The sequence below is a fragment of the Melanerpes formicivorus genome, unplaced genomic scaffold, assembly GCF_026170545.1.
Source record: "Melanerpes formicivorus ecotype bairdi unplaced genomic scaffold, bMelFor1.0.p_v2 SCAF_9, whole genome shotgun sequence".
Lineage (NCBI taxonomy): Eukaryota > Metazoa > Chordata > Aves > Piciformes > Picidae > Melanerpes > Melanerpes formicivorus.
Window position 1 is genome coordinate 12,102,720 of NW_027142361.1, and position 71,809 is coordinate 12,174,528.

At 49.1% G+C, this 71,809-nt stretch overlaps 1 protein-coding gene across 1 annotated transcript; it reads right to left on the minus strand.

Annotated features, from left to right (window-relative positions):
- Positions 1-36,392: 36,392 nt before the first annotated feature.
- Positions 36,393-52,248, minus strand: LOC137443323 (L-gulonolactone oxidase-like). Its single transcript, XM_068142914.1, is given in 8 exon segments — positions 36,393-36,822; positions 37,883-37,973; positions 39,307-39,346; positions 39,349-39,470; positions 46,887-47,036; positions 48,605-48,681; positions 49,749-49,856; positions 52,210-52,248. Coding segments are annotated over 8 exon segments (756 nt in total). The 3' UTR covers positions 36,393-36,693.
- Between the last annotated feature and the right edge of the window lie 19,561 nt (positions 52,249-71,809).

Genomic DNA, 71,809 nt, shown 5'->3' on the forward strand with positions numbered 1-71,809 from the left:
GCCTGTAGGAGCATTGTTAATGGGTCGATCATCTATGGGTGTTAAAGGGGTAATGATATTGCCAGGGGTAATTGATGCGGATTACAGTGGTGTTATTTGTGTTGTGATGTGGAACAATAAAGTTGGATGATTACTATCACTCATATTGAGTGCTGTCATCCCTGTCTCTGTTCTCGTCAGTCCTTCTTTGGACATGCTCCAGCACCTCAGTGTCCTTCTTGGAGTGAGAGGCGGTGTGCAGTGTTTACTAGAGAGGTGTTGATCGCCTGCCCATAGATTGGTGCTGCTGAGCAGTGCTCCACAATATCAAGGATGTCTCTCCAACCTTCTGCCCTCGCCAGCAGGGTGGGCAAGATCCTGAGAAGGGACAGAGCCGGGACAGCTGACTGAAACTGACCAAAGAGGTACCCCACAACACAGGATGTCTGCTCAGTGGTAAAAGCTAAGTGAAAGGAGGAGGAGAAGGAGGAGGAGGAAGAAGGAAGGACATTCTTTATTATGACATTTGTCATTGGAGCATCCATGACACGTACCACGGCCCTGCTTTCCAGGAAGGGGCTGGACATCTCATGCTAATGACAAGTAGGCAACAAAATCTTCTCTTTTCCTTTGCTTTTGCCTCATCAAACCATCCTTATCTCAACCCAGGAGCCTTTCTGGCTGTCTTTTTCTCCCCTGCTGTCCAGTTCAGGAGAGCAGGGATAGAGGAGCTGTGGTGGGCATTCAGCCAGGCTCAGCCAATCACATCTTCCTTGCAGGGGGAAGTAAGTGAAGAGCTGGCCACCTCCCCAGGAGGAGGGGTTGAAGCGGACTCGAGTGTTGCTGCAGTTTCGTTTCTGATCTGCAAGAGGAGTTCCTGGCTGGCCTACAGATCTGAAGGAAAAAGGTTGTATAAATCTGTATCCATTTCAACTCCTTTTCTAATGGGCTGCTTTGGTGGCAAGGCTTCTTCTCCCTACCTGACTCTTGAATGTCTGCTGCTGGTCTAAATAAGATGCTCTCTGATTTCAGCCTGATTCATTAATTAACCCTGTGTTAACTGTTGGTAACTGTGGGGAAGACTCCTCTCCAAGGAGAAGCTTTAGGTCTCTTGGCACCTCTGCTTCAAATCACAGAATCATAGAATCATTAGGGTTGGAAGGGACCTCAAGGATCAGCCAGTTCCAACCCCCCTGCCATGGGCAGGGACACCTCGCACTACAGCAGGCTGCTCACAGCCACATCCAACCTGGCATTCAAAACCTCCAGGGATGAGGCTTCCACCACCTCCCTGGGCAACCTGTTCCAGTGTCTCACCACCCTCATGGGGAACAACTTCTTCCTAACAGTGGTGAAGCCCTGGAATGGGTTGTCCAGGGAGATGTTTGAGGCCCCATCCCTGGAGGTGTTTAAGACCAGGCTGGATGAGGCTCTGGCCAGCCTGATCTAGTGTGAGGTGTCCCTGCCCATGGCAGGGGGGGCTGGAACTAGATGATCCTTGTGGTCCCTTCCAACCCTGACTGATACTATGATACTATGAACATCCAATCTGAATCTGCCCATTTCTAGTTTTGTTCCATTCCCCCTACTCCTATCCTTACTTGTCACCCTAAAAAGTCTCTCACCAATCCATCAGACTTGGCTTCCTTAGAGAAATTTACTCTGATTAAATGGCAGAAACTCCTTGAGCTCTTAGGGAAACAGGCTGACATTTGTTTAACTGTTGGCTCAAGTCCCTCACCACCACACCTGTGTGGCAATGCCAGCGACGAGCAGTGTGAGCAATCTGGCAGTGCAGGCCTAGAGCCTGACATGGTGGTAGGCCATGCTCAGCATAAATGCAGTCAGATAGCAGTGTAGCAAAACAGTGCTGTGCCTGCAGCATGTAACTAAAACAAGACGCTGGTAGCTATAAACATGGACAGTTATCTTGGGACAACAGGACATGCACCTGCATCAACAAACCTCATTGTGTCATTAGTAGTTGGACCAATAATCTGTAATAGGGCGATGTTCCTTATCCATCTAGTGGTCCACCCATCAAACCCATGTGTCACCAGTTTGGAGACCAGGATGTGGTGCGGGACAGTGTCGAAGGCTTTGCTCAGGTCCAGGTAAATGACATCAGTTGCTCACCCCTCATCTATTAATTTTGTCACCTGCTCATAGAAGGCAACCAGGTTGGTCAGGCAGGATTTGCCCATTGCAAAGCCATGCTGACTGTTCCCAATGTGGCTGTCAATGGCTCCATGTCCCAGTGGAGGCCAGTGACAAGCGGAGTCCCTCAGGGATCAGTCCTGGGACCTGTCTTGTTCAACATCTTTGTGGGGGACATGGACAGTGGCATTGAGTGCACCCTCATCAAGTTTGCTGATGACAAGAAGCTGTGTGGTGCAGCAGACACGCTGGAGGGAAGGGAGGCCATCCAGAGGGACCTTGACAGGCTGGAGAGGTGGGCACAAGCCAACCTCATGAAGTTCAATAAGAGCAAGTGCAGGGTCCTGCATCTGGGTCGAGGCAATCCCAGGCACAAATACAGGCTGGGCAGTAACTGGCTGGAAAGCAGCCCTGAGGAGAGAGACTTGGGGGTGCTGGTGGACAGGAAGCTCAACATGAGCTCTCAATGTGCACTTGCAGCCTGCAAAGCCAATCAGATCCTGGGCTGCATCAGGAGAAGTGTGGCTAGCAGGTCGCGGGAGGTGATCCTCCCCCTCTACTCAGCCCTGGTGAGACCCCACCTGGAGTACTGTGTCCAGTTCTGGAGCCCCTATTACAAGAGGGATGTGGAGGTGCTGGAACGTGTCCGGAGAAGGGCCACGAGGATGATCAGAGGGCTGGAGCACCTCTCCTATGAGGACAGACTGAAGGAGTTGGGGCTGTTCAGTCTGCAGAAGAGAAGGCTCCGAGGTGACCTAATTGTGTGATAGGACTAGAGGGAATGGAATGAAGCTGCAGGTGGGGAGATTCAGGCTGGATGTGAGGAGGAGGTTCTTCACCATGAGAGTGGTGAGACCCTGGAATAGGTTGTCCAGGGAGGTGGTCGAGGCCCCGTCCCTGGGGGTGTTTAAGAGCAGGCTGGATGAGGCTCTGGCCAGCCTGATCTAGTGTGGGGTGTCCCTGCCCATGGCAGGGGGGTTGGAACTAGATGATCCTTGTGGTCCCTTCCAACCCTGAATGAAACTATGAAACTATGAAACTATGATGTGTGGTCACTCAGAGGGAACCAATGGAGCTATGCCAACAAGGCACTCCGAGTTTATATAAGTTGTAGCAGTTCCCTCGCTACGCACTTCTGCCTTTCCTGTCTCCTGTTTCTTCTTTACTTTACTGTGCTATACTTGCACTACAGCCCTGCTCCATAGGCCTGCACCTCAGGCCTGCACCGTCAGGCTGCAACACTGGAACAATAAAGGAACAATACTCGATCATATTGGTCAGCCGTATTGATTCCCATCTCCGTCGCCCTGATATCTGGCACCCGAATAAACCTGATCTCGTGGACAAGGGATCCTCGGACTACAATACTTGTTGACTCAGCACAAAGAGGTACGTCCGAGCGATACGGAAAGCCGGTCGAACAGCACTGCCCCGGTGCTGAAAAAATTAGCAGCGCACGCTCAAAAAGGAAGTGAATCTCACCCTGGCCCGGTGAGCAACCGGAGGAGGGGCAAGGGGCAGCACGCCACCAAACAGAAGAGGCTGTGCTAAACGCCCTCCAAACTATCCTCTCCGTGAGAGGTATTACTGGCAATTCTGGGATCTTAAAAGGGCTATTAGCCTGTGCCCGGAGTCATCCCCACAGCCAATAAGCTTTTACTTCCGAAGCACGGGACGAAATTGCAGCCCAGCTGTGGGATGAGGTGCTACATACTTAAAAAAGCAGCTTTTCCCTATAGCGCCGTGTGACGGATCGTCACGGACATTGCAATTGAAAAAAGCAGAGCAGTCTACTCCCGATTCAGCTGCTGCGGCATTTGGTTCTAACTGAGACGAAAAAGGGAGACTCGGAAGGCACCCCCCGCCCTCCACCCCCCTCCTCTCTCCCTGCACATCGTCTGCCGCTCCGTCAGCATCCTCCTCACAATTTCAATTGCCCGCTACTCCTTCTACACGAATCGCGGCTCTCTTATTACCGTCCTGCCACGTCAATAGCGGCAGAAGCGAATCCTGATTGAACTGATAACTCCTTCTACATGAATTGCGGCTCTTTATTACTGTCCTTTTGCGTGGAAAAATCTGCTCCTGCCACGTCAATAGCAGCAGAAGCGAATCCCGATCGAACTGATAAGGTGCGCAAAATCAAAATGGAGGTCACTACGCATTAAGAATTAGACAAAGGAGACGCCACCTCTGCCATCTTGGCCAGCACACCGTGTTTATTAAGACACCACCACAGCCGTCAGCACCCAGCAGAGAACCCCATTAAAAAAAAAAAAAAAAAAAAAGAAAAAGCAAAAAAAAAAAGCGGCAAAACCTGTGGCTCGGCGTTTTCGATCCCCTTCATGAACATCTTCCTCTGATACCGCCAGCGATGGCTTGGACTTGGAAGCCGAGAGGGCGAACGCTGGGAGCCCTAACACTGCAAATTCTGCCCTACAACTCCTGGAGCGCTTGCAGGCTCGCGATCACGGCATTTTTGCACCCCCACCCTGCCGCGAGCCCCGGCCGCCCTGATGGTGGCCCCCACCACCCCAGCAGCGCTCAGCCCGGCAGCCCTCAGCCTGGCAGCGCCCACGCCAACGGCGCCCCACACCCCGGCAGTTTTCCTAGCGACACCTCCCGCCACCCCCCATGGCTTCCGTGAGTACCAGCGACTCTGATCAGGCGGAATCGACCGACTCACCGCCGATAGCAGCCACCCCCACGGCAGCGGCAGGAACGGACCTAGTGGCCCCTTCCCCCTGGCAGTTTCAGCTGCACTACACCCCCCCCCCCCGCCTCCTACATTCCACACGTTATCAGCAGAGTATAGTACTCCGACGGAGATTCCAATTAATTCTCGATGGGACGATCAGGAGGTGGGAGGGACAGGGAACTGTCCCGCTGCGCTGGTGGAAAGGTATTGTGGGAAATGTAGTCACAGATGGAGAAGGCTAACAATGACTAATCTCTGAACTGACTAATGTTAAAGGAAGCTAGACAAGCTATAGCTACCTATGGGCTACAGTCAGGATACACAACTGCTATAACCAATCAGTTGTTTCCAACACATTTGTTAATCCCTTTTGACACACAGGTGACAAAATTAATAGATGAGGGGCGAGCAACTGATGTCGTTTACCTGGACCTGAGCAAAGCCTTCGACACTGTCCCACACCACATCCTGGTCTCCAAACTGGTGACACATGGGTTTGATTGGTGGACCACTAGATGGATAAGGAATCGGCTTGATGGCCGCACCCAAAGAGTGGCTGTCAATGGCTCCATGTCCCAGTGGAGGCCAGTGACAAGTGGAGTCCCTCAGGGATCAGTCCTGGGACCTGTCTAATTCAACATCTTTGTGGGGGACATGGACAGTGGCATTGAGTGCACCCTCAGCAAGTTTGCTGATGACACCAAGCTGTGTGGTGCAGCAGACACGCTGGAGGGAAGGGAGGCCATCCAGAGGGACCTTGACAGGCTGGAGAGGTGGGCACAGGCCAACCTCATGAAGTTCAATAAGAGCAAGTGCAGGGTCCTGCATCTGGGTCGAGGCAATCCCAGGCACAAATACAGGCTGGGCAGTGACTGGCTGGAGGGTAGCCCTGAGGAGAGAGACTTGGGGGTGCTGGTGGACAAAAAGCTCAACATGAGCTCTCAGTGTGCACTTGCAGCCCGCAAAGCCAATCAGATCTCAGATCCTGGGCTGCATCAGGAGAAGTGTGGCTAGCAGGTCAAGGGAGGTGATCCTCCCCCTCTACTCAGCCCTGGTGAGACCCCACCTGGAGTACTGTGTCCAGTTCTGGAGCCCCTATTACAGGAGGGATGTGGAGGTGCTGGAACGTGTCCAGAGAAGGGCCACGAGGATGATCAGAGGGCTGGAGCACCTCTCCTATGAGGACAGACTGAAGGAGTTGGGGCTGTTCAGTCTGCAGAAGAGAAGGCTCCGAGGAGACCTAATTGTCGCCTTCCAGTATCTGAAGGGGGCCTACAGGAAGGCTGGGGAAGGACTTCTCAGGATATCAGGTAGTGATAGGACTAGGGGGAATGGAATGAAGCTGGAGGTGGGGAGATTCAGGCTGGATGTGAGGAGGAGGTTCTTCACCATGAGAGTGGTGAAACCCTGGAATGGGTTGTCCAGGGAGGTGGTCGAGGCCCCGTCCCTGGGGGTGTTTAAGAGCAGGCTGGATGAGGCTCTGTCCAGCCTGATCTAGTGTGGGGTGTCCCTGCCCATGGCAGGGGGGTTGGAACTAGATGATCCTTGTGGTCCCTTCCAACCCTGAATGAAACTATGAAACTATGAAACTATGTCAGCAAATGGTGTTTATTACGAGGTCTGAGAGCGATCATGGAGGAGATGGATGCCTTACAACCTGGCCTCCCAACTCCCAGTCCCCACAAATTGGGATCTGATTATTATTCATTTGAAGGATCGTTTTCTTTACAATTTGCTTACACCCAGAGGATTCAACAAAGTCTGCATCTACTGAGTCATCGATTAAGGTAGACTCCACCCACCGATGTCAATGGGTAGCCTGAAGGCACTCTCTTCCCACTTAGATAGACTCATTGTGACATAGACTTGTGACATCTATAAGTCTATGGATGATATTCTGATTGCAACAAAAAAGTTACATTCAAGACAGTGCTGTCTGAGTTTCAGCCCCTGTCAGCAAGCAGACTTTGAAAGTCACACCGCCTTAGACCTTGCAACTTCTCAATTACGTGGCAATTCACTTGCAAATGCCTCGGAAGCCACGCCCCGGCAGCCAGCAGACTCTACAAGGTGTCACCATTAATCATCTTGTTGGGGTGAGATCTTTCTTAGATCTTATCAGCACATGCAGCTTCCTGATAAGGCTTTGCAATTAAGTCAGGATTTCGTGATCAGAGTGGTCCAAAATCCAGGACAATAACTCTGATCCTGCTTTTCATTACGCAGCAGGGTCTAACAGGGACACTTGGTTCCTTTGTCAATACCATCCCTTACATACGGCATTCAATACATTCAGACCTGACTCATGATATGAAGGTAGAAATGCTGGATACTTTGGCATTTCACAATGCTAATGAAGAAACTAAACAGGTTCTCAGCATTTTATCAACAGGTGCCACTGCCTCATGACTGCAGGATGCAACAACGAATCAACAAGCAGCAATGTATCTAGCCACGGCCATAGACGCAGTCTTGAAACCACCAGTACGACCCACCGCACAAAGGAAACAACCTGGCTCAAAATCATCGTGCCTCTGAGAAACCTAGGTACCTTAAATCAAAGTGTCTGACTGCTGGACAGACTCAAAAGTGTCACAGACCTAATCATTTTACTCGAGATCGTCGCAAAAGCTGCTCCCGCAGTGCAAGTACACCCCATGACGACACCAAACCAGGGTACTTGGACCACGTCCCCCCCCCTTCCCCCCCCAGCCCCCTCTGGCAGTGCACAGCGGACCTGACAACAGCCGCATATCACCTCTGAATCCAGAAAGCGTTGTCGAGCTCAATTGGCATGGTCCTTTGGGTCACAGAACCTGTGCTCTGTTAACTGGCAGATTGTCTACCTCTAGACAGGGCATTCTTATAATTCCTGGTTCAATACATTCTGATTATGACTGGGCTATGAAAATTATGCTCTATACCATTGCCCCTCCTGTTAGCACTCTTGTTGGGACAGAAATTGCTCAGCTAATACCATCTGAGTCCCGAGTGCCTAAAACTTCTAACAGGATCCAAGGGCAAGAAGGCTCGGGTTCCACCGATATACCTAATACCTTATTAGCCCTAGAAATCCAAAAGAGAAAACTGGAACAGATTGTATCTGTCAGACACCCTTGTGGACAAATTATACAATTTTCAATTATTATGGATACTGGAGACGATGTCATCATTATACCTAGTCATAAATGGAATGGTCACTAGCCATTGCTCATGGCAAATGTTGAAGTCATGTGTTTAAAAGGTATCCAAACAACCTGGGTTAGCAAAGAGCCAGTGCAATTAGCTTTTAACTACGGCAAATCAATCACTGTAAGACCGTACGTGTTAACCCTTCCAGTTGCTCTATTGGGCTGAGAAGCCTTAAGCCAGCTAGGAGCAAAACTTGTTACCGTTCCTTCTTTGTAGTGGCTACTAGTCAGCAACCAACCCTGAAATTAAAATGGAAAACACATAATCCAGTATGGGTGGAACAATGGTCGTTCAGACACGATAGGCTGCAAGTCGTTAAGACCCTAATACAGAAACAATAGCAACTAGGGTACACCTTGCTAGCCACCCACCCCTACCCCCACCCCAGAAAAGGGAGGATTTTCTGGTAAGACTCTTGCCAACCAAAGCTCTGCTGTGATTTAAATCTACAGTGCTAATTTCTTCATTTCTGATTGCAATGTCCTTAAGAGATTTGTTATTTAGAGTTTTGCTAAGTTTTCCTGGTAAGCATAATGAATGGTAAGCATTTGATATTTACAGATACCTAGTACATAGTAATTGTAGTAAGGTGTAAGTACTTAGTAATGAGTTCACATTGTAAGATTTCTTTTGGTTCGAACCTTCTTAGTTGTGTGCCATGGCATTTCAAAGGAGCTCCATGTAATATAGTTAAGATTTGTAGTAAATAGGCATTCATTTTAAAAAAGTATTCCTTAGCTAAGGTAATGTCTTTATATTTCCTTCTTAGATATAGACTAGAAAAAATACAAAAAATGCAAAAAAAAAAAGGTAAACAAAAAGGTAACGTGCAAAGAAAAAATGTAAGTGTAGAAATATATAACAAAAGCACAAAAACTCTGGATAAAAAACATAGAGTACTAAATAACAGAATAATAATAAAAAAGAAGGACAACAATAAAACCAAAATATTAAAAACAAATATGACACACTGAAAAATCATAAGGATTACTAACACAGAATAGCTATTAAAAAAAACCATAAGAATTGTTAGCAAAAAATAAAAATAAGGATTATCAAGACTACTAGATTAAAACAAACAAAAAATTATACAAAGAAAGAAAAAAACAAGAAAATTAAAATGAAAAATTATAATAAAAAAGAATTAATAGAAAAGAAGAAGGTTAAAAAATATAATACAAAAGTAAAAATCAAAATTACAATAGAAAATAGATTAAATAAAACAAACATGCAACATAAAAAATAAATACAATAAAGAATAAAAGATCAAAAAAATAAAAGATTAAACACTCGATAAAAAGAAAAAATAGAAATTACAAAAATAAAAGAAATTGAAAATAAAAAATTGATTAGAATAACAAATTAAAATACAGTGTAAAAAATTACAATAACAAAATAAAAATGTTAATAAAGAAGGTAAAAAAGAAATAAATTTTAAAAATGACAAAAAGTAAGTTAAAAATAATAAAAATAAAAATTTAAAGAACAAAGAAAAATTTAAATACAAAATAACAAAAATTAATTGAAAAACAAAAAAAAAGATCAAAATTAACAAAACAAAAAAGTTAACAAAAATAATTAAAAAGTGCAGATAAAAAAGAAAATTGCAATGAAGAAAAAAAACCCAAAAACAAACAAACATTAAAACAGTATAAAAATAATTTAAAAACAAAAATTAAATTGAATTAAAGATTAAACAAAAGAACTAGATTAAAAGTAAAAATATTAAACATAGCAAAATGATAAGTTCAGAATAAAAAATAATAACTAAAAATGAAATGAAATAACAAAAAGAAACAAAAAATAAATTATAAAAGAGATACATTAAAAATAAAATATGAAACTACTCAAATTAGAATTAAAATAAAAAAAAAATTAAAGAAATGAAATGAAAAGAAATTATAAAATTAAACAAAAACAATTGCAAACATGTAAAAAAATACTTAGGAAAAAAATATATACATACAATGAAATCAAACAAAAATGAAATAGATTTATTGAAAGTAGATTTCAAAATATTAAAGAAATGAAGCAAAAATTAATCACAAATTTAAAAATAGCTCACATTAAGAACAAACAAAAAAACAGTCAAAATTAGTTACAAAATATGTGGAATCATAGACCCATGGAATGAGTCAGGGTTGGAAAGGACCACAAGGATCATTTAGGTCCAACCACTGCCATGGGCAGGGACATCTCACACTGGATCAGGCAGGCTAGAGCCTCGTCCAGCCTGGTTTTAAACACTTCCAGGCATGGGGCTTCGGCCACCTCCCTGGGCAACCCATTCCAGGGCTTCACCACTTTCACGGTGAAGAATTTCTTCCTCACATCCAGCCTGAATCTTCCCATCCCCAGCCTTGTTCCATTCTCCCTAGTCCTGTCATCTCCTGACATGCTAGGATGTCCCTCCCCAGCATTCTTGTAGGCTCTCTTCAGATACTGGATGGCCACGATCAGGTCACCTCGAGCCTTCTTTTCTGCTAACTGCAATCATCGCAACAAACAACGGCGGAAGAATCAAGACCACGAGGAAGCAGCATTTCCCATGCAGTCGAACATCGATCACAATAACTGCTATGATCATCTGGGATCAAACAGCATCACTCAGAAGAATGTACCACAGCATCATGTGAATTAGGACTGAATATTGTGGTTGCTTGATAACTTTGTATTCTCTCTTGTTAACTAAGTGTGCCTCTGAATGTAGACATCCTAGAGGATACAGTTTCATCTTTACATTTTGCTTAGTAGAGATTATTTAAAAAAAAAAAAAAAAAAAGGGGGGGAAAGAGAGAATACCTAATAGCAAAAAATTAGCTCATGGCAACCCTAGAAATGCTGTAACCCTAGAAACATCAACTTTGCAAAGTGCTGTAACCCTCTCACCACAAGACAGCACAAACATGGCACAACTGTCATGAAAATGACAATCAGCAAACCTGCTTAGCACTGACCACAACGACAGTCACAATAAACCAAGATGACAACAGAAAGCATCTAACTTATAACTGAGTGTCGTGACTGCTTAACTGTTGTGTGAACATTAAGAGATCAGAATTACTAGGATGAGCAAAAACACATAATTCAGTGTAATTTTATATTGGGCAAAGCAATGAAGCTCTTTTTGCTCTTGCTGCTTGCCTGCAAGTTTTCAGTCTGTGAAGCTAGAGCCTGGCCAGATCTACCTTTACAGATTAAAGAAATCTTGCTACCATTAAACAATTCATGATTTTTGACCATCCTAGAGAAAATAAAGATGCAACATAATCCTAAAGCAGATTGTAAGAGACAGTGCTAAGGATTGCATTTGTGCCTCAATCTCTGTGTGCAATGCGTTCAGGCATAATCAAGTCTTCTCTATCAATAAGAGGAGTGAAATGTAAAGATCGGAACTGTTAAGATCTAAGTTCTTCTTTACAATGTCTGTTATCTTTGACCATGTATTATGCCAGCTCTGTTAGAGCATTGTAACTAGTTCAACTTAAGCTTTGTGCCTTTTATGGGTTACATCAGTCTGTTAGACATGCTGCACTACAGAACTCTTGCTTTTGCTATACAGCTTAGCTTTACCTTGCTTGCTTCTGTGTTTGCAGTAGCATCTTGTATGGGATGAGAAGAACTCCCATGACCAGATTGCTCACAAAAACAAAAAGGGGGATTTGTGGCAATGCCAGCGACGAGCAGTGTGAGCAACCTGGCAGTGCAGGCCTAGAGCCTGACATGGTGGTAGGCCATGCTCAGCATAAATGCAGAGCCAGCTAGCAGTGTAGCAAAACAGTGCTGTGCCTGCAGCATGTAACTAAAACAAGACACTGGTAGCTATAAACATGGACAGTTATCTTGGGACAACAGGACATGCACCTGCATCAACAACCTCGTTGTGTCATTAGTAGTTAGACCAATAATCTGTAATAGTGTGATGTGTGGTCACTCAGAGGGAACCAATGGAGCTATGCCAACAAGGCACTCCGAGTTTATATAAGTTGTAGCAGTTCCCTCGCTACGCACTTCTGCCTTTCCTGTCTCCTGTTTCTTCTTTACTTTACTGTGCTATACTTGCACTACAGGCCTGCTCCATAGGCCTGCACCTCAGGCCTGCACCGTCAGGCTGCAACACTGGAACAATAAAGGAACAATACTCGATCATATTGGTCAGCCGTATTGATTCCCATCTCTGTTGCCCCGATACACCTGCACGCCTTTTAAACCCCTCCAGGGATGAGGGCTCCACCACTGCCCTGGGCAGCCTGCTGCAGGCCTTGACACACCTTTCAGGCAAGAAATTATTCCTCATGCCCAGCCTGAACCCCCCCTGGTGCCCCTTAAGGCTGTTTCCTCTTGTTCTGTTGCTTGTTCCTCGGGAGAAGAGATTGATGCTCATCACAGCCCTGCCTTACCTAGCTGCAAACGCAGGAGAAGGGACCTGTAAGGTCCTCCTTAGATCAAGGTGGTGACAAACATGACCGTGCTCTCCTGTTGCTGGAGACACCTCCCCCTGAACCGAAGCCAGCCCAGCTCCCAGCAAACATTCACAACCACTCCACCTACTTAAGGTGCCGCCCAGCCTGGTGTGAGTCTGCTGGGATGGAAGGAGGCCACGGGAAACGAGGTGAGGACAAAGAAAGGGACTGTGGGCCACGTTCTCTGCCGCTCTGAACCTCTCTGGGAAGGAGTCCTGCAGTTATGCCACTCCTTGAGGTGCACCTGATAGAGAGGAGACCCAGACAGTTCTTGTCAGCATCAACTCCCTGCCCAGGGATGAAGGGAACACAGCTACCTCCTCCAGCAGCCCCAGCCTGGAGTACTGGAGCCTGGCTTGGTGCCCAGGACCTGGGGTGTCTGCTCCAGCTGAAGGCTTTCCCATTTGCAGTGTCATAGAATCATAGGATACAGACACTGGGATTGGGGGGATGCAGACACTGGGATTAGGGGGATGCAGACACTGGGAATGGGGGGATACTGACACTGGGATTGGGGGGATGCAGCCACTGGAAATGGGGGGATGCAGCCACTGAGAATGGGGGGATACTGACACTGGGATTGGGGGGATGCAGCCACTGGGAATGGGGGGATACTGACACAGGGATTGGGGGGATAGTGACAGTGGGATTGAGGGGATACTGATACTGGGATTGGGGGGATACTGACACTGGGAATGGGGGGTTGCAGCCACTGGGAATGGTGGGATACTGACACTGGGAATGGGGGGATGCAGCCACTGGGACTGAGGGGTTGCAGATACCAGGACTGAGGGGAGATAGATACCAAGACCATGATGATAGAGGCACTTGGCTCTCCAGCATCTGATACCAGGTACCCATGCTCCCACTCCATCCAGGGAGCTCTCCAGGTGCTGTTTTTTATACACATAGTTCCTGCACCCAGTGGCTGGAAGTTAAAGACTCCCATTGGCTCCACTCACTGTACCGAGACCCCACTAGCTCCATTATCTGACAATATGGTCCAGGGTCACCTACATCCTTGGTCAGAGAGCAGCAGCTGGCTCCATACCCAGTCACAAAGGGGTATCACTGATAAGGGGCACTAAGTCCATGCAGCACACACAGAGCACAGGGGATGAGACTTAGGGTTTGGGCTGTCAAGGCATCCTTCATGGATGATGCAAAAGGATAACTTAACACAAGCTGAGACCAAAAGGGGAATGTCTGTGTCTTTCACAAAGTTCCCAGTTCCAAATTGAAGCAGGTGGCTCAAGTTAGGTGCAGGGAGTCCTCCTCTGAGCTTCCCTAGCTCAGATTGAATGGGCTTGTTTTTCCAATAGCATCCCCCAACAGACAAGGGCATTGGTTAAGTGCAGGCTTTCCTTGGGGCTGTTAGAAACGATCTTGGGTTGGCAAAGTCTCTAGAGATGAGCTGGAGAGCGGATGGGCTAATGGGAAGTCTGCTTTCACCTGCAAAGGCGGCGATGCTGCTTCACCGGCAGAGACTTGCCAGAAGAAAGTATGCAAGAGGGACACCAATCCTGAAGATGGGAGGGATGAGGCTCTGAACGAGTGTGAGTATGCCAAAGCCACTCTGCCAGCTGACCACTGCCCACAACTCCCTGAAATGAGCTTGGAGTGAGGTGGGAGTCAGCCTCTTTTCCCAAGGAACAAGTGATAGGACAAGAGGAAATGGCCTCAAGTTGTGCCAGCAGAGGTTTAGGTTGGACATGATGAATGATTTCTTCCCCCAAAAGGGTTGTCAAGCCCTGGAACAGTCTGCCCAGGGCAGTGGTGGAGTCCCCATCCCTGGAGGGGTTGGAAAGACATGCAGATAGGGTGCTGAGGGTTTAGTGATGACCTGGCAGTGCTGGGTTAGCAGCTGGAACTGATGATCTTGAAGATCTCTTCCAACCAAAATGGTTCTGTGGTGGGTGGTAGGAAGATGGATAAATAGGTGGATAAAAGAGTGTTTATGGGATGAAAGAGCAAGGGATGGAAAGACAGATAAGCCCAGAGGTGCCCTGGGGCACGTAGATGGTGGATTAGGACAGGACAGGAGTGAAGAGCTGCAGTTTTCCTGCTGTCAGGGGAAGGGATAGCTTGGGATGGAGAGGACTGCTGCAGACCTCTGTGCTCACTGGAGGACTGAGAGAGACAGAGTGGGTGGTTTGTCACCTGCTGGAGCTGGCCAGGGGTTTGCTGGTGCCCAAACCCAACCCACTAGTGTCCCCAGGCTCTGCTCTGGGAGACCAGTGGAGACATCAGGTGCCACATGGGACAGGAACCTCCACCAGTGAGCTACCCATCATGCCAATCAGCTGCACAACAGAGAGCTCTACCTTCACAATGACCACACCAGAAGTGTTGGGCTCTAGCCACAACCAGTGGTTGCAGCTGGTCAAGAGGTGCTCAAAGAGATACTCCTCAGTGTGTCTGTGATGCTAGAGGGCAGTGATAGAGTCACCAGCCCTGGAGGGTTTAAAATCTGTGTAGGTGTAGTGCTGAGGGACAGTGGTGAACTGGCAGTGCTAGGTTAATGGTTGGCCTCCATGATCTAGTGATAGGATGAGAGGGGATGGGTTGAATCTCGAGGAGGGTAGATTTGGACTGGATATCAAGGAGAAATCCTTTACCGTGAGGGTGGTGAGACACTGGCACAGGTTGCCCAGAAAGATTGGGGATGCCCCCTCCCTGGAGGTGTTCAAAGCCAGGTTGGATGAGTCCTTGAGCAACCTGGACAAGTAGAAGATGTCCCTGCCCATGGCAGGGGGGTCAGAACCATATGATCTTCAAAATATCTTCCAACCTAAACCATTCTATGAGTCTGTGAATCTTAAAGTTCTTTTCCAATCAAAACAGTTCTGTGACCACAGGGAGATGCTCAGCTTGAGAGATGCCTCTGTAAGACCCTCTAACCATGTGCCCCCTCCAGATAAAAGGATGCAAAATGACCTCAAAGACATCCTAGATCAGTCTGTGGAGAAGCTGTTGAACTTCCTCTCCAAGCCCTGCCCATCTGAGACAAAGAAGGGGATCACATCTCATGTGAGTGGTCAGATGTTTTTCCCCCCCCCAGGCCACCTTTTGATGCTCCTGTGGAAGGGCAAATGCAGAGCTTTTGCCACTCAGGAAGGCTTTGAAGGCATTTCAAGGAGGGCTTAATCCCTCAGTCAGTGGAGGCAAATGGTGTAGTACACCTTAGAATAGAATAGAATTAACCAGGTTAGAAAAGGCCTTTGAGATCGAGTCCAACCTATCACCCAACACCATCTCATCAATTAAACCATGGCACCAAGCACCCCAGCCAGTCTCTTCCTAAACACCTCCAGGGATGGTGACTCCACCACCTCCCTGGGCAGCACATTCCAATGGCCAATCACTCTGTCTGTGAAGAACTTCTTGCTAACATCCAGCCTAAACCTCCCCTGGCACAGCTTGAGACTGTGTCCTCTTGTTCTGGTGCTGGTTGCCTGGAAGAAGAGACCAACCTCCACCTTAGTAACCCAAGAAGCAGCTACAGCCACTGGAGCAGCCCTGGTCATGCAGATACAATGGCACTGTCCTCCTTGGATCTAAGGACAGACATCTTGCACGTGTACAGCTGTGACCGGTTGACGTTGCCCCCTTAAGAAAGGGAATATGGTGGACGGAAGTTGGTAAACGGAAAGAATAATCTAAACTATTTCATTGGTGAAGTGGGAGGAAGCACCTTCTGAACTGGGAGTGAACTGGGCATTTCCAGCACTTCTCTGTCAGTCTTGCTTCCGCCTCTCCACGGTGCAGCAGCTCTCTCTCTGCTCGGCTTTCTGCCAAGGCCTCGGCCTTGAAGACCAGATAAAGGCCGGTATTAACTCCCTTCCAATTAACACGAACTGCTTCTAACATTTTTTTTTCTCTTTTTTCTCTCTCTTTCTATCCCACTCTGGGGAAAGGGGGGGAGAGAGGGGAGAGCGGAGGTGGGGAACCCCCTCTGCCGAGGGGGGTTACTCTCATTTCTGTGTTACTCCGTTGTATATCTTTGTATATATTGTAAATATTGTAAATTTGTAAATATTCCCCTGCAAATCCTACACTGCTTTGTAAATATAGCTCCACTGCCTTGCTAATTCAGCTTGTGAGGTTTTTTTTTTCTTTCCCTTCAATTTTTTTTCCCTTTTACCTTACAAGGGGGAAGGGAGGAGGCTTCTTGGCCTTACCCTTCCAACCCACCACAACAGCTCGTGGCTGCAGATTATCCTGGCTTTGCAGAACTTCCAGGAAACCTCCAAGGGCAGGAAACTTCTACCTCTGGGCATGAAATGGCCATTAGAAGGTGACAATCCATACAAAGCTGTTACAAGGCTGGAGTTGAGGTGGTGGCCAGTGTGCCACGGATGAGCAACCAGGCAGAAAGGGACCTGGGGGTGCTGGTTGATAGTAGGCTGAGAATGAGCCAGCAGTGTGCCCAGGTGGCTAAGAAGGCCAAGGGCTTCCTGGCCTGCATCAGGAACAGTGTGGCCAGCAGGAGCAGGGAGGTCATTCTGCCCCCGGACTCAGCACTAGTTAGGCCACACCTTGAGTCCTGTGTCCAGTTCTGGGCCCCTCAGTTTAGGAAAGATGTTGACTTGCTGGAAGATGTCCAGGGAAGGGCAACAAAGCTGGGGAGGGGTTTGGAGCACAGCCCTATGAGGAGAGGCTGAGGGAGCTGAGGTTGCTTAGCCTGGAGAAGAGGAGGCTCAGGGGAGACCTTCTTGCTGTCTACAACTCCCTGAAGGGAGGTTGTAGCCAGGTGGGGGTTGGTCTCTTCTCCCAGGCAGCCAGCACCAGAACAAGAGGACACAGTCTCAAGCTGTGCCAGGGGAGGTTTAGTCTGGATGTTAGGAAGAAGTTCTTCCCAGCAAGAGAGATTGGCCATTGGAATGTGCTGCCCAAGGAGGTGGTAGAATCACCATCCCTGGAGGTGTTCAGGAAGAGACTGGCTGGGGTGCTTGGTGCCATGGTTTAGTTGCTTAGATGGTGTTGGGTGATAGGTTGGACTTGGTGATCTCAAAGGTCTCTTCCAACCTGGTTAATTCCATTCTATTCTGTCCTTATTTGGACACTGGAGACATTCAGGATTCTACAGGGTCCCATACAAAGCCACTTTTGCATGACTCAGCTCTCTCCTCTCTCTCTACCCTCAGGAAGAGTCTCTCAGGCTTGAAGCCAGACATTTTGTTGGACCCCATTTACATTGGTCTCTTTGGCATCACTGGGGCAGGGAAGAGCAGCTTGCTGAATGCCATCATGGATAAATACCTGTTCCTGCCGGTCTCTGGGTACTCAGCCTGCACATCCTGTGTGGTGCAGGTCAACACAAGCCCCAGCAGAGTCTACGAGGCCAAAATCTACCTTCTCACAGACGAGGCATGAGTCACCTTCCTCTTTTAACCCTCAAAAGGGAAGCAGACTGAGTCTCAGTAGACTTCTCCAGAGGGAAGTTCATCCTTTTGGAAGGGATGTGGGCTAGGGGAGGTTGCAACCCTGATGACTGGTGGGGGACTTTTTAGGGTATGATAGGACTAGGGGGAATGGAACAAAACTAGAAATGGGTAGATTCAGATTGGATGTTAGGAAGAAGTTCTTCCCCAGAAGGGTGGTGAGAGACTGGCATAGGTTGCTCAGGGAGGTGGTGGAAGCCTCATCCCTGGAGGTTTTGAAGGCCAGGCTGGGTGTGGCTTTGAGCAACCTGCTGTAGTGTGAGGTGTCCCTGCCCACGGCAGGGAGGTTGGAACTGGCTGATCCTTGAGGTCCCTTCCAACCCTAACACTTCTGTGGTTCTATGATTCTGTGGCCAAAGCTTCCCTGGAGAAGAGGGAGGCACTGGCACTGTTTCCCACCAGTTTAGGTGTGCAAGGTGGGAAGCAGGACCAGAGAAGTGGTTGTCTCAGGACAATCTTGCTCAGGCTGCATCCTTTTCCTCCCTCTTCCAGGCACCCCAGGCCTTACCTCTTGTGTGCATCTGCTCTATCTTGACAGGAGTGGAAGGACGAGCTCAAGAATCTGGTGGCACTTGTGTGTGTGGAGGAAGATGAGGATGGCAACAAAAGAAGAGAGGCTGTCTCCAAGATCCCTGCTGTCTATGGGGAGGAAGCTAACACTAACAGCTATGAAGAACTGTGCAGGATGAAACCTGTTATCTCTATTCCCAGTTCAAGATGCATCATCCTCAAGGGAACAAGTGTGAGTAGCCCATGTATCCCCTGGACAACACAACCATTCGTCTTGTGCCCTTGCAAAAGCACCAGGCAAGGATTTGAACCCATTGGCTTGTGGCTCAGCACAGCAAGGGCAAAGAGCCTTTGAAGCTACTGCAGCTCTCCAGGGAGAACACACAAGCTTGAGGGGCAGGTTTCTCTCCAGATCTTGCTCATCTGAGCTTTCCCACTGTCCCACGGTAGGGGAGCAGCAGTGTCCAGCACACTGGGCCCCATCCTGTCTAATATCTTTACTGATAATCTGGATGAGGGGATTGAGTCAATCATCAGTAAGTTTGCAGATGACACCAAGCTGGGGGCAGGAGTTGATCTGCTGGAGGGTGGAGAGGCTCTGCAGAGGGACCTTGATAAGCTGGACAGATGGGCAGAGTCCAAAGGCATGAGATTTAACACATCCAAGTTTTGGGTTCTGCACACTGGCCACAACAACCCCATGCAGAGCTACAGGCTGGGGTCAGAGTGGCTGGAGAGCAGCCAGGCAGAAAGGGACCTGGGGGTACTGATTGACAATCAGGGCAACGAGGCTGGGGAGAGGCCTTGAGCACAGCACTGTGAGGAGAGGCTGAGGGAGCTGGGGTTGTTTAGCCTGGAGAAGAGGAGGCTCAGGGGAGACCTTCTTGCTGTCTACAACTACCTGAAGGGAGGTTGTAGCCAGGTGGGGGTTGGTCTCTTCTCCCAGGCAACCAGCACCAGAACAAGAGGACACAGTCTCAAGCTGCACCAGGGGAAGTTTAGGCTCGAGTTGAGGAGAAAGTTCTTCACAGAGAGAGTTGTTAGCTATTGGAATGTGCTGCCCAGGCAGGTGGTGGAGTCACCATCCCTTGAGGTGTTCAAAAAGGGATTGGATGTGGCACCTGGAGCCATGGTTTAGTTAGTCATGAGATGTTGGGTGATAGGTTGGACTTGATGATCTCCAAGGTCTTTTCCAAACTTACTGATTCTATGCTTCTATGAAAAGCCATTGAGATGCAGTGCTGTGACCTGTCGGTGCTGGGATAGGGACTGGGCTTGACGACCTTAGGGGTCTCTCCCAAGCCAAACAATTCCAGGGCTCTATGATGAGGTTTTGCTCGGTGTGGCTTTGGTGAGGAGACCTTTGTGAGCTTGGCTCGGGTGTGTGTTTTACAGAAAAAGCTTCCAGCTGACTCAGAGGTGCTGCGGAAGGCTGACCTTGTGTACACGGTCAGTGCCAGGGAGTATTGGAAAGGGAAGACACTCAGCGATGAGAATATACTCAGCGAGGAGGAAACAGGTGACACTGGGGCATCCCCTCTCAGCATGGAGCACGCAGGGGTGCTTTGGACACTGCCTGAGTGAAGCTGACCCTGTGGGATGTGTTGGAACAATGCTAGGTCTTGGAGAAGTCACAGGATCACAGGATGTCAGGGGTTGGAAGGGACCTCCAGAGATCATGGAGTCCAATCCCACTGCCAGAGCAGGACCAGAGAATCTAGCACAGCTCACAGAGGAATGCATCCAGACAGGCCTTGAAAGTCTCCAGAGAAGGAGACTCCACAACCCCTCTGGGCAGCCTGTTCCAGTGCTCTGTGACCCTTACAGTAAAGAAGTTCCCCCTTGTGTTGAGGTGGAGCCTCCTGTGCTGCAGCTTACATCCTTTGCTCCTTGTCCTATCACAGGGTGCACCTGAGCAGAGCCTGTCCCCTCCCTCCTGACCCCCAGCCCTCTGATATTGATACACATTTATTAAATCCCCTCTAAGTCTTCTCTTTTCCAGACTAAAAAGTCCCAAGTCCCTCAGCAAGTCCCTGGTAACTTCCTTTCCACTACCTTGCCCTGCTCCTGCCCCTCAAATCAGTGGTTAAAAATAGTACAGAGACTAGAATGGAATAACAGATTACAATATCCTGGGATGAACTGGGATCCTGGGGTGCATTAAGAGGAGTGTGTCAAGCAGATTGAGGGAGGTTCTCCTCCCCCTCTGCTCTGCCCTGGGGAGACCTCACCTGGAATATTGCATCCAGTTTCAGGCTCCCCAGTTCAGGAGGGACAGGGATCTACCTGAGAGAGTCCAATGGAGGGCTACCAGGATGCTAAAGGGAGTGGAGCACTGCCCTGTGAGGAGAGGCTGAGAGCCCTGGGGCTGTTTAGTCTGTACAGAATAGCCCAGGTGGGAGGGCAAGGGGGAATGGCCTCAAGTTGTGCCAGGGGAGGTTTAGGTTGGATGTTACAGGAAAATTCTTCACTGAATGGGTTCTTGAACACTGGAAAGGGCTTCCCATGGAGGTGGTAGAATCCCCACCCCTGGAGGTGTTTAAAAGCTGCAGGGATGTGGTGCTAAGGGACCTGGTTTAGCAGCAGACTTGGTAGAGTTAGAGAATGGTTGGGCTTGATGAACTTAAAGGTCTTTTCCAGTGAAAACAATCCTCATTCTATGATGATTCAATGGTTCTTGCCATATCCAGCTGGCAGCCCCAGCTGGTGCCCCAGTGGTGCCCCCAGGGATCAGTGCTGGGCCCCATCCTGTTCAATATCTTTATTGATGATCTGGATGAGGGGATTGAGTCAGTCATCATTAAATTTGCAGATGACACCAAGCTGGGGGCAGGAGTTGATCTGTTAGAGGGTAGAAGGGCTCTGCAGAAGGACCTTGACAGGCTGGACAGATGGGCAGAGTCCAACATGATGGCATTCAACAAGTCCAGGTGCTGCACTTTGGTCACAACAACCCCATGCAGTGCTACAGGCTGGGGTCAGAGTGGCTGGAGAGCAGCCAGGCAGAGAAAGACCTGGAGGTACTGGTTGATAGTAGGCTGAACATGAGCCTGCAGTGTGCCCAGGTGGCCAAGAAGGCCAATGGCATCCTGGCCTGCATCAGGAACAGTGTGGCCAGCAGGAGCAGGGAGGTCATTGTGCCCCTGTACACTGCACTGGTTAGGCCGCACCTTGAGTCCTGTGTCCAGTTCTGGGCCCCTCAGTTCCTCAGTTTAGGAAAGATGTTGAGCTGCTGGAAGGTGTCCAGAGAAAGGCAACAAAGCTGGGGAGGGGTTTGGAGCACAGCCCTATGAGGAGAGGCTGACGGAGCTGGGGTTGCTTAGCCTGGAGAAGAGGAGGCTCAGGGGAGACCTTCTTGCTGTCTACAACTCCCTGAAGGGAGGTTGTAGCCAGGTGGGGGTTGGTCTCTTCTCCCAGGCAGCCAGCACCAGAACAAGAGGACACAGTCTCAAGCTGTGCCAGGGGAGGTTTAGTCTGGATGTTAGGAAGAAGTTCTTCCCAGCAAGAGAGATTGGCCATTGGAATGTGCTGCCCAAGGAGGTGGTGGAGTCACCATCCCTGGAAGTGTTCAAGAGGGGACTGGACATGGCACTTGGTGCCATGGTTTAATAGTCATGAGGTGTTGGGTGACAGGTTGGACTTGGTGATCTCTGGGGTCTTTTCCAACCTTATTGATTCTATGGGAAATATCCTGGAGATGGGTCACCTCCAGTACAGCAGCAGAAAGCATGGCATTTGCCTTTCCCAAACCACCAGCTCTTCTCTCTGCCAGCATCCTGGGTCTGGATCTCCATGTGGCACTCACCACTCTTCCAACATGTAATGGGTTGGGGCAGACCCCCTCCCCACCACAGGGCAGAAACAACGACTCAGACAAAGGGATTGCAAAAGTGATGGAAAGTTTAAATAGAAAAACAATTTAAAAACAAACACCAATGAAAGCTTTACAGAGAACCACAAGCACCGTGACAAAGAGAGAGATCCCAGAACATGCCCAAGAACATCCCATCCCCACCTGGGGGTACACCCAAACCCCCCCCAGGGCTCTTTCCTCCCCTCCCCAACCCAGCCTTGGGCCTGGGCAGGCCCAAGGGAGGCAGCTCACGCCATTTTACCTAGGCTGCAGCTGGGGACGAAAGAGGAAGTGAAGACCCCGCATGGGCATTTTATAGGGGAGCAGGGCATTATGGGATGGAATACCTGCCTGTGACCACCCCCTGGGCTGGGCCCACCTGTAGGGACCTCCCAGGTGTGTTCTGTGCAGTGGCATCCGGGCCAGCACCCAGCCTAAACCACCACACAACAGATGCTGCACAGAACACTGGGAGACTCTCCTACACCAGGATGACCAACAGCCTCAACAAGGGCATCAAGAGAGAGGTAGAGAGTGGAATGTTTGAAAAAGCTCCGGAGAACATGAAAGAGGAGTTTCAGGTCCTGAAACTGTGCCCTGTCTTCCTCCTTGGCAGAGCTCCCTACAGCCCTGGGCAGTGTTTGAGGGTAGAGGTAGATCAACAGCCCAAAAAAGGATCTGGGAAACATCTGTGTGGTAATGTGAAGGCAGCTCCTTGGAGGGTGTTGACATCAGAAGGCTCTCACACACATTGGGAAGTCACTGCTGGCACTGTTTGTGCAGCAGGAGACACATCCAGTAGCGCCCAGAGGCATTAGATGTCATTAATACATTATATTGAAGGGCTGGAGTGTATCCAAAGAGCAACCAAGCTGGTGAAGGGTCCAGAGCACAAGTGAGGAGCAGCTGAGGGGGGTGGGGTTGTTTCTCCTGAAGAAAAGGAGGTTCAGAGGAGACCTCCTCACTCTCCACAACTCCCTGAAAGGAGGTTGGAGCAAGGTGGGTGTTGATCCCTTATAGAATCATAGAATCATAGAATCAATAAGGTTGGAAGAGACCTCAAGGATCACCAAGTCCAACCTGTCATCCAACACCTCATGACCACTAAACCATGGCACCAAGTGCCACATCCAATCCCCTCTTGAACATCTCCAGGGATGGTGACTCCACTCCCAAGGACAAGAGGCATGGCCTCTAGTTGTGGCAGGGGTAGTTTAGGTTGGACAAAAGGAACAATTTCTTTGTGGGAAAGGTTGTGAAGCCCTGGAACAGGCTGCTCAGGGCAGTGGTGGAGTCCCCCTCCCTGGAGGGACTGAAAAGATCCCATGATTCTATGATTCCAGCTGCTCACCAGCCAAGGCACTGACCCAGCCTAGCTCACTCAAGGCACTAATGTGGGTCTGAGACCCAAACATCTGCCTCAGTAGCAGTTGTCACCCACCACTGGCAGCTACCTCACTGATATCCTCAAATTAAGAATGATTTGGGCTTTCAAGGAGCTTAAAGCTGCTGTCTCTGCATCTGAGAGCTTCTCACACCCAAGCACCTGGGGCATGGAGATCCTACAGTATGAGGGTCTCAAAGCCCTGTCCCCTGATCATGTGCTTGGCTGCAGGTGCAGATCACCAGTAAGATGGAGAAGGAATTCTCTGACATGTTTGACCTCATCTTTTGCCCACCAGACCAATTTGAGAGCAGGCTTCCAGGTATGGTCCAGGTGCACAGGCTTTGGAGGGATGTTCTGTGCAGTGCCTGCAGCTCCAGGTCCTGCTCCCCTGGCTGGGAGGTGCTGTACTGGCAGGAGAGGGCAACGGGACTGCCCAGCTGTGGCATTGCCACAAAGCCCTCTCCGCTCTTCCGTGAGTTGCCTTTCACTTGCTGTGCTCCAGTTTCCAAACCTCCAACACCAAATAGCCAAACACTATCAGAGAGATGAACTTAGCTGATTGGATGGTGTTGGGTGATAGGTTGGACTTGACCATCTCAAAGGTCTTTTCCAACCTGGTTCTATTCTATTCTACCCTACCCTACCCTACCCTACCCTACCCTACCCTACCCTACCCTATCCTATCCTATCCTATCCTATCCTATCCTATCCTATCCTATCCTATCCTATCCTATCCTATCCTATCCTATCCTATTGTTGCAGTTTGAGCTGGGTGCCCCCCTGCAATGTTTACTTCCTGTGTCCAGAAGTCCAGCCCAGAGGGGTGGACACAGGAAATTATGTAGTATTTCCTACCACAATTCTTTGCACCACTATAAGATGCAGTGCAGAGTCTAGCACTTGCTCTTCTCTTCCTCCTCCGTCAGCCGGTAACTGGGGGAGATGCCTCCTGGCTTTGGGCCTGGCTAGGCCCAAGTCCACGGGTGGATGGGCAGTCTCAGACCTGGCCAGCTGAGACTAGCCTAGCAGTGAGGGGGGAAGAAGGAGCCCTGAGGGTTTTGGGTGTACCCTCAGGTGGGGATGGGATCTCTCTGGGTCTGTGTTGGGATCTTTCTTTGTCATTGTGCTTTTGGTTTTCTGTAAATGTTCACTGCTTTCTATTTAAACTTTCCATCACTTTTGCAATCCGTTTGTCTGAGTGTTTATTGTTGCCAGTGGTGGGGAAGGGGGCTGTCTCAACCCAGCACACCTATCCTATCCTATCCTATCCTATCCTATCCTATCCTATCCTATCCTATCCTATCCTATCCTATCCTATCCTAAACTCCATGAGTGTGGTGGACCACACATGTCCAAAAGGACCTGGACAGGCTTGAGAAGTCAGCCAGTGTGAACCCTCATGTGGCTCACTAAGGCCAAGTGCAAAGCCCTACACCCGAGTCAGGGCAACCCCTGGTGTCACTCCAGGCTGGGGCATGAAGGGATGGAAAGCAGCCCCATGGAGAAGGACTTAGGGGTGCTGGGGGATGGAAAGCTGGACAGGAGCTGGCAATGTGCACTCACAGCCAGGAAGCCAACTCACTTGGGCTGTATCCTTGGGCTGCAACCTTGGCCAGCAGGTTGAGGGAGGGGATTCTGCCCCTCTGCTCCTCTCTGGTAAGACACAGCCTGCAGTGCTGTGTCCAGCTGTGGGTTCTTCAGCACATGAGAGACATGGACTTGTCTGAGCTAGTCCAGAGGAGACCACAAAAATGATCTGAAGGCTGGGACCCCTCTGCTGTGAGGCCAGGCTGAGAGAGTTGGGGTTGTTCAGTCTGGAGAAGAGAAGGTTCCAGGGAGACCTTATTGTGGCATTTCCATACTTAAAGGGGCCTGCAAGAAAGCTGGGGACAGACTTCTTAGCAGGGCCTGTGGTGACAGGACAAGGGGTGGTGGTTTTAAACTAAAAGAGGAGAGATTTGGGCTAGACAGGAGGAAGAAATTTTTTATGCTGAAGTTGGTGAGACACTGGCCCAGGCTGCCCAGGGAGGAGGTAGATGCCTCATCCCTGGAACCACTCCAGGTCATGTTGGACAGGGTTCTGAGCAACCTGCTCTAGCTGAGGATGTCTCTGCTAACTGCAGGGGGGTTGGAATAGCTGACCTTTAAAGGTCCCTTCAAATCAAACCCATCCTGTGATTCTGGTTCTAAGGTTTCAGGAGGAAGGGAGGGTGAGAGCTCGCTTTAACAGACACCTCTGTTTTCTCTTCAGACTTGTGGGATCAGCTGTCCTCCATCCGCACCATCCACGAGAGGCTGAACCCAGCCCAGTGATGCTCCGAGTGCTGCAGGCATCATCTCAGATGATTCAGTTCTGTTACTCACCTCAGTGGTTACTCTCTTCACTCTGGAGGTCCAGGAAGTTGTGTTTTTTCCCCTCTATAAAAGCATTTCCAGAGTATTTTGTCTGCACTTTGTGACAGTGCACAAGCCCTGTGCAACCTCCAAGAACCTTTCCCCCACCACTGCTCCTTCATCTCAAGGTTGCTCTGACCTTGACTCCTGGACCCTGGAGCTGATGCTCTCCCAGGAGCAGGATTGGGGCGTCCATGTCTCTGACCTGATGTGTTGGTTTTGTATCTGTTGAGGTTTTGGTAGTGGGGGAGGAGGCTACAGGGTGGCTCCTGTGAAAGCTTCTGTGGTGCCCAGTGACAATGTGCCCTTGTGGCCAAGAAGGCCAATGGTCTGCTGGGGTGCATCAAGAAGAGTGTGACCAGCAGGGCAAGGGAGGCTCTCCTCCCCCTTTATTCCACCCTAATGAGGCCACATCTGGAGCCCTGTGTCCAGTTCTGGGTTCCCCAATCCAAGAGAGACAGGGAACTACTGGAGAGAGTCCACAGGAAGCTTTGAAGATGCTGAGGGGCCTGGAACATCTCTCTGAGAACAAAAGGCTGAGAGACCTGGGGCTGTTTAGCCTGGAGAAGAGCAGCCTGGAGGGGATCTTTTCAATGCTGACCAATGTCTAAAGGGCAGAGGTCAAGAGGATGGGGCCAAATACTTTTAGTGGTACCCAGAAAGAGGACAAGGGACAACGGGCACAATCTGGAATCCAGGAGGTAGCATCTGAAGATGGGGAGAAACTTCTTTCCTGTGAGGGTGCTAAAGTGCTGGAAGAATCTGCCCAGAAAGGTTGTGGAGTTTCTTTCTCTTGAGAGATTCCAAACCCTTCTGGGTGCAACCCTGGGCAACCTGCTGTGGGTGAGCCTGCATCAGCAGAGGTCCCTTTCAACCCCCACCATGCTGGGATCGAGGGACCCTATGGTCTCCTACTGGTTTTGGTGGCATGTGGCAGCTGTGGTCCTGGGAGGGGCCATGCATGGTTTCCCTTATCTAAACGATTTCATTGGCTGTTCATAACGTCCATCCAATCCAAAACAATATTTACAGTTCATAAGTAAAGTTCATAGTCCATTCCGGCAATACTAAGATAGAGATGATTCAAAAGTCCAAGAAAATCAGGAAATGAGAAAAATGGAAAACAGTTTGTCTCTTTGCCGACAAAGCAAAGAAAAGGGAAACAGGGATTCTCAGGGTCTCCTAGTTGACTCAGGGCTCTCAGGGTTCTCAGGGTTCATGCACCGTAGATTCCTCGTAGATCCTTCCTTTGGACGCGATGTAGCTGTACAACAGTTTGAAATTAAACTCTTTCAACTAAAGTTAAATTTCTTTGTGGAATACACTGAATTTCACCATTCTCTTGCATTACCCAATAAGTGTGACCCGGACCTTCAGCTGAAACCACCCCTCGGACAGGTTTAGCCTCTCCTGAGGGAGAAAATACCCAAAAAGCTTTACCTAACAGATTCTTTTCCCTAACAACAGGAATTCTATCACCTGCTATTTTCTGTAGCAGATCTGAATGTGCAGGTCCAGCTCGATTCACTGAACCTCTACTATTTACCAGCCAGGTTGCTTGTGCTAAATGTTTTTCCCAGTTTTTCAAAGATCCACCCCTCATGGCTTTAAGAGTGGTCTTCAACAAACCGTTGTAGCGTTCAATCTTCCCTGAAGCTGGTGCATAGTAGGGAATGTGGAATATCCACTCAATACCGTGCTCTTTTGCCCAGTTCTTGACAAGGTTGTTCTTGAAATGAGTTCCGTTGTCTGACTCAATCCTCTCTGGAGTTCCGTGTCTCCACAGGATCTGTCTCTCCAGACCAAGAATAGTGTTGCGTGCAGTTGCATGTGGAACTGGATAAGTTTCCAACCATCCAGTGTTTGCCTCTACCATAGTAAGCACGTACTGCTTACCAGAATGAGAACGTGGTAGAGTGATGTAGTCAATCTGCCAAGCTTCACCATACTTGTACTTGGACCATCTGTCACCATACCACAAGGGCTTAATTCGTTTTGCCTGCTTAATAGCATCACAAATATCACAGTCATGGATGACTTGTGTGATAGCATCCATGGAAATGTCTATGGATCTGTCACGAGCCCATTGGTATGTTGCATCTCTGCCTTGATGTCCTGACGAATTATGAGCCCACCGAGCTAAGAATATTTCACCTCGGCGTTTCCAGTTGAGATCAAGATTAGAGTCCATGTCTACTTGAGAAACTCTTGCAGCTAGATCTGCCTGATGGTTGTGTTGCTGTTCCTCAGTTCCTTTGCTCTTAGGAATGTGAGCATCAATGTGTCTCACCTTCACTGGAATTCTCTCGACTCGATGAGCAATGTCCTGCCACAGGTCAGCTGCCCAGATGGGTTTTCACAGTATCACAGCATCACAGTATCGCTTAGGTTGGAAAGGACCCCGAGGATCATCGAGTCCAACCTATCAACACAGACCCCATGACTAGACCATGGCACCAAGTGCCATGTCCAATCTCCCCTTGAACGCCTCCAGGGTCGATGACTCAACCACCTCCCTGGGCAACCCATTCCAATGACGAATGACTCGCTCGGTGAAGAACTTCCTCCTCACCTCGAGTCTAAACCTCCCCTGGCGCAGCTTGAGACTGTGTCCCCTTGTTCTGGTGCTGGTTGCCTGGGAGAAGAGACCAACCCCTTCCCGGCTACAACCACCTTTCAGGTAGTTGTAGAGGGCAATGAGGTCACCCCTGAGCCTCCTCTTCTCCAGGCTAAACAATCCCAGCTCCCTCAGCCTCTCCTCATAGGGCTTGTGTTCCAAACCCCTCACCAACTTTGTTGCTCTTCTCTGGACACGTTCAAGTGTTTCGATGTCCTTCTTAAACTGAGGGGCCCAGAACTGGACACAGTACTCAAGGTGCGGCCTAACCAAAGCAGAGTACAGGGGCACTATGACCTCCCTGCTCCTGCTGGCCACACTATTTCTAATGCAGGCCAGGATGCTATTTGCCCTCCTGGCCACCTGGGCACACTGTTGGCTCATATTCAGGTGGCTGTCGATCAGCACACCCAGGTCCCTCTCTGTTTGGGAGCTCTCCAGACACTCCGACCCCAGCCTGTAGCTCTGCATGGGATTGCCGTAGCCAAAGTGCAGCACTCGGCACTTGGACTTGTTGAATGCCATCCCATTGGACTCTGCCCATCTGTCCAGTCGGTCGAGGTCCCTCTGCAATCGTGGAAAGTCGTCCTTTTCGACCAAGCGCGCAGCTTCGGGAGGGACGCACATGGAGCGGTGAGGGAGGAAGGGGACACCTGCCTAGCCAGCCAGATCAGCCAAATCAACCCTGGCGATCAATGGGGTGACAGATGTCGCAGCCAGATCTCCCTCACATCCTCTTCTATCATAGTATCATAGTATCATAGTATCATTCAAGGTTGGAAGGGACCACAAGGATCATCTAGTTCCAACCCCCCTGCCATGGGCAGGGACACCCCACACTAGATCAGGCTGGACAGAGCCTCATCCAGCCTGCTCTTAAACACCTCCAGGGACGGGGCCTCAACCACCTCCCTGGACAACCCATTCCAGGGTCTCACCACTCTCATGGTGAAGAACCTCCTCCTCACATCCAGCCTGAATCTCCCCACCTGCAGCTTCATTCCATTCCCCCTAGTCCTATCACTACCTGAGATCCTGAGAAGTCCTTCCCCAGCCTTCCTGTAGGCCCCCTTCAGATACTGGAAGGCCACAATGAGGTCACCTCGGAGCCTTCTCTTCTCCAGACTGAACAGCCCCAACTCCCTCAGTCTGTCCTCATAGGAGAGGCGCTCTAGCCCTCTGATCATCCTTGTGGCCCTTCTCTGGACACGTTCCAGCACCTCCACATCCCTCCTGTAATAGGGGCTCCAGAACTGGACACAGTACTCCAGGTGGGGTCTCACCAGGGCTGAGTAGAGGGGGAGGATCACCTCCCTTGACCTGCTAGCCACACTTCTCCTGATGCAGCCCAGGATCTGAGATCTGATTGGCTTTGCGGGCTGCAAGTGCACATTGAGAGCTCATGTTGAGCTTCCTGTCCACCAGCACCCCCAAGTCTCTCTCCTCAGGGCTGCTTTCCAGCCACTCACTGCCCAGCCTGGATTTGTGCCTGGGATTGCCTCGACCCAGATGCAGGACCCTGCACTCGCTCTTATTGAACTTCATGAGGTTGGCTTGTGCCCACCTCTCCAGCTTGTCAAGGTCCCTCTGGATGGCCTTCCTTCCCTCCAGCGTGTCTGCTGCACCACACAGCTTGGTGTCATCAGCAAACTTGCTGAGGGTGCACTCAATGCCACTGGTCCATGTCACCCACAAAGATGTTGAACAAGACAGGTCCCAGGACTGATCCCTGAGGGACTCCGCTTGTCACTGGCCTCCACTGGGACATGGAGCCATTGACAGCCACTCTTTGGGTGCGGCCATCAAGCCAGTTCCTTATCCACCTAGTGGTCCACCCATCAAACACATGTGTCACGAGTTTGGAGACCAGGATGTGGTGCGGGACAGTGTCGAAGGCTTTGCTCAGGTCCAGGTAAATGACATCAGTTGCTCGCCCCTCATCTATTAATTTTGTCACCTGCTCATAGAAGGCCACCAGGTTGGTCAGGCAGGATTTGCCCTTGGCAAAGCCATGCTGACTGTTCCCAATCACCTCTTCACTATTCTTCTCTGCCAACCATTCTTTTTCCAGTTCTTTAGCCAACCCCATAGAGCATTGGCTACCATCCACGAGTCGGTGTAGAGATAAAGCATTGGCAATCTCTCACGTTCAGCGATGTCGAGAGCTAGCAGGACAGCTTTTACCTCTGTGAACTGACTGGATTCTCCTTCTCCATCCTTCACCTCTGCAACTCGGCATGTTGGACTCCACACTGCAGACTTCCACCTTCGCTTGTTTCCAACAACATGACAGGAACCGCCTGTGAACAAAGAATATTTCTTTTAATCATCAGAAAGGTCATTGTAAGGAGGAGCTTCCTCAGCACGAGTTACTTTCTCCTCTGGAGGTTTAGCACAGTTGGTACCTTCAGGCCAACTTGAGATCACCTCCACTAGACCAGGTCTTTCAAGATTTCCCATTCGAGCTCTCTGTGTTATCAGAGCCATCCACTTAGACCATGTTGAGTCTGTAGCATGATGTGGTGTGGAACCTTTGCCTTTGAACATCCAATTCAAAACTGGCGATCTGGGAGTTAAGAGAAGTTGTGATTCAGTTCCAATTACTTCAGAAGATGCTTTTACTCCTTCATAGGCAGATAGAATCTCTTTTTCTGTTGGAGTATAATTTGCCTCTGAACCTCTGTAACCTCGACTCCAGAAACCAAGAGGTCGTCCACGTGTCTCACCTGGAGCTTTTTGCTACAAGCACCAGGTTGGACCATTGTCACTTGCAGCCGTGTACAAAATGTTCTTAATGTCTGGACCATCTCGGACAGGTCCCAGACCCACTGCTTGAATCACCTCTTGCTTTATCTGGTCAAAGGCTGCTTGTTGTTCAGGTCCCCAGTGGAAATGGTTTCTCTTTCGAGTCACATCATACAGAGGTTTCACAATCTGACTGTATCCAGGAATGTGCAGTCTCCAAAATCCCACTATCCCCAAGAAATGTAAGATCTCTTGCTTGTTCATGGGATTTGCCATGGTAGAGACTCTATTTACCACATCCACTGGAATGTGTCGGCGTCCATCCTGCCCCCGCACTCCCAGAAACTGGATCTCTGTGGTAGGTCCTTTCACCTTGTCTCACTTGATGGCAAAACCTGCATTCAGGAGAATGTCAATGATTTTGTTACCTTTCTCGAAGACTTCCTCAGCAGTTTTACCCCAGACGATGATATCATCGATGAACTGGATGTGTTCTGGAGCACCGCCTTTCTCCAGAGCATCATGGATTGCTGCATGACAGATGCTTGAGCTGTGGATCCAGCCCATTGGCAGCCTGTTGAAAGTGTACTGGATTCCTCTCCAGGTGAAAGCAAACTGAGGCCTGCATTCCTCTGCTATGGGAATAGAGAAAAAGGCATTAGCAATGTCTATGGTAGCATATTATTTGGCCTCTTTGGATTCCAGCTCATACTGTAGTTCCATCATGTCTGGTACTGCCGCACTCATAGGTGGTGTTACTTCATTCAGGGCTCGGTAGTCGACTGTCAGACGCCAGTCTCCATTCTGCTTCTGCACAGGCCACACTGGACTGTTGAAAGGGGAATGAGTTTTGCTGACGACTTTCTGACTCTCCAACTGACAAGTCAGATTCTGAATGGGCAACAAAGAGTCACGGTTGGTTCTGTATTGTCTGTGATGCACAGTCTGAGAAGCAACCAGCGATTTAATGTCCTGTATCTTATGTTGTCCCACAACTGCAGATTCATCAGAAAGTTCAGGTCTAGCAGACAGCTTCAATTTTTGTCCATCAATTTCTATAGAAGCTACTCCAAAAGCCCATTTGTAACCTCAAGGGTCTTTGAAACGCCCTTCTCTCAAAAAATCAATTCCCAAAATACAGGGTGCGTCAGGTCCGGTCACAACTGTATGCTTCCTCCCTTGTTTACCATTTAAACTTATATTAACCTCTACCTTACTTAACTCTTGAGATCCACCAGTGACTCCCAGAATAGTTATAGACTCTGATCCCTGATAATTTGATGGTATTATGGTGCACTGAGCTCCTGTGTCAACCAAGGCCCTGTACTTCCGAAATTGTGAAGTGCCAGGCCATTGGATGTACACATCCCAATAGATTCTCTTATCTCGATTATCCCTCTCCTCCCCTGGCGGGAGGCAGGGCACCCCTAGTTATGGGGAACATGCCCACAATGCATTGAGCACAGTGTGCGGTGTTATAGCTGGAGCCACTGTTGCAGCTACTAGAGTTGTTCTGGGGAACTGTGGAAGTAACAGCCGCCCTTCTGGTATTGCTACCTCGGGTTCTGCCACTTTGCAGTTCCCTCAGTCTCCTGAAAAGATTAGAAGTTGGTTGGTCATCCCACCTGTTCATGTTCTCACCAAACTCATCACGCAGAGTTATCCAAACAGTTCTACGTGATTGCCTTGGTGGTCTGTTTTGGTTTGATCTGTTTTGGAATAAAACCTTTATTAGAATAAACCAAACCAGGTTGGAAGAGACCTTCAAGATCATCGTGTCCAACCCATCAACCAATCCAACCCACCCAAACAGCTAACCCATGGCACCAAGCACCCCATCAAGTCTCCTTCTGAACACCTTCAATGACGGCGACTCCACCACCTCCCCGGGCAACCCATTCCAATGGGCAATCACTCTTTCTGTATAGAACTTCTTCCTAACATCCAACCTGAACCTCCCCTGGTGCAGCCTGAGACTGTGTCCTCTTGTTCTGGTACTGGGTGCCTGGGAGAAGAGACCATCATCCACCTGGCTACAACCTCCCTTCAGGTAGTTGTAGAGAGTGATAAGGTCACCCCTGAGTCTCCTCTTCTCCAGGCTAAGCAACCCCAGCTCCCTCAGCCTCTCCTCGTAGGGCTTGTGTTCCAAACCCCTCACCAACTTTGTTGCTCTTCTCTGGAGTCGTTCCAGCAAGTCAACATCCTTCCTAGACTGAGGGGCCCAGAACTGGACACAGGACTCAAGGTGTGGCCTAACCAGTGCAGTGTACAGGGGCAGAATGACCTCCCTGATCCTGCTGGCCACACTGTTCCTGATGCAGGCCAAGATGCCATTGGCCCTCTTGGCTGCCTGGGCACACTGCAGGCTCATGTTCAGCCTGCCATCGACCAGTACCCCCAGGTCCCTCTCTGCCTGGCTGCTCTCCAGCCACTCTGACCCCAGCCTGTAGCACTGCATGGGGTTGTTGTGGCCAATGTGCAGAACCCAAAACTTGGATGTGTTAAATCTCATGCCGTTGGATTCTGCCCATCTGTCCAGCCTGTCGAGGTCCCTCTGCAGAGCCTCTCTACCCTCCAGCATATCAACTCTTGCCCCCAGCTTGGTGTCGTCAGCAAATTTACTGATGATGGACTCAATGCCCTCATCCAGATCATCAATAAAGATGTTAAAGAGCACAGGGCCCAGCACTGATCCCTGCGGCACACCACTAGTGACTGGCTGCCAGCTGGCTGTGGCACCATTCACCACCACTCTCTGGGCTCAGCCCTCCAGCCAGTTCCTAACCCATCGCAGTGTGCTCCCGTCCAAGCCATAGGCTGACAGCTTGGCCAGGAGTTTGCTATGGGGGATGGTATCAAAGGCCTTGCTAAGATCCAGGTAGACTACATCCACAGGCCTCCCCACATCCACCAGGCAGGTCACGTGATCATAGAAGGAGATCAGGTTGGTCAGGCAGGACCTGCCCTTCCTAAATCCATGCTGGCTAGGCCTGATCCCTTGGCCATCCTGTAAGTGTTGTGTTATTGCACTCAGGATGACCTGTTCCATGATCTTGCCTGGCACTGAGGTCAGGCTGACAGGCCTGTAATTCCCTGGCTCATCCAACCGGCCCTTCTTATGGATGGGCACCATGTTGGCCAGCTTCCAGTCCTCTGGGACCTCGCCAGTGAGCCAGGACTGCTGGAAAATTATGGAGAGTGGCTTGGCCAGCTCATCTGCCAGCTCTCTCAGCACCCTAGGATAAATCCCATCTGGTCCCATGGACTTGTGGGGATCCAAGCTGCTAAGGAGAGTTCCAACCACCTCCTCATGGAACATAGGGAAACTGTGCAGCTCCCTGGCTCCTTCTGCCAGATCTGCAGGCCAGCTGTCAGGAAGACGTTCTGCCCTTCTAGTAAAAATTGAGGCAAAGAAGGTGTTAAGTATCTCTGCCTTTTCCTCATCCTTTGTTACAATGTTCCCCTCCGTATCCACCAAGGAGTGGAGGTTGTCTTTTCCCTTACTCTTACTATTAATGTATTTATAGAAGGACTTTTTGTTGACCTTCACAGTAGAGGCCAGTTTAAGCTCCAAGTGTGCTTTTGCCTCCCTAATTTTCTTCCTACAACACCTAGCAACATCCTTGACCTCCTTGGAGGACGTGTATTCTTCACAGATGAAACTTGTATCCACCTGGAGGAAGAATTAGAATTATCCTTTTGTTCCAATTGGGATGTGGTGTTTTTAAACTCATCCTTCAGTTCTTTCATACAATTCTCAATTTTTCCAGACAGAGTTTCAATGGCTGAAACCAAAGAACCACGTGTCATGCTATCCTCCAATTGTCTCATTTGATCACTGAATTGGCCAACTGTAGGAGGAGCTCCACCATAATTTCTTGCCACAATCCTGCTTGCCAGAATGTTTGCATAATTAGAAGGAGCAAGCTTGATGAGCTTTTTAGCAAGACCAGTTCCTACAGGAATGTCATCAGGATTCAGAGTTTCATGTTCACCATAGAGTGTCTCTCTAACAGCAAATTCTCTCAGGCGCTTAATTCCCTCATCTATGGTAGTCCAGGGCTTAGGATTCCATGGAAGATCATCTCGGGAAGGGTATCTCAGGGCAACTGCAAATAAAAGGCGTACCCACAGAATAACATTACCGAGAGCCCTGCCTAGATGTCTATCTATTCCATTATCCCTCGAGAGACTTCCTAGCTGAGCTGCTGACTTGTCTCCAACTATTAGAGCTGGAGCACTTGTATCATAACATCTACTAAGCCAAGTTAGAATTGGCTCCTTATCTGCTCTGGTGTAATCTTTACGGGTGTTTCTCAATTCTTCCCGGGGTGAAGAACATTTGGAAATATCATCCTCTTCCTCCTTTGCCTCCTCTCCCTCAACTTGTTGTCCAAATAATCATGCTGCCACTCTCCTAAGGATCTCTTTAAGCCAAGAACCACCTTTTCCAGCTCCTGTCCTAGCTGCATCTCTATCCTGTTTTGCTCTCACTAAGTTAGCTAGATCTTTAAAGCAAACCTTCTCTTCCTCCTCAGCAGGATCTTTTCTAGTAGAGGGTCCCTCACCAGGATCAGTCTCCTGCTCTTCTCCCCCATTAGCTCCTGGATCAGCTTTGGCCTTTCCACTTCTAGTCTTTAAAACTGCTACTTGCTTCATTTGAGCTGTGTTTGAATTTACAGCTGCCTGAACAGAAGATGCCTCAAATGGTCACACCTTAGAGCATCATTATGCTCTGCCTCTGAGGCAGCCTCTTCCTCCCATGATCTGCCTGCATGCATCTGAAGGGAAAGGTCTTGTGCTTCAGGACTCAGATGGCACCAGCTCCAGGCTGCACCACGGCTGCTGGTCTCATGCCCAGCCCTGACTCACGCAGTGGTGCTGACTAGGGGCACCAAGCCTCAGCCCTGATCCCCAGGTCTGGTCACCTCAGTTAGAAAGTTCAGGCTCAGATAAGGTCTACTCTAAAAGAGCTCTTTATTGAGATGTTGGCTTGGAGAGGAGGCACTTGGGGCTGAGACATTGTCACTTCTGAGCTGCTGGATTCCTGGAGAGATTCCCAGGCACTGCAGAGCTTTGCCAGCACTGAGATCAGAATGCATGGGGCCAGCCCTTGCTGCCTGCTGTCAGGACAACTCAGGGCAGAGCTGGGGTGGCAGCACCTTCAGACCACAGAGGACTGTGAGCGTTGGGGTGTCCCAAGAGCTGGGAGTGATGGCTGATTTTTTCCTCCATCCTCCCCACACTGTCCCCATCAGTAGAACACCTTCTCCAGGTAGGCATTCAGGAACATTCTTGTGGGGTCCAGCTGCTCCCGCAGGGAGCAGAATTTGGGGAAGGCTGGATACATCTTCTCAAAGTCCTTCTGGGTGCAGCTGTGGGCCTGCAGGAGACAAAGTCTGTGAGAGGACTGGCCATCAAGGAGGAGTGAGTAGCTGGACATGGACACCAACCTCCCATCTGCTGTGGGAAGCCCCTGCAGAAGTGATGGCACCTTCATCCCCTTGTCTGTGTGCCCAAGGTGAGTAGCAAACAGGAACACCAGAATGAAGTTCAACAAGGACATGGGTACAGCCCTGCCCCTGCAGAGGAATACCTCCCTGCACCAGGACAGTTTAGGGGTTGAGCTGCTGGAAAGCAGCTCTGTGGAGAAGGACCCCCCAGGTCTAGTGGACAACAAGCTATCCCTGAGCCAGCAATGTGCCCTCATAGCCAAGAAGACAAATGGTCTCCTGAGGTGCATTCAGAAGAGTTCAAGGTCAAGGGAGGTCCTCTCCCCTGGCTATTCTGCCCCAGGGAGGACACATCTGGAGTCCTGGGTCCAGGCCTGGGCAGTTCAAGAGAGACAAGAAACTACTGGAGAGAGTCCAGCAGCATCTATGAAGATGCTGAGGAGAATGGAGCATCTCTGTGAGGAGGGAAGGCTGAGAGACCTGGGGCTGTTTAGCCTGGAGAAGAGCAACCTGAGAGGGGATCTCAATGCTGATCAATAGCATGGAGGAAAAGGATGGGGCCAGACTCTTTTCAGTCCTGCCCAGCAACAGGACAAGTGGCAACAAGCCCAAACTGGAACCCAGGAGGGTCCATCTGAACAGGAGGAAAACATTTCTTTCCTGTGATGATGCCAGAGCCCTGAAAGAAGCTGTCCAGAGAGGTTGTGGAGTCTCCTCTGGAGTGATTCCAAACCCACCTGGATGCAATCCCAGGCAATCTGCTCTGGGTGACCCTGCTTTAGCAATGGGGTTGGACTAGATGACCTCCAGAGGTCCCTTCCAATTCCCACCATACTGTTATTCTGTGATCTCCTCAAGGTACCTATAGCCTTCTGGGATCAACCTGACCTCCTTTTAAATGCAACCCTCCCTTTCCAAAAGAAGTCATGAAAGAGAAGAGGGAAGGTCCCCCTTCCACAGACACTGTCCTCACAGAGGAGCCATTGGTACCTTTGCCCAGTGTGGTCTTCCACCATGCTTCTTCATGATGCCCTCATAGGTCAGCCAGTAGTTGAGGTGAATGACATTCTTCCTATAGGGCCTGAGTGGAGTCAGACAGGGAGAACATTAGCAGGGAACTGAGCACACCCCTCAAACACCTCTGAGAGACCTCCACCTGGGGAGAAGGATGACACCAGGGATACATTATGAACTTTCTGACCAGCAGTAGCAGTGACTGATGGGACCAGCACTGACCTTCACATGGGACAACAGCCTCAAGAAAATGGACTGGGTGCCTCTGGGGTGCTCCAAGGCCACCTCACCTGCTGTGGTGGAAGCCTCATCCCTGGAAGTATTTAAGGCCAGGCTAGATGTGGTCTGAGCAACCTGCTGTAGTGTGAGGTGTCCCTGCCCATGGCAGGGGGGTTGGAACTGGATGATCAGTGCCAGGTTCTGCACATTGGCCACAACAACCCCATGCAGTGCTACAGGCTGGGGTCAGAGTGGATGGAGAGCAGCCAGGCAGAGAAAGACCTGGAGGTACTGGTTGATAGTAGGCTGAACATGAGCCTGCAGTGTGCCCAGGTGGCCAAGAAGGCCAATGGCATCCTGGCCTGCATCAGGAACAGTGTGGCCATCAGGAGCAGGGAGGTCATTGTGCCCCTGTACACTGCACTGGTTAGGCCGCACCTTGAGTCCTGTGTCCAGTTCTGGGCCCCTCAGTTCCTCAGTTTAGGAAAGATGTTGAGCTGCTGGAAGGTGTCCAGAGAAGGGCAACAAAGCTGGGGAGGGGTTTGGAGCACAGCCCTATGAGGAGAGGCTGAGGGAGCTGGGGTTGCTTAGCCTGGACAAGAGGAGGCTCAGGGGAGACCTTCTTGCTGTCTACAACTCCCTGAAGGGAGGTTGTAGCCAGGTGGGGGTTGGTCTCTTCTCCCAGGCAACCAGCATCAGAACAAGAGGACACAGTCTCAAGCTGTGCCAGGGGAGGTTTAGTCTGGATGTTAGGAAGAAGTTCTTCCCAGCAAGAGAGATTGGCCATCGGAATGTGCTGCCCAGGGATGTGGTGGAGTCACCATCACTGGAGGTGTTTAGGAAGAGACTGGTTGGGGTGCTTGGTGCCATGGTTTAGTTGATTAGATGGTGTTGGATGATAGGTTGGACTCAATGATCTCAAAGGTCTCTTCCAACCTGGTTAATTCTAATTCTAATTCTAATTCTAATTCTAATTCTAATTCTAATTCTAATTCTAGCTCTAGCTCTAATTCTAATTCCTGAGGTCTCTTCCAACCCTGACAGTTCTATGATTCTATGACCTGGTGTCTATGGCTTGGTGTCTGCCAATGTCTGAGTAGGGGGAACAGGCAAAGGTGCAGGAGCTTGTTTGATCCAGCTCAAGGAAGAGGAGGAGGAGGGTGGCATGGAGGGTGACTGACCTGTACATGATGATGTTCATGTAGCAGCTGTCTCTCTGGAGCAGGGACTCATCCAGATCTCATCCCCTCGAGCAAAGTGCACCTCCACCGGGTAGTGAGCCACCAGCTTGGGGTTGTTCTCCAGGGCAGCCTTCAGCTCCAGCAGGGCTTCCTTTGTCTTCTCACTGCCCAAGAGAAGCCCCCAGCCCCTGTTAATGCCAGCATTGGGCACAGCCATCTCTCTTAGGGTTTGAACTCTTGCCCCTGCAGCTCCTTCCCTGAACCATGCTGACTTGGGGAAGGGTGAGACACATCTCAGCACATTCCTTCCATTACTTTGGGCTCACAACTCCCCCCAGATAGGATGCAGCATGGGCCCCTCAATTTAAGAAGGATTTTGAGACTCCTGAATGTGTCCAGAGAAGGGCAATGAGGCTGGGGAGAGGTCTGGAGCACAAGCCCTACAAGGAGAGGCTGAGGGAGCTGGGGTTGCTTAGCCTGCAGAAGAGGAGGCTCAGGGGAGACCTTCTTGCTGTCTACAACTACCTGAAGGGAGGTTGCAGCCAGGAGGGGGTTGGTCTCTTCTCCCAGGCAACCAGCACCAGAACAAGAGGACACAGTCTCAAGCTGTGCCAGGGGAAGTTTAGGCTGGAGGTGAGGAGAAAGTTCTTCACAGAGAGAGTTGTTGGCCATTGGAATGTGCTGCCCAAGGAGGTGGTGGAGTCACCATCTCTGGAGGTGTTCAAGAGGGGATTGGACGTGGCACTTGGTGCCATGGTTTAGTAGTCATGAGGTGTTGGGTGACAGGTTGGACTTGATGATCTCTGAGGTGTCTTCCAACCTTATTGATTCTATGATTCTATGGTAGTCCAGGACAGGGATGAAGAAGGGTCTGCAAGCTAAGCTTGCAGGTAGGAATGGTGCCTCTTAGCCAGGTCCCTTCCTCCATGTGACCGGTTGACGTTGTCCCCTTAAGAAAGGGAATATGGTGGACGGAAGTTGGTAAACGGAAAGAATAATCTAAACTAATTTCATTGGAAGAGTGGGAGGAAGCACCTTCTGAACTGGGAGTGAACTGGGAGTGAAGAGGGCACTCCGGCACTTCTGTCTTTAGTCTTGCTTCCGCCTCTTCTTTCCCCTTACTCTTCTTTCCCCTTACTTACAGGGGGGAGGGAAGAGGCTTCTTGGCCTTACCCTTCCAACCCTCGACATTTTTTTTTATTGGTGTACCCAACGTGCGGCAGATAATTAGTTTAATTTATTACTTGATTGATTTAGTGTTTTCCAGCTGAATTAGCAAACATGAAGGTGTTGTGGTTTGTGGAGCGATTATTCTTTTCAATTTTTGGGGCTCTGGTTTACAGATATTGTTTGGGTTTGATTTTGGATTACCTGGGTAAATATTTGGTGCGGACAATTTATATGTGGGTTATGTATAGAGTTAGATTATGGTATGGAAAATGTGTGAATTTCTTATGGCCAGTGAGATACAGAAATGTTACCTCCACCACTCTCCCAATTGAGATAAAGGGTTTTAAGATTCCGCCTGAGGAGAGAGTAACTTTAGGTGATGGTGGGATCCAAAGGTGATTTATTTGGTGTGTATAATTCTGCTGCTGGTGATAACTAATGTGTATTCTCTGTATTCCTTATGGCGAGAGAAGAAGGTGTCCAGAGCTTGTTTTGTTATTAAAACTAGATCAAAAAGAAAACACCGTGGCTCTGGATCAGTCCCAGAGTCATCTAGTGACGAGGACTGTGGAGAACCCGTGTCAGTTAAAAAGAAGGCTAAAAAGTCAATTGGTAAAGCAGCTCTAAATGATTTTGCTGCTGATTCTGGCAAGCTGCCAAGGGCGTCAGCTGGTATCAACATGGCGCCTACTCCTTCTCCTCCTTCTTCTTCTCCGTCGGCCATTAACGGAGGAACGTCACTTCCACCCACTCCCTTGGTGGGACCGGAAGTCACTGCCCTAGCAGCTGATTTATCTCAGGACCTTTCAGCTTCCATTAAGGTGGCTGTAAATTCAAACACAGCTCCAATTAAGGTGGCTACTTTAAAGACTAGAAGTGGAAAGGCCAAAGATGGAGAAGAAGAGCTGGAGACTGATCCTGGTGAGGGGCCCTCTACTCTAAAAGATCCTGCTCAGGAGGAAGAGAAGGTTTGTTTTAAAGATCTAGCTAACCTAGTGAGATCAAAGCAGGATAGAGATGAAGTTAGGAAAGCAGCTGGCAAAGGTGGTTCTCAGCTTAAAGAGATCCTTAGGAGAATGACAGCAGGATTATATGGACAAAGAATTCAGGGAGACGAAGACGAAGATGATATTTCAGAGTGTTCTTCTCCCCGCGAGGAATTGCGTCACGTCTGTAAAGATTTCACCAGGGCAGATAAGGAGCCAGTTCTAGCTTGGCTTAGTAGGTGTTATGATACAGGTGCTTCAGCTCTAACAGTTGGAGACAAGTCAGCAGCTCAGTTAGGAACTCTCTCAAGGGATAATGGAATAGATAGACATCTAGGCAGAGCTCTCGGTAAGGTTAATCTGTGGACACGCCTTTTAATGGCGGTTGCCCTGAGATACCCTTCCCGAGATGATCTTCCACGGAACCCTAAACCCCGGACTACCATAGATGAGGGAATTAAGCGCTTGAGAGAATTCGCTGTTAGAGAGCTACTCTATGGTGAACATGAATCTGAATCCGGATGACATTCCTGTGGGTATTGGTCTTGCTAAAAAGATCATCAAACTTGCTCCTTCCAATTATGCAAACATTCTGGCAAGCAGAATTGTGTCAAGAAGTTATGGTGGAGCTTCTCCTACGGTTGGCCAATTCAGTGATCAAATGAGACAATTGGAGGATAGCATGACACGTGGTTCTTTGATTTCGGCCATCAAAACTATGTCTGGAAAGATTGAGAATTGCATGAAGGATCTGAAAGATTCCATATACCAATTGGCACAGAAGGATAATTACAATTCTTCCTCCAGGTGGATACAAGTTTCATCTGTGAGGAATACACGTCCTCCAAGGAGGTCATTCCAAAACAGGACATTCCAAAACAGGTCATTCCAAAACAGACCACCAAGGCAATCATGTAGAACTATTTGGATAACTCTGCGTGATCAGTTTGGTGAGAACATGAACCGATGGGATGGCCAACCAACTTCTAATCTTTTTAGGAGACTGAGGGAACTGCAAAGTGGCAGAACCCGAGGTAGCAATACCAGAAGGGTAGCTGTTACTTCCACAGTTCCCCATAACGACTCTTATGGCTCCAACAGTGGCTCCAGTTATAACATGCAAAGTTATAACCCTGCAAACTATGTGCAATGCACATGTACGCATGTTCCCCATAACTAGGGGTGCCCTGCCTCCCGCCAGGGGGAGGAGAGGGATTACAGAGATAATAGAATCTATTGGGATGTGTACATCCAGTGGCCTGGCACTTCACAATTTCGGAAGTACAGGGCCTTGGTTGACACAGGAGCTCAGTGCACCATAATACCATCAAATTATCAGGGATCAGAGTCTATAACTATTCTGGGAGTCACTGGTGGATCTCAAGAGTTAAGTAAGGTAGAGGTTAATATAAGTTTAACTGGTAAACAATGGAGGAAGCATACAGTTGTGACCGGACCTGACGCACCCTGTATTTTGGGAATTGATTTTTTGAGAGAAGGGCGTTTCAAAGACCCTAGAGGTTACAAATGGGCTTTTGGAGTAGCTTCTATAGAAATTGATGGACAAAAATTGAAGCTGTCTGCTAGACCTGAGCTTGCTGATGAATCTGCAGTTGTGGGACAACATAAGATACAGGACATTAAATCGCTGGTTGCTTCTCAGACTGTGCATCACAGACAATACAGAACCAACCGTGACTCTTTGTTGCCCATTCAGAATCTGACTTGTCAGTTGGAGAGTCAGAAAGTCGTCAGCAAAACTCATTCACCTTTCAACAGTCCAGTGTGGCCTGTGCGGAAGCAGAATGGAGACTGGCGTCTGACAGTCGACTACCGAGCCCTGAATGAAGTAACACCACCTATGAGTGCAGCAGTACCAGACATGATGGAGCTCCAGTATGAGCTGGAATCCAAAGAGGCCAAATGGTATGCTACCATAGACATTGCTAATGCCTTTTTCTCTATTCCCATAGCAGAGGAATGCAGGCCTCAGTTTGCTTTCACCTGGAGAGGAATCCAGTACACTTTCAACAGGCTGCCAATGGGCTGGATCCACAGCTCAAGCATCTGTCATGCAGTGATCCACGATGCTCTGGAGAAAGGCGGTGCTCCAGAACACATCCAGTTCATCGATGATATCATCATCTGGGGCAACAAAATCATTGACATTCTTCTGAATGCAGGCTTTGCCATCAAACGAGACAAGATGAAAGGACCTACCACAGAGATTCAGTTTCTGGGAGTGCGGTGGCAGGATGGACGCCGACACATTCCAGTGGATGTGGTAAATAGAGTCTCCACCATGGCAAGTCCCACAAACAAGCAAGAGACCCTACGTTTCTTGGGGATAGTGGGATTTTGGAGACTGCACATTCCTGGATACAGTCAGATTGTGAAACCTCTGTATGATGTGACTCGAAAGAGAAACCATTTCCACTGGGGACCTGAACAACAAGCAGCCTTTGACCAGATAAAGCAAGAGGTAGTTCAAGCAGTGGGTCTGGGACCTGTCCGAGATGGTCCAGACATTAAGAACATTTTGTACACGGCTGCAAGTGACAATGGTCCAAGCTGGTGCTTGTGGCAAAAAGCTCCAGGTGAGACACGTGGACGACCTCTTGGTTTCTGGAGTCGAGGTTACAGAGGTTCAGAGGCTAATTATACTCCAGCAGAGAAAGAAATTTTAGCTGCCTATGAAGGAGTAAAAGCATCTTCTGAAGTAATTGGAACTGAATCACAACTTCTCTTAGCTCCCAGATTACCAGTTTTGAATTGGATGTTCAAAGGCAAAGGCTCCACACCACATCATGCTACAGACTCAACATGGTCTAAGTGGATGGCTCTGATAACACAGAGAGATCGAATGGGAAATCTTGAAAGACCTGGTCTAGTGGAGGTGATCTCAAGTTGGCCTGAAGGCATCAACTGTGCTAAACCTCCAGAGGAGAAAGTAACTCGTGCTGAGGAAGCTCCTCCTTACAATGACCTTTCTGATGATGAAAAGAAATATGCTTTGTTCACAGACGGTTCCTGTCGTCTTGTTGGAAACAAGCGAAGGTGGAAGTCTGCAGTGTGAAGTCCAACACGCCGAGTTGCAGAGGCGAAAGATGGAGAAGGAGAATCCAGTCAGTTCGCAGAGGTAAAAGCTGTCCAGCTGGCTCTCGACGTAGCTGAACGTGAGAGATGGCCAAAGCTTTATCTCTACACCGACTCATGGATGGTAGCCAATGCTCTATGGGGTTGGCTAAAGAACTGGAAGAAGAGTGGTTGGCAGAGGAAATGAAAACCCATTTGGGCAGCCAACCTGTGGCAGGACATTGCTGATCGAATCGAGAGAATTCCAGTGAAAGTGAGGCACATCAATGCTCACATTCCTACGAGCAAAGCTACTGAGGAACATCAACACAACCATCAGGCAGATCTAGCTGCAAGAGTTTCTCAAGTAGACATGGACTCTAATCTTGATCTCGACTGGAAACAGCGAGGTGAGATATTCTTAGCTCGGTGGGCTCATGATTCGTCAGGACATCAAGGCAGAGATGCAACATACCAATGGGCTCGTGACAGATCCATAGACATTTCCATGGATGCTATCACACAAGTCATCCAGGACTGTGACATTTGTGCTGCTATTAAGCAGGCAAAACGACTTAAGCCCTTGTGGTATGGTGACAGATGGTCCAAGTACAAGTATGGTGAAGCTTGGCAGATTGACTACATCACTCTACCACGTTCTCGTTCTGGTAAGCAGTACGTGCTTACTATGGTAGAGGCAAACACTGGATGGTTGGAAACTTATCCAGTTCCACATGCAACTGCACGCAACACCATTCTCGGTCTGGAGAGACAGATCCTGTGGAGACACGGAACTCCAGAGAGGATTGAGTCAGACAACGGAACTCATTTCAAGAACAACCTTGTCAAGAACTGGGCAAAAGAGCACGGTATTGAGTGGATATTCCACATTCCCTACTATGCACCAGCTTCAGGGAAGATTGAACGCTACAACGGTTTGTTGAAGACCACTCTTAAAGCCATGGGGGGTGGATCTTTGAAAAACTGGGAAAAACATTTAGCACAAGCAACCTGGCTGGTAAATAGTAGAGGTTCAGTGAACCGAGCTGGACCTGCACATTCAGATTTGCTACAGAAAGTAGAAGGTGATAGAGTTCCTGTTGTTAGAGAAAAGAATCTGTTAGGTAAAACTGTTTGGGTATTTTCACCCTCAGGAGAGGCTAAACCTGTCCGAGGGGTGGTTTCAGCTGAAGGTCCGGGTCACACTTATTGGGTGATGCAAGAGAATGGTGAAATTCAGTGTATTCCACAAAGAAATTTAACTTTAGCTGAAATAGGTTAATTTCAAACTGTTGTACAGCTACATCGCGTCCAGAGGAAGAATCAACGAGGAATCTACGGTGCACGAACCCTGAGATCCCTGAGAGCACTGAGTCAACTAAGAGACCCTGAGATTCCCTGTTTCCCTTTTCTTTGCTTCGTCGGCGAAGAAATGAACTGTTTTCCATTTTTCTTACTTTCTGATTTTCTTGGACTTTTTGAATCATCTATATCTGAGCATAGCCGGAATGGATTATGAACTTTGCTCACGAACTGTAAATATCGTTTTGGATTGGATGGAGAGTATGAACGGCCAATGAAATTGTTTAGAAGGGGTGGACTGTGATCGGTTGACGTTGTCCCCTTAAGAAAGGGAATATGGCGGACAGAAGTTGGTAAACGGGAAGAATAATCTAAACTAATTTCATTGGAAGAGTGGGAGGAAGCACCTTCTGAACTGGGAGTGAACTGGGAGTGAACTGGGCACTCCGGCACTTCTATCTTTAGTCTTGCTTCCGCCTCTTCTTTGGACAGCAGCTTTCTGTGCTGGGCTTTCTGCCAAGGCTTCGGCCTTGAAAACCGATAAGCTACCCGGCCTGTATTAACTGCTTTCCAATTAACACAAGTGCTTCTAACTTTTTTTTTCCTCTCTTTTCTTTCTCTTTCTATCCCACTCTGGGGAAAGGGGGAAAGAGGGGAGAGCGGAGGTGGGAAACCCCCCTCAGCAGAGGGGGGAACCCTCATTTCTGTGTTACTCTATTGTATATCTTTGTATATATTGTACATATTGTAAATTTGTATATATTCCCCTGCATACCCTACATTGCTTTGTAAATATACAGCTCCACTGCTTTGCTAATTCAGCTTGTGAGTTTTTTTTCCTTTCCCTTCAATTTTTCTTTCCCCTTACTTACAGGGGGGAGGGAAGAGGCTTCTTGGCCTTACCCTTCCAACCCTCGACACTCCATGACTTTGCTCCTGCTCCACTCAGTGTGGTCTAAGGAGTGAGCACAGGCAGCAGGGAGGGGATGTGGTTTGGGCACTGAGCTTGACTGGGGGTGGACACTGACGGTCTGAAGAGCCACTTACATGGGGATGGCCCAGTCTTGGACATGCTGCTTGAAGCGACACTCGTAGTTGAAGATCTTGTAGCTGAGGGCAATGTTCTCCACCCGAGAGCTGAAGAGCAGCCAGAGGAAGCAGCGGTTGATCCAGCACACCAAGCTGGGCACAAAGGTGCTGCAGGCTGGGAGGAAAGCAGGATGTGAGATCTCACCCCAGGGATTTGCCACAGGCAAATGAGCTGTGCTGCCACAAGCCACTGCCTGGGGATGACAGACAGAGGGATGCAGCAAAGCTGCAGCTCCCAGCCCAGGGCGCTAGAGCCCAAGGTGCCCTGCAGCCCTGCTGGGGGCTCACCTCTGCTCACACCACCCAATCTTGGACCTTACACCTTTGCCCTCAGCTCCCTCCTCCTCCCCTTTCTACAGGACAGAAAGGGGTGCTTGGTCATCATCTGCCCTCCTCCCTGAGGCCTCAGTTTCTCGAAGGCTGTGCACTGGGCATCCTGGAATCAGGGGTATTGGGTAGAATGGCAGGGTAGACCCCCTGTGAGAGACCTCAGCACCCACAGCTGACCTTACAGAACTAGAGTGGTAGAGGTTAAAAGAGACCTCTGGAGATCATCTAGTCCAACCCTTCTGTTAACACAGGTACACCTAGGCATGTTTTGAAAGTCTCCAGAGAGGCTGCAGAGTCTCAGGCAGCCTCTTCCAGTGCTCCAGCATCCTCAAAGTAAAGAAGTTTCTCCTTAAGTTCAAGTGAAACCTCCTGTGTTCTTGTTTGCACCCATTGCTCTTTGCCCTGTCCCTGGCCACCACTGAACAGAGCCCAGCCCCATCCTCATGGCCTCTACCCTTCAGATATTTAAATGTACTGAGAACCCCCCCTCTCAGCCTTCTCTTCTCCAGGCTAAACAGCCCTAGGTGTCTCAGTCTCTCCTCATCACAGAGATGCTCCAGTCCCCTCATCATCCTCATGGCCCTCTGTTGGTCTCTCTCCAGTAGCTCCCTGTCCCTCTTGAACTGGGGAGCCCAGAACTAGGCACAATACTCCAGGTGCAGCCTTACCAGGACAGAGTAGAAGGGAAGGAGAACCTCCTGGCTATGCTCTTTTTAATGCACCCCAGAAACCTATTGCTTTTATCGGCCATGAGAGCACAGTTCTGGCAAAGCCCAGAGCACTCCTATGTCCTTCTCTTCAGAGCAGCTTTCCAGCAGATCAACCTGCTCTATCTCTGCACACGAGAGGGCAGTGCAGCTCCAGACATCAACACGAGGAGGAACTTCTTCACTGGGAGGCTCACAGAGCATTGGAGCAGGCTGCCCAGAGAGGTTGTGGAGTCTCCTTCTCTGGAGACTTTCAAGCCCCATCTGGATGCATTCCTGTGTGACCTGTGCTGGATTCTATGGTCCTGCTCTGGCAGGGGAGTTGGACTTGATGATCTCCAGAGGTCCCTTCCAACCCCTAACATCCTCTGATCCTGTGTAATCCCAGCCCAAACCCATTCCTCCCGTGGAGCTTGCTTGTGAGAGAACAAGCTTCTCCTCCTTCCCCAAGGATAGGGGTGCTCCAGGTCACAGTCCTCCTTTGCCATTGGTTTAGTGTCAGCCCTGCAGTGCTGGCTCGAGGCTTGGGTTCGATGATCTCTGAGGTCTCTTCCAACCAGATCTATTCTGTGATTCTGTTCCTGGACAAAGCCACTCAACCCAACTTGTCCCCAGCCACTGCCCAGCCCATGCCCCTACCTGATCCACAGCAGAAACTCCAGCAAATAATAGCCAACAGCATAATCCCACAGCCAGCTGGTGGAGGAAGAGGGAGGCTGCAAAGTCAGAGGAGGATTGTGACCGTTTGAGGCTGTCCCCTTAAGAAAGGGAATATGGTGGACAGAAGTTGGTAAACAGAAAGAATAATCTAAACTAATTTCATTGGTGAAGTGGGAGGAAGCACCTTCTGAACTGGGAGTGCAGGAAAGATATCCTGGGCACTCCGGCACTTTATCTTCAGTCTTGCTTCCGCCTCTCCACGGTGCAGCAGCTCTCTCTGTGCTGGGCTTTCTGCCAAGGCTCCGGCCTTGAAAAACTGATAAGGCCTGTATTAACTCCTTTCCAATTAACACAAGTGCTTCTAACATTTTTTTTTCTCTCTTTTCTTTCTCTTTCTATCCCACTCTGGGGAAAGGGGGAAAGAGGGGAGAGCGGAGGTGGGAAACCCCCCTCAGCAGAGGGGGGAACTCTCATTTCTGTGCTACTCTATTGTATATCTTTGTATATATTGTACATATTGTAAATTTGTATATATTCCCCTGCATATCCTTCATTGCTTTGTAAATATAAAGCTCCACTGCTTTGCTAATTCAGCTTGTGAGTTTTTTTTTCCTTTCCCTTCAATTTTTTTTTCTTTCCCTTTACCTTACAAGGGGGAAGGGAAGAGGCTTCTTGGCCTTACCCTTCCAACCCACCACAAGGATGATGGTCATTAGTTATGACCCAGGACTTGCATCTTTCTTGCTGGTGGGTTATGGATGTAGAAGACTATGCCCAGACCAGGACTAAGCTGGGAGCAGTGGTTTGGGGAAGAGTAGCCCAGGACTTCCCAAATCTCTCTCCTGTGAGCAAAGTGAGCCACATCCAGCCCCAGAAAGGGGTCAGGTGTTGTCATGAGGATGCTGAGAGCTTGGACAGCACCAGCTGCATCCACATCCCAGGAATGACAGAATAGGAAGTGTGGGCAAAGTGCAGCTCAGTCCCAAAATGCTGTTTCCCTACTCAGTCCTTTCCCCTCCAGCTCTTGCACATCAAGCCCACCCTAAAACACCAGCTCCTGGAGGGCATCCAGTTTTGTTCACAGGCTCTTCTCCCTCCCTGCATGGAGCACAGTGGGACCTACCTTGGTGGTGTGATCCTGGTAGATGATGCTGACATTCTCACTGTGAGGGAATCAGAGGAACCTCATGTACTGGGATCTCTTCAGGTGGTCATCAAGGTGATCAAGGACCTGCAACAACCAGATAAGTGGAGGCTGGTTGGTAATCCTCCCTAACCATGGAGCAGGGCTCCTGGGAACAGGGCTTGGAGGCATCTCAAGAAGACTCTCATTAATGCTGCAGAAGGTCCAAGAATTCCATCTGGATAGTCTTGGCAACCTTTGGGTTGGAGTGGGGCCAAGGGAGTCCAGTCAAGTACCAAGAGGTTAACAGAGACCATCACAGGATCACAGGATGCTCGGGATTGGAAGTGAGGTTGTAGCCAGGTGGGCGTTGGTCTCTTCTCCCAGGCAACCAGCATCAGAACAAGAGGACACAGTCTCAAGCTGTGCCAGGGGAGGTTTAGGCTGGATGTTAGGAAGAAGTTCTTCCCAGAAAGAGAGATTGGCCATTGGAATGTGCTGCCTAGGGAGGTGGTGGAGTCACCATCACTGGAGGTGTTTAGGAAGAGACTGGCTGGGGTGCTTGGTGCCATGGTTTAGTTGATGAGATGGGGTTGGGTGATAGGTTGGACTTGATGATCTCAAAGGTCTCTTCCAACCTGGTTAATTCTATTCTACTCTACTCTACTCTACTCTACTCTACTCTACTCTACTCTACTCTACTCTACTCCATTCTATTCTACTCTATTCTATTCTATTCTATTCTATTCTATTCTATTCTAAGTCTGACCCCCCTGCCAGAGCAGGACCAGAGAATCCAGCACAGGTCACACAGGAATGCATCCAGATGGGGCTTGAAAGTCTCCAGAGAAGGAGACTCCACAACCTCTCTGAGGAACCTGTTCCAGTGCTCTGTGACCCTCCCAGTGAAGAAGTTCCTCCTCATGTTGAGGTGGAACCTCCTGGGGGTCCATGGGGAAGGAAGGTGGGATGCAATGTGGCATAGAGCCAGGATACAAGAAGGAATGGAGCTGGGATACAACAGGGACGGAGCCAGGATGCAATGAAGCATGGAGCTGGCTTACAACAGGGAGCGGAGCTGGGATGTGCTACATGGCCCTGTCCTAGAGACATTCCTGTTTCAAACACAGACTTGCCAAATTATTCATAAAGACACAAAAAAGAGCTTTAGGAGAGGCAGATGCCTCGGAGGAGAGGGCAGCCAGGAACTGAGGACAGTGAGGCACAGGGAGCCCCACTGAGCAGACAGCCCACGCACCTCAAGGAGGTGACCACAGCCCCAGGACATAGCAGCCTGTTCCCAGGGCCACTAGGGGCTTGCTCCACTGCATGACACAGCAACACCTGCAGAAATGAGTCAACCTTCCTGTCCTCGCTCCTTATCCCTGCCTCCTTGTGCAAGACTGGAAGGACTCTGCACTCAGCCCTTGCACGGTGCTGCTCTGGCTGGACCAGCAGCTCTCCAAGCAGCCTCTCTGTGGTGGGTCAACGCCTTTTTCTGAAAACAAAAAAACAAAGCAGGGTGGAGGGCTTGCAGGTACTTTACCCTCCCTGCAGGGCGTTTCCCCTGGGAAAACTGAGTCTGTTCCACTCCCCCCTCCCTGCCCAGCTAGGGTATAAAAAGCAGGATATCATAGCTGTTGGATCTCCTTTTTGGCTCCTGCCTCTGCTGGATGAGAGCTACTGCAGCTGCCCTCCTGCTCCTCAGCCACGTGGCCGGACCTGATCCTTTTCCCTGCTGCCTCCGCGCCTCCTCAGAGAAAGACTGGTTTTGTATTATTCTTTTCTGTCTCCCTCCCATCCATTCTTGTTCCTTGCCCTTGTGAACTTTTTTTTCTGTTATTGTCATATATATAATTTAAAGAAAGATTCTTTGCCTCTCTACTTCCAAGCCGACTCCAGATTGTTGTTTAGTGGATTTGCTCCTTACCCTTTTTTTTTCCCCTCTCCCTGTTTGGAGGGAGGAGGGGGGGAGTGGAGAAGAGATTCTCAGCCTTTTCCCCATTTGAGCTTTTAACTCCCAGTTAAGGCTCAAACTACACTCTCCAACCACCCTCTGCTCCTGCTGTGGAATCTCCCACAGCTTTGCAGAAAGGCTTCAAACTGCAGAAGCTTTGCTTTGAGGAGTTTGCTTGAATCATGGAATCACAGAATTGGTTTGGATGGAAGAGCCTCTAAAGATCATGGAGCCCAACTGTTAACCCAGCACTGCCCAGACACCAATCAACCATGTCCCTCAGCACCACATCTACACAGCTTTTCAGTCCCTTCAGGGAAGGGGACTTCACCACTGCTCTTGGCAGACTGCTTAACTGCTTGACAACCATTATCATAGAAACACAGAACTGTGGAATGGTCCAGGCCAAAAGGGATCTCCAAAGGTCATCCAGTCCAACCTCCCTGCAGTCAGCAGGGACATCCCCAAATAGATCAGCCTGCCCAGGACCTTGTCAAGCCTCACCTCAAATATCACCAGGGAAGGAACCTCAACCACCTCCATGTTCCAGTGTTCCACCACCCTCATAGTGAAGAACTTCTTCCAGATATCCAATCTAAATTTCACTAGTGGTGTCCCCCAGGGATCAGTGGTGGGCCCCATGCTCTTTAATATTTTTATTGATGACCTGGATGAGAGCATTGAGTCCATCATCAGTAAATTTGCTGACGACACCAAGCGGGGGGCAGGTGTGGATCTGTTAGACGGTTGGAGAGCTCTGCAGAGGGACCTCGACAGGCTGGACACATGGGCAGAGTCTAAGGGCATGAGATTTAACACATCTAAGTCCCACGTTCCACACATTGGCCACAACAACCCCATGCAGAGCTATAGGCTGGGGTCAGAGTGGCTGGAGAGCAGCCAGGCAGAGAGGGACCTGGGGGTACTGGTTGATAGAATAAATCTTTATTTAAAATAAACCAAAAAAGGTTGGAAGAGACCTTCAAGATCATCGCGTCCAACCCATCAACCAATCCAACCCACCAAAACAGCTAACCCATGGCACCAAGTACCCCATCAAGTCTCCTCCTGAACACCTCCAATGACGGCGACTCCACCACCTCCCTGGGCAGCCCATTCCAATGGGCAATCACTCTTTCTGTATAGAACTTCTTCCTAACATCCAACCTGAACCTCCCCTGGCGCAGCCTGAGACTGTGTCCTCTTGTTCTGGTACTGGCTGCCTGGGAGAAGAGACCATCATCCGCCTGGCTACAACCTCCCTTCAGGTAGTTGTAGAGAGTGATAAGGTCACCCCTGAGTCTCCTCTTCTCCAGGCTAAGCAATCCCAGCTCCCTCAGTCTTTCCTCATAGGGCTTGTGTTCCAAACCCCTCACCAACTTTGTTGCTCTTCTCTGGACTCGTTCCAGCAAGTCAACATCCTTCCTAGACTGAGGGGCCCAGAACTGGACACAGTACTCAAGGTGTGGCCTAACCAGTGCAGTGTACAGGGGCAGAATGACCTCCCTGCTCCTGCTGGCCACACTGTTCCTGATGCAGGCCAGGATGCCATTGGACCTCTTGGATGCCTGGGCACACTGCAGGCTCATGTTCAGCCTGCCATCGACCAGTACCCCCAGGTCCCTCTCTGCCTGGCTGCTCTCCAGCCACTCTGACCCCAGCCTGTAGCACCGCATGGGGTTGTTATGGCCAATGTGCAGAACCCGGCACTTGGATGTGTTAAATCTCATGTTGTTGGATTCTGCCCATCTGTCCAGCCTGTCGAGGTCCCTCTGCAGAGCCTCTCTACCCTCTAGCAGATCAACTCCTGCCCCCAGCTTGGTGTCGTCAGCAAATTTACTGATGATGGACTCAATGCCCCCATCCAGATCATCAATAAAGATGTTAAAGAGGATGGGGCCCAGCCCTGATCCTCGGGGCACACCACTAGTGTCTGGCTGCCAGCTGGCTGTGGCACCATTCACCACCACTCTCTGGGCTCGGCCATCCAGCCAGTTCCTAACCCATCACAGTGTGCTCCCGTCCAAGCCAGGGGCTGACAGCTTGGCCAGGAGTTTGCTATGGGGGATGGTATCAAAGGCCTTGCTAAGGTCCAGGTAGTCTACATCCACAGGCCTCCCCACATCCACCAGGCGGGTCACCTGATCATAGAAGGAGATCAGGTTGGTCAGGCAGGACCTGCCCTTCCTAAATCCATGCTGGCTAGGCCTGATCCCTTGGCCATCCTGTAAGTGCTGTGTTATTGCACTCAGGATGACCTGTTCCATGATCTTGCCTGGCACTGAGGTCAGGCTGACAGGCCTGTAATTCCCTGGCTCATCCAACCGGCCCTTCTTATGGATGGGCACCACGTTGGCCAGCTTCCAGTCCTCTGGGACCTCACCAGTGAGCCAGGACTGCTGGAAAATTATGGAGAGTGGCTTGGCCAGCTCATCTGCCAGCTCTCTCAGCACCCTAGGATGAATCCCATCTGGTCCCATGGACTTGTGGGGATCCAAGCTGCTAAGGAGAGTTCCAACCACCTCCTCATGGAACAGAGGGAAACTGTGCAGCTCCCTGGCTCCTTCTGCCAGATCTGCAGGCCAGCTGTCAGGAAGACGTTCTGTCCTTCTAGTAAAAATTGAGGCAAAGAAGGTGTTAAGTATCTCTGCCTTTTCCTCATCCCTTGATACATTTCCCTCCATGTCAACCAAGGAGTGGAGGTTGTCCTTCCCCTTCCTTGTACTATTAATGTATTTATAGAAGGACTTTTTGTTGTCCTTCACAGTAGAGGCCAGTTTAAGCTCCAAGTGTGCTTTTGCCTCCCTAATTTTCTTCCTACATGATTTGGCAACATCCTTAAACATTCCGTGGGTTGCCTCCCCTCTCTTCCAAAGGCGATACACCCTCTCTTTTTCCCTTAGTTCCATTAAAAGTTCATTAACCATCCAGGCTGGCCGTCTGCCCCGGCGGCTCATCATCCAGCACATTGGCACAGCCTGTCCCTGCGCCTTCAACAATTCTTCCTTGAAGTAGGTCCAGCTCTCCTGGACCCCTTTATTATTAAGAGCTTTATCCCAAGGAACCCTCTGAATTAGTTCCTTGAGTAACCTGAGGTCTGCCCTCAGGAAGTCCAGAGTGGAGGTCTTCTTGCTGTCCCTCTTAGCTTGACCAAAAACCAAGAATTCAATTATCTTGTGGTCACTGGACCCCAAACACCCTTCGACCACCACATCACCCACCAGGCCTTCCCTGTTGGTGAAGAGGAGGTCAAGCATAGCCTTGCCCCTGGTAGGCTCACGCAGCACCTGAGATAAGAAGCTGTCCTCCATGCATTCTAAGAACCTCCTAGACTGTCTCCTCTCTGCCGTGTTGAGTTCCCAGCAGATGTCAGGCAGGTTGAAGTCGCCCATGAGAACAAGGTCCGGAGATCTTGAGACAGCCCTAAGCTGCCTATAGAATGCTTCATCAACATCTTCCTCCTGGTTGGGTGGTCTATAACAAACTCCAACCAGGGTGTCTGCCCTGCCGGTCTTCCCTCTAATTCTTACCCACAAGCATTCAACCCGATCATCCCTAATCTCCAGCTCAATGGCATCTAGTGCCTTCCTGATGTACAGGGCCAATCCTCCACCCCTTCTTCCTTGCCTGTCTCTCCTGAAGATCTTGTATCCATCAATTGCAGCGCTCCAGTCATGTGAGTTGTCCCACCACATCTCTGTGATGGCAACTACATCATAACTTTCCTGCTGCATCAAGGCTTCCAGCTCCTCTTGTTTGTTGTCCATGCTTCGTGCATTAGCGTACATGCACTTCAGCTGGGCTGCTGGTTTCACCTCCGACTCTAGCTTGTCACCCCCAGACTCTTGTCTGAGGGGACTAATTTCAGCCCCTTCCCCCTTCGAAACTAGTTTAAAGCCCTGTCGATGAGACCCGCCAATTCCCTTCCCAGGATCTTTTTACCTTTGGAGGACAGGCCGTTCTCATATACTGTGACCTTTCCCCTTCTCTGGGACAGATGTACTCCATCTGTTGCCAGCTGGCCTGGTGCAGTAGAAAGTTTCCCAAGATCAAAAAACCCAAAATTCTTTTGACTGCACCAGCCTCTAAGCCACTTGTTAACTATAGCTGCTGACCTGTTCCTTATGGTATTCCCTCCTGCAGCTAAGGGTATTGATGAAAAAATTATTTGTGCCCCTGACCCCTCAACCAGGTCTCCCAGCGCCCTGAAGTCATCTTTGATAGCCCTGGGAGTTCTGGTTGCAAGATCATCATTCCCTAACTGCATAACTAGTAAAGGATAGTAGTCAGAGGGCTGCACCAGTCTAGGCAGCCTACTGGTAACATCATTAACTTGGGCTCCTGGCAGACAACAGAGTTCCCTATGAGATGGGTCAGGCCGACATATAGGGCCCTCCATTCCCCTCAGAAGGGAATCACCAATAACAATTACCCTCCTCTTTTTTTTGAGGGAACAGGTCCTGATGCCAGGGGAAGGCTGTTTAAACTTAGGCTGCTTAGCCTTAGGGAGAACCCCAGATGGTGTGTCCTCTGGCATCAGGACCACCTCACCCTCGATCTCCAGTGCTCCATATCTGTTTTCCAAGAGCAGCGGGGAAGGTGAGGGGAGGCAAGGAGGTTTAACTTTGCGTCTTTTCGTTCATCTCTTTCCTCCTTTGGTCCATCTCCTTCCTCCTCTGGTTCATCTCTTTCCTACATTCACTTACATTTCTAAGGCTAGCAACCTCATCCTTCAGTCTGGCCACCATATTAAGCAGATAGTCAACCTGCTCACACCTTATACAAGAGTTGCCCCCACAACCCTGCTTCTCAAGAGCCAGGCTCCAGCATTCTCTATAGCCAGATACCTGGACAGCAACATGCTTCTGTTCTACCTCAGTCTGGGTCGACACTGATTTTTTTAGGGAGATTTTGCTGCGAGTTACAACCATGCCTACCCCTGGCCACAGCACCTACTGCCAATAAAAAAAAAAAAAAAAAAAAAATTAGCAAAAGTGGGGCGGCGTGTGAGAGTACAAGAGAATACGGGCTTGTGGTGGTTTAGGCTGGGTGCTGGCCCGGATGCCACTGCACAGAACACACCTGGGAGGGCCCTACGGGTGGGCCCAGCCCAGGGGGTGGTCACAGGCAGGTATTCAATCCCATAATGCCCTGCTCCCCTATAAAATGCCCATGTGGGGTCTCCACTTCCTCTTTCGTCCCCAGCTGCAGCCTAGGTAAAATGGCGTGAGCCGACTCCCTTGGGCCTGCCCAGGCCCAAGGCTGGGTTGGGGGGGGAAAGAGCCCTGGGGGGGGTTTGAGTGTACCCCCAGGTGGGGATGGGATGTTCAGCCCAGCTGAAGTGCTTCTATGCGAATGCGCACAGCTTGGGCAACAAACAGGATGAGTTAAGGGCCACTGAGCTGCTGGGATGCCACTACATAGTGGCTGTTACTGAAACTTGGTGGGATGAATCCCATGACTGGAATGTAGGGATCAATGGGTATAAACTCTCTAGGAAGGATAGGCAGGGAAGGAGAGGAGGAGGTGTTGCCCTCTATGTCAATAGCCAGTTGGAATCAGTGGAGCTCCAACTGGGGAGGGATGATGAGCTAGTTGAGAGCGTATGGGTTAAAATTAAAGGCAGGACAGGGGAAGGAGATATTACTGTGGGGGTCTCCTACAGGCCACCTGACCAGCAGATCCAAGCAGATGAGGCCCTCCATAGGCAAATAGAAGCGGCTTCCAGGTCACAAGCCCTGGTCCTCATGGGTGATTTCAACCACCCGGACATCTGCTGGAGGGACAACACAGCAAGGCACCAGCAATCCAGGATGTTCCTGGAATGTATAGAAGACAACTTCCTCCTCCAAATGGTAGAGGAACCAACAAGAAATGGTGCTATGCTGGACCTTGTTCTCACCAACAGGGAAGGGCTGGTAAGCAATGTGAGGCTCATAGACGGCCTTGGCTGCAGTGACCATGAAGCAGTTGAATTTAATATCCTCAGGGCAATCAGGAGGAAGTATTCCAGCCTCACGACCCTAGACTTTAGGCGTGCAGATTTTGATCGTTTCAGGGATCTGCTAGCCAAAGTGTTGTGGGACAAAGCCCTGGAGGGAAGAGGGACCCAGGACAGCTGGTCAGTATTCAAGGACCACCTCCTCTGTGTCCAGGAGCTCTGTGTACCAACAAAGAGAAAAGCAGGTAAGAATGCTAGGAGGCCTGCCTGGATGGGCAAGGAGCTACTGGACACACTATTACTTAAAATTAAACTCTACAGGAAGTGGAGGGAAGGACAGGTAGAACAGGGGGAATATAAGGAAGCTGCCCGAGCAGCAAGAGTCCTGGTTAGGAAAGCCAAAGCTGAGTTTGAATTGAATCTAGCCAGGGAGATTAAAGGGAACACTAAGAACTTTTACAGGTATATTAATGAGAAAAAGAAGACTAGGGAAGGTGTGGGCCCCCTCAGAAAGGAAAATGGTGACATGGTCACAAGTGATAAGGAAAAGGCTGAGGTACTTAATAACTTCTTTACCTCAGTTTTCACCGCAAGGGCCTCTAGCCACACTCCTGATGTTATGGAAGGCAAAGCCAGGGACGGGGAGGAAGAACTGCCCATTGTAAGTGCAGATCAGGTTCGTGATCATCTGAAGAACCTGAAAGTGTTCAAGTCCATGGGACCCGACGGGATACACCCACGGGTACTGAGAGAACTGGCAGATGAGGTTGCTAAACCCCTCTCTATTATATTTCAAAAGTCATGGCAGTCTGGGGAAGTCCCCACAGACTGGAAAAGGGGAAACATTGCACCCATCTTCAAAAAGGGTAAGAAGGAGGAACCAGGGAACTACAGGCCAGTCAGTCTCACCTCTGTGCCTGGAAAGATCATGGAGCAGATCCTCCTGGAGTCACTACTCGCTCAAAAGAATACTGAAGAGGTGATTGGGAGCAGTCCGCATGGCTTTGCCAAGGGCAAATCCTGCCTGACCAACCTGGTGGCCTTCTATGAGCAGGTGACAAAATTAATAGATGAGGGGCGAGCAACTGATGTCATTTACCTGGACCTGAGCAAAGCCTTTGACACTGTCCCGCACCACATCCTGGTCTCCAAACTGGTGACACATGGGTTTGATGGGTGGACCACTAGATGGATAAGGAACTGGCTTGATGGCCGCACCCAAAGAGTGGCTGTCAATGGGTCCATGTCCCAGTGGAGGCCAGTGACAAGCGGAGTCCCTCAGGGATCAGTCCTGGGACCTGTCTTATTCAACATCTTTGTGGGTGACATGGACAGTGGCATTGAGTGCACCCTCAGCAAGTTTGCTGATGACACCAAGCTGTGTGGTGCAGCAGACACGCTAGAGGGAAGGGAGGCCATCCAGAGGGACCTTGACAGGCTGGAGAGGTGGGCACAAGCCAACCTCATGAAGTTCAATAAGAGCAAGTGCAGGGTCCTGCATCTGGGTCGAGGCAATCCCAGGCACAAATACAGGCTGGGCAGTGAGTGGCTGGAAAGTAGCCCTGAGGAGAGAGACTTGGGGGTGCTGGTGGACAAAAAGCTCAACATGAGCTCTCAATGTGCACTTGCAGCCCGCAAAGCCAATCAGATCCTGGGCTGCATCAGGAGAAGTGTGGCTAGCAGGTCAAGGGAGGTGATCCTCCCCCTCTACTCAGCCCTGGTGAGACCCCACCTGGAGTACTGTGTCCAGTTCTGGAGCCCCTATTACAAGAGGGATCTGGAGGTGCTGGAACGTGTCCAGAGAAGGGCCACAAGGATGATTAGAGGGCTGGAGCACCTCTCCTATGAGGACAGACTGAAGGAGTTGGGACTGTTCAGTCTGCAGAAGAGAAGGCTCCGAGGTGACCTAATTGTGGCCTTCCAGTATCTGCGGGGTCCTATAGGAAGGCTGGGGAAGGACTTCTCAAGATCTCAGGTAGTGATAGGACTAGGGGGAATGGAATGAAGCTGGAGGTGGGGAGATTCAGGCTGGATGTGAGGAGGAGGTTCTTCACCATGAGAGTGGTGAAACCCTGGAATGTGCTGTCCAGGGAGGTGGTCGAGGCCCCATCCCTGGGGGTGTTTAAGACCAGGCTGGATGAGGCTCTGGCCAGCCTGATCTAGTGTGGGGTGTCCCTGCCCGTGGCAGGGGGGTTTGAACTAAATGATCCTTGTGGTCCCTTCCAACCCTGAATGAAACTATGAAACTATGTTCTGGGATCTCTCTCTTTGTCACGGTGCTTGTGGTTCTCTGTAAAACTTTCATTGTTGTTGTTTTTAAATTGTTTTCCTATTTAAACTTTCCATCACTTTTGCAATCCCTTTGTCTGAGTCGTTGTTCCTGCCCGTGGTGGGGAGGGGGTTTGCCCCAACCCATTACAGGGCTGCCCGATGAAGAGAGCTCACGCGAGCCGCTGCTGAGCCTTTTAAATTCAGCTGCTCCCACCGCTGGGATCACGAGTCTGACCACGTGAAAGGACGACTGCTCCTTCCTCGCAGCAAAACTTGGCAGCAATGGCGATTCCTGCAGCCTGAAAAGGAGAGCAGTGGCTGGTGCCCGGCAGTTGCTGGTCTTGGTGCTGTCCCGAGCGAGCTGCCCGATGAAGAGAGCCCACACGAGCCGCAGCTGAGCCTTCTAAATTGAGCCGCTCCCGCTGCTGGGATCACGAGTCTGATCACTTGTGACCATTTGAGGCTGTCCGCTTAAGAAAGGGGATGTTGTAGTCGGATGTTTGTAAACGAAAAGACGAATCTAAACTAATTTCATTGGTAGAGTGGGAGGAAGCACCTTCTGAACTGGGAGTGCAGCAGAGTATCCTGGGCATTCCTGCACTTTTCTGGTCAGTCTGTCTTCCCCTCCTTGGGTGGTTTGCAGCTCACAGTGTTCTGGGCTTTCAGCCACGGCTTGACCTTGAAACTGATAAACTGCAAGGCCTGTACTAACCGCCTTCCAATTAACACATAACTGCTTTTACTTTTTTTCTCTTTTCTCCCTTTCTAACCCTCTCTGGGGAAAGGGGGAGAGAAGGGGGAGCAGAGGTGGGGAACCCCCTCAGCAGAGAGGGGAACTCTCATTTCTGTGCTACTTTATTGTATATTTTTGTATATATTGTAAATATTGTAAATTCTGTATATTGCCCGGCATATCCTATGTTGCTTTGTAAATATACAGCACCCACTGCTTTGCTAATTCAGCTGTGAGGTTTTTTTTCTTCACTTTCCAGGGGGGGGACGCCTTTCCCTTCCAACCCTCGACATTTCTTTTTTTTCTTGGCTTACCCAATGTGGGGCAGATAATTAGCTTAATTTATTACTTGATAGATTTAGTGTTTTCTAGCTGAATTAGCAAACATGAAGGTGTTGTGGTTTGTAGAGCAGTTATTCTTTTCAATTTTTGGTGCTCTGGTTTACAGATACTGTTTGGGTTTGATTTTGGATTACCTGGGTAAATATTTTGTGCAGACAATTTATCTGTGGGTTATGTATAGAGTTACATTATGGTATGGAAAATGTGTGGATTTCTTATGGCCAGCGAGACACAGAAATGTTACCTCCACCACTCTCCCAATTGAGATAAAGGGTTTTAAGATTCCACTGGAGGAGAGAGTAACTTTAGGTGGTGGCTGGGATGAAAAGGTGATTTATTTCATGTGTATAATTCTGCTGCTGGTGATAATTATCGTGTATCTGCTGGTCTCTTTGCAGTGAGAGAGAAAGATATCCAGAGCTTGTTTTGTTATTAAAACTAGATCAAAGAGAAAACGCTGTGGCTCTGGATCAGTCCCAGAGACATCTAGTGATGAAGAATGTGGAGAATCTGTCTCAGTAAAAAAGAAAGCCAAGAAGTTAATTGGTAAAGCAGCCCTAAATGACTTTGCTGCTAATTCTGGCAAGCTGCCAAGGGCAGCGGCAGGTATCAACATGGTGCCTACTCCTTCTCCTCCTCCTTCTTCTCTCTCGGCCATTAAGACAGCAATATCATTTCCGCCCACTCTCTCGGTGGGACCGGAAATCACTGCCCCAGCAGCTGATTTATCTCAAGACCTGTCAGCTTCTATTAAGGTGGCTGTAAATTGAAACACAGCTCCAGTTAAGGTGGCTGTTTTAAAGACTAGAAGTGGAAAGACCAAAGCAGATGGAGAAGAAGAGCTGGAGACTGATCCTGGTGAGGGGCCCTCTACTCTATGAAATCCTGCTGAGGAGGAAGAGAAGATTTCTTTTAAAGATCTAGCTGACTTAGTGAGAGCAAAGCAGGATAGAGATGAAGCTAGGAAAGGAGCTGGCAAAGGTGGTTCACAGCTTAAAGAGATCCTTGAGAAAATGGCAGGAGGATTATTAGGGCAACCAGTTGAGGGGGAGGAGCTACAAGATGACATAACTGACTGTTTGTCTCCGAGGGAGGAGCTAAGAAATGTCCGCAAAGATTACACCAGGGCAGATAAGGAGCCAGTTCTAGCTTGGCTTAGTAGGTCTTATGATACAGGAGCTCCAGCTCTAACAGTTGGAGACAAGTCAGCAGCTCAGTTAGGAACTCTCTCGAGGGATAATGGAATAGATAGACATCAAGGCGAAGCTCTCGGTAAGGTTAATCTGTGGATACGCCTTTTAATGGCGGTTGCCCTGAGATACCCTTCCCGAGATGATCTCCCATGGAATCCTAAACCCTGGACTACCACAGATGAGGGAATTAAGCGCTTGAGAGAATTTGCTGTTAGAGAGATACTCTATGGTGAACATGAAACTCTGAATCCTGATGACATTCCAGTGGGTACTGATCTATCTAAAAAGATCATCAAACTTGCTCCTTCTAATTATGCAAACATTCTGGCAAGCAGAATTGTGTCAAGAAATTATGGTGGAGCTCCTCCTACGGTTGGCCAATTCAGTGATCAAATGAGACAATTGGAGGATAGCATGACACGTGATCCTTTGGTTCCAGCCACTGAAACTCTGTCTGGAAAAATTGAGAATTGCATGAGAGAGTTAAAGGATGAATTTAAAAATTCCATATCCCAATTGTCACAAAGGGATAATTTCAATTCTTCCTCCAGGTGGATGCAAGTTTCATCTGTGAGGAATACACGTCCTCCAAGGAGGTCATTCCAAAACAGATCAAATCAAAACAGACCACCAAGGCAGTCACATAGAACTATTTGGATAACTCTGCGTGATCAGTTTGGTGAGAACATGAACCGATGGGATGGCCAACCAACTTCTAATCTTTTCAGGAGACTGAGAGAACTGCAAAGTGGCAGAACCCGAGGTAGCAGTACCAGAAGGGCGGCTGTTACTTCCACAGTTCCCCAGAATGACTCTTATGGCTCCAACAGTGGCTCCAGTTATAACATGCAAAGTTATAACACTGCACACTGTGTGCAATGCACATGTGGGCATGTTCCCCATAACTAGGGGTGCCCTGCCTCCCGCCAGGGGGAGGAGAGGGATAATCGAGATAAGAGAATCTATTGGGATGTGTACACCCAGTGGCCTGGCACTTCACAATTTCGGAAGTACAGGGCCTTGGTTGACACAGGAGCTCAGTGCACCATAATGCCAACAAATTATCAGGGATCAGAGTCTATAACTATTCTGGGAGTCACTGGTGGATCTCAAGAGTTAAGTAAGGTGGAGGTTAATATAAGTTTAACTGGTAAACAATGGAGGAAGCATACAGTTGTGACCGGACCTGATGCACCTTGTATTTTGGAAATTGATTTTCTGAGAGAAGGGCATTTCAAAGACCCTAGAGGTTACAAATGGGCTTTTGGAGTAGCTTCTGTAGAAATTGATGGACAAAAATTGAAGCTGTCTGCTAGACCTGAGCTTTCTGATGAATCTGCAGTTGTGGGACAACACAAGATACAGGACATTAAATTGCCGGTTGCTTCTCAGACTGTGCATCACAGACAATACAGAACCAACCGTGACTCTTTGTTGCCCATTCAGAATCTGACTTGTCAGTTGGAGAGTCAGAAAGTCATCAGCAAAACTCATTCACCTTTCAACAGACCAGTGTGGCCTGTGCGAAAACAGAATGGAGACTGGCGTCTGACAGTAGACTATGAGTGCATCAATACCAGACATGATGGAACTTCAGTATGAGCTGGAATCCAAAGAGGCCAAATGGTATGCTACCATAGACATTGCTAATGCCTTTTTCTCTATTCCCATAGCAGAGGAATGCAGGCCTCAGTTTGCTTTCACCTGGAGAGGAATCCAGTACACTTTCAACAGGCTGCCAATGGGCTGGATCCACAGCTCAAGCATCTGTCATGTGGTGATCCACGATGCTCTGGAGAAAGGTGGTGCTCCAGAACACATCCAATTCATAGATGATATCATCGTCTGGGGTAAAACTGCTGAGGAAGTCTTCGAGAAAGGTAACAAAATCATTGACATTCTCCTGAATGCAGGTTTTGCCATCAAGCGAGACAAGGTGAAAGGACCTACCACAGAGATTCAGTTTCTGGGAGTGCGGGAGCAGGATGGACGCTGACACATTCCAGTGGATGTGGTAAATTGAGTCTCTACCATGGCAAATCCCACAAACAAGCAAGGGACCTTATGTTTCTTGGGGATAGTGGGATTTTGGAGACTGCACATTCCTGGATGCAGTCAGATTGTGAAACCTCTGTATGATGTGACTCGAAAGAGAAACAATTTCCACTGGGGACCTGAACAACAAGCAGCCTTTGACCAGATTAAGCAAGAGGTAGTTCAAGCAGTGGGTCTGGGACCTGTCCGAGATCGTCCAGACATTAAGAACATTTTGTACACGGCTGCAAGTGACAATGGTCCAACCTGGTGCTTGTGGCAAAAAGCTCCAGGTGAGACACGTGGACGACCTCTTGGTTTCTGGAGTCGAGGTTACAGAGGTTCAGAGGCAAATTATACTCCAACAGAGAAAGAAATTTTAGCTGCCTATTGTGAGAGTCTAATAAGTTTGTCTCTCTCTATGTGAGTCAACAAAGATAAAGTGATAGCAGAGCCACTGGAAAGAAGGTGGAAAGAATCCTGTCCACCAATCCTGGATGCAAATCATCTTGTGATTGCATCGTGTGTGACCGTTTGAGGCTGTGCCCTTAAGAAAGGGAATATGGTGGACGGAAGTTGGTAATCGGAAAAGAATAATCTAAACTATTTCATTGGTAAAGTGGGAGGAAGCACCTTCTGAACTGGGAGTGCAGGAGGACTATTCTGGGCACTCCGGCACTCTATCTGTCAGTCTTGTTTCCGCCTCTCCACGGTGCAGCAGCTCTCTGTCTGTGCTGGGCTTTCTGCCAAGGCTTCGGCCTTGAGGCCGATAAGATACCAGATCTGTATTAACTCCTTTCCAATTAACACAATCTGCTTTTAACTCTTTTTCCTCTCTTTTCTTTCTCTTTCTATCCCACTCTGGGGAAAGGGGGGGAGAGAGGGGAAAGCGGAGGTGGGGAATCCCCTCTGCCTTGAGGGGGGTCACTCTCATTTCTGCGTTACTCTGTTGTATATCTTTGTATATATTGTAGATATTGTAAATTTGTAAATATTCCCCTGCATACCCTACATTGCTTTGTAAATATAGCTCCACTGCCTTGCTAATTCAGCTTGTGAGTTTTTTTTTCCCTTTCCCTTCAAGTTTCTTTCCCTTTGCCTTACAAGGGGGAAGGGAGGAGGCTTCTTGGCCTTACCCTTCCACCCCACCACATTTTTTTTATTGGCGCCCAACGTGCGGCAGATAATTAGTTTAATTTATTACTTGATTGATTTAGTGTTTTCCAGCTGAATTAGCAAACATGAAGGTCTTGTGGTTTGTGGAGCGATTATTCTTTTCAATTTTTGGGGCTCTGATTTACAGATATTGTTCGGGTTTGATTTTGGATTACTTGGGTAAATATTTGGTGCGGACAATTTATATGTGGGTTATGTACAGAGTTAAATTATGGTATGGAAAATGTATTAATATCTCATGGCCAGTGAGATACAGGAATGTTACCTCCACCACTCTCCCAATTGAGATAAAGGGTTTTAAGATTCCGCCTGAGGAGACAGTAACTTTAGGTGATGCCTGGGATCCAAAGGTGATTTATCTCATGTCTATAATTCTGCTGCTGGTGATAATTAACGTGTATCACCTGATTTCTTTGCGGCGAGAGAGAAAGATATCCAGAGCTTGTTTTGTTATTAAAACTAGATCAAAAAGAAAACGCCGTGGCTCTCGATCAGTCCCAGAGTCATCTAGCGATGAGGACTGTGGAGAACCCGTGTCAGTCAAAAAGAAGGCTAAAAAGTTAATTGGTAAAGCAGCTCTAAATGACTTTGCTGATTCTAGCAAGCAGCCAAGGGCATCGGCTGGTATCAACATGGCGCCTACTCCTTCTCCTACTCCTTCTCCTTCTTCTTCTTATCCGTCGGCCATTAACGGAGCAACGTCACTTCCGCCCACTCTCTCGGTGGGACCGGAAGTCACTGCCCCAGCAGCTGATTTATCTCAGGACCTGTCAGCTTCCATTAAGGTGGCTGTAAATTCAATCACAGCTCCAGTTAAGGTGGCTCCTTTAAAGACTAGAGGTGGAAAGGGCAAAGATGGAGAAGAAGAGGAGGAGACTGATCCTGGTGAGGGGCCCACTACTCTAAGAGATCCTGCTCAGGAGGAAGAGAAGGTTTGTTTTAAAGATTTAGCTAACCTAGTGAGATCAAAGCAGGATAGAGATGAAGTTAGGAAAGCAGCTGGCAAAGGTGGTTCTCAGCTTAAAGAGATCCTTAGGAGAATGACAGCAGGATTATATGGACAAAGAATTCAGGGAGATGAGGAACAAGATGATATTTCAGACTGTTCTCCACGGGAGGAATTGCGAAATGTCCGTAAAGATTTCACCAGGGCAGATAAGGAGCCAGTGCTAGCTTGGCTTAGTAGGTGTTATGATACAGGTGCTTCAGCTCTAACAGTTGGAGACAAGTCAGCAGCTCAGTTAGGAACTCTCTCAAGGGACAATGGAATAGATAGACATCAAGGCGAAGCTCTCGGTAAGGTTAATCTGTGGATACGCCTTTTAATGGCGGTTGCCCTGAGATACCCTTCCCGAGATGACCTTCCATGGAATCCTAAACCCTGGACTACCATAGATGAGGGAATTAAGCGCTTGAGAGAATTTGCTGTTAGAGAGCTACTCTATGGTGAACATGAAACTCTGAATCCTGATGACATTCCTGTGGGTATTGGTCTTGCTAAAAAGATCATCAAACTTGCTCCTTCCAATTATGCAAACATTCTGGCAAGCAGAATTGTGTCAAGAAGTTATGGTGGAGCTTCTCCCACGGTTGGCCAATTCAGTGATCAAATGAGACAATTGGAGGATAGCATGACACGTGGTTCTTTGGTGTCGGCCATTAAAACTATGTCTGGTGATATACAGAATTGCATAAGAGAGTTAAAAGATGAATTTAGAAATTCCATATACCAATTGGCACAGAAGGATAATTTCAATTCTTCCTCCAGGTGGGTACAAGTCTCATCTGTGAGGAATACACGTCCTCCAAGGAGGTCATTCCAAAACAGGTCATTCCAAAACAGACCACCAAGGCAATCACGTAGAACTATTTGGATAACTCTGCGTGATCAGTTTGGTGAGAACATGAACCGATGGGATGGCCAACCAACTTCTAATCTTTTCAGGAGACTGAGGGAATTGCAAAGTGGCAGAACCCGAGGTAGCAATACCAGAAGGGTAGCTGTTACTTCCACAGTTCCCCAGAACGACTCTTATGGCTCCAACAGTGGCTCCAGTTATAACACGCAAAGTTATAACCCTGCAAACTATGTGCAATGCACATGTGGGCATGTTCCCCATAACTAGGGGTGCCCTGCCTCCCGCCAGGGAGAGGAGAGGGATAACAGAGATAATAGAATCTATTGGGATGTGTACATCCAGTGGCCTGGCACTTCACAATTTCGGAAGTACAGGGCCTTGGTTGACACAGGAGCTCAGTGCACCATAATACCATCAAATTATCAGGGATCGGAGTCTATAACTATTCTGGGAGTCACTGGTGGATCTCAAGAGTTAAGTAAGGTGGAGGTTAATATAAGTTTAACTGGTAAACAAGGGAGGAAGCATACAGTTGTGACCGGACCTGATGCACCTTGTATATTGGGAATTGATTTTCTGAGAGAAGGGCGTTTCAAAGACCCTAGAGGTTACAAATGGGCTTTTGGAGTAGCTTCAATAGAAATTGATGGACAAAAATTGAAGCTGTCTGCCAGACCTGAACTTTCTGATGAATCTGCAGTTGTGGGACAACATAAGATACAGGACATTAAATTGCCGGTTGCTTCTCAGACTGTGCATCACAGACAATACAGAACCAACCGTGACTCTTTGTTGCCCATTCAGAATCTGATTCGTCAGTTGGAAAGTCAGAAAGTCGTCAGCAAAACTCATTCACCTTTCAACAGTCCAGTGTGGCCTGTGCGGAAGCAGAATGGAGACTGGCGTCTGAGGGTAGACTACCGAGCCCTGAATGAAGTGACACCACCTATGAGTGCAGCAGTACCAGACATGATGGAGCTCCAGTATGAGCTGGAATCCAAAGAGGCCAAATGGTATGCTACCATAGACATTGCTAATGCATTTTTCTCTATTCCCATAGCAGAGGAATGCAGGCCTCAGTTTGCTTTCACCTGGAGAGGAATCCAGTACACTTTCAACAGGCTGCCATTGGGCTGGATCCACAGCTCAAGCATCTGTCATGTGGTGATCCACGATGCTCTGGAGAAAGGCGGTGCTCCAGAACACATCCAGTTCATCGATGATATCATCGTCTGGGGTAAAACTGCGGAGGAAGTCTTCGAGAAAGGTAACAAAATCATTGACATTCTTCTGAATGCAGGTTTTGCCATCAAGCGAGACAAGGTGAAAGGACCTACCACAGAAATTCAATTTCTGGGAGTGCGATGGCAGGATGGACGCCGACACATTCCAGTGGATGTGGTAAATAGAGTCTCTACCATGGCAAATCCCACAAACAAGCAAGAGACCCTACGTTTCTTGGGGATAGTGGGATTTTGGAGACTGCACATTCCTGGATACAGTCAGATTGTGAAACCTCTGTATGATGTGACTCGAAAGAGAAACCATTTCCACTGGGGACCTGAACAACAAGCAGCCTTTGACCAGATAAAGCAAGAGGTGATTCAAGCAATGGGTCTGGGACCTGTCCGAGATGGTCCAGACATTAAGAACATTTTGTACACGGCTGCAAGTGACAATGGTCCAACCTGGTGCTTGTGGCAAAAAGCTCCAGGTGAGACACGTGGACGACCTCTTGGTTTCTGGAGTCGAGGTTACAGAGGTTCAGAGGCTAATTATACTCCAACAGAGAAAGAAATTCTAGCTGCCTATGAAGGAGTAAAAGCATCTTCTGAAGTGATTGGAACTGAGTCACAACTTCTCCTAGCTCCCAGATTACCAGTTTTGAATTGGATGTTCAAAGGCAAAGGCTCCACACCACATCATGCCACAGACTCAACATGGTCTAAGTGGATGGCTCTGATAACACAGAGAGCTCGAATGGGAAATCTTGAAAGACCTGGTCTAGTGGAGGTGATCTCAAGTTGGCCTGAAGGTATCAACTGTGCTAAGACTCCAGAGGAGAAAGTAACTCGTGCTGAGGAAGCTCCTCCTTACAATGACCTTTCTGATGATGAAAAGAAATACGCTTTGTTCACAGACGGTTCCTGTCGTCTTGTTGGAAACAAGCGAAGGTGGAAGTCTGCAGTGTGGAGTCCAACACGCCGAGTTGCAGAGGTGAAAGATGGAGAAGGAGAATCCAGTCAGTTCACAGAGGTAAAAGCTGTCCAGCTAGCTCTCGACGTAGCTGAACGTGAGAGATGGCCAAAGCTTTATCTCTGCACCGATTCATGGATGGTAGCCAATGCTCTGTGGGGTTGGCTAAAGAACTGGAAGAAGAGTGGTTGGCAGAGGAAAGGAAAACCCATTTGGGCAGCCAACCTGTGGCAGGACATTGCTGATCGAATCGAGAGAATTCCAGTGAAAGTGAGGCACATCGATGCTCACATTCCTAAGAGCAAAGCTACTGAGGAACAGCAACACAACCATCAGGCAGATCTAGCTGCAAGAGTTTCTCAAGTAGGCATGGACTCTAATCTTGATCTCGACTGGAAACACCAAGGTGAGATATTCTTAGCTCGGTGGGCTCACGATTCGTCAGGACATCAAGGCAGAGATGCAACATACCAATGTGCACCACGCGCCCCGGGATCCCACCTCAGCCGGAGCGCACCAGCCGTCACCTTCATTGCGCCTCTCCCGCTGCTGGGATCACAAGTCTGACCACGTGAAAGGACGGCTGCTCCTTCCTCGCAGCAAAACTCGGCAGCAATGGCGATTCCCGCAGCCCGAAAAGGAGAGCAGTGGCTGGTCCCCGGTGGTTGCTGGTCTTGGTGCTGTCCCGAGCGAGCTGCCCGACGAAGAGAGCCCACGCGAGCCGCGGCTGAGCCTTTTAAATTGAGCCGCTCCCTCCACTGGGGTCACGAGCCTGGCCACGTGAAAGGACGGCTGCTCCTTCCTCGTGGCAAAACTCGGCAGCAATGGCAATTCCCGCAGCCCCTGAGTAGGCTGAACATGAGCCGGCAGTGTGCCCAGGTGGCCAAGAAGGCCAAGGGCATCCTGGCCTGCATCAGGAAGAGTGTGGCCAGCAGGAGCAGGGAGGTCATTGTGCCCCTGGACTCAGCACTAGTTAGGCCACACCTTGAGTCCTGTGTCCAGATCTTGTCCTAGCTGCATCTCTATCCTGTTTTGCTCTCACTAAGTCAGCTAGATCTTTAAAACAAATCCTCTCTTCCTCCTCAGCAGGATCTTTTCTAGTAGAGGGTCCCTCACCAGGATCAGTCTCCTGCTCTCCTCTTCCATTAGCTCCTGGATCATCTTTGGTCTTTCCACTTCTAGTCTTTAAAACAGCCACCTTATCTGGAGCTGTGGTTGAATTTACAGCCACCTTAACAGAAGCTGACAGGTCCTGAGATAAATCAGCTGCTGGGGCAGTGGCTTCCGGTCCCACTGTGAGAGTGGGCGGAAATGACGTTGCTTCGTTAATGGCCAAAGGAGAAACAGGAGGAGGAGAAGGAGGAGACGCCATATTGGCACGTGCCGCTGCCCCTGGCAGCTTGCCAGAATCAGCGGCAAAACCATTCAGAGCAGCTTTTCCAATTAACTTTTTAGCTTTCTTTTCAACTGACACAGATTCTCCACACTCCTCATCACTAGACGTCTCTGGGACTGACCCAGAGCCATGCCGCTTCCTTTATGATCTAGTTTTAATAACAAAACACTGTCTGGATACCTTCCTCTCCCGACACAAAGCAAACAGCACACATTAGTTATCACCAGCAGCAGGATTACACACATAAAATAAATCACCTTCGGATCCCAGCCATCACTAAAAGTTACCCTTTCTCCTACTGGGATCTTAAACTCTTTTATCTCAATTGGGAGAGTGCTAGAGGTCACATTACTGTATCTCGCTGGCCAGAAGAAATGCACACAGCGTGCATAGGGAAGTTTGACTCGATACATACACCACAAATAAATTGTCTGTATCAAATATTTACCCAGGTAATCCAGAATCAAACCCAAACAATATCTGTAAACCAGAGCCCCAAAAATTGAAAAAAATTAACACTCCAATATCCACAGCACCTTCATGTTTGCTAATCTGGCTATAAAACACTAAATCAATAAAACAATAAGGCAATAAATCAAGCTAATTATCTGCCGCACATTGGTAAGCCAAGAAAAAAATATGTCGAGGGTTGAGGGGAAGGCCTCAAGCCTTCTTCCCCCCCCCCGTAAGTAAAGGGAAAAAAAATGAAAGAAAGGAAAAAAAAACGCAGCCAGATTAACAAAGGATTGTGTGATGTATTTACTAAGCAGTTTAGGAAATGCAGGGGAATATATACACAATTTACAGTATTTACAATATATATATATGCACAGAAATATACAACAAAGTAACACAGAATGATATTCCCTTCCCCCGTCAGGAGGAAGGGTTTTCCCCCCCTGTACCCCCTTCTCTCCCCCTTTTCCCCAGAGAGGGTTAGAAAGAGAGAAAATGAATAATTGT